The sequence below is a fragment of the Vigna unguiculata genome, chromosome 3 (assembly GCF_004118075.2).
Source record: "Vigna unguiculata cultivar IT97K-499-35 chromosome 3, ASM411807v1, whole genome shotgun sequence".
In the NCBI taxonomy this organism is placed as follows: Eukaryota; Viridiplantae; Streptophyta; class Magnoliopsida; order Fabales; family Fabaceae; genus Vigna; species Vigna unguiculata.
In genome coordinates this window covers 38,299,368-38,371,456 of record NC_040281.1, presented here as the reverse complement: position 1 = coordinate 38,371,456, position 72,089 = coordinate 38,299,368, and the positions used below count along the sequence as shown (strand labels likewise).

General features: G+C 31.3%; 5 protein-coding genes, 1 long non-coding RNA gene and 1 other non-coding gene across 8 annotated transcripts; 2 read left to right on the top strand and 5 right to left on the bottom strand.

Moving 5' to 3' along the window:
• Window positions 1-4,200: 4,200 nt before the first annotated feature.
• Window positions 4,201-5,231, top strand: LOC114175373. Its single transcript, XR_003602825.1, has 3 exons — window positions 4,201-4,645; window positions 4,759-4,956; window positions 5,085-5,231. It is a non-coding gene; the product is annotated as an uncharacterized LOC114175373 (long non-coding RNA).
• Window positions 5,232-12,375: 7,144 nt separating this feature from the next.
• On the bottom strand, window positions 12,376-12,457 carry TRNAS-GCU. The gene has a single exon. It is a non-coding gene; the product is annotated as a tRNA-Ser (tRNA).
• Window positions 12,458-20,789: 8,332 nt separating this feature from the next.
• LOC114176509 (IMPACT family member in pol 5'region) lies at window positions 20,790-25,180 on the top strand. The gene is made up of 6 exons (XM_028061572.1): window positions 20,790-21,147; window positions 21,239-21,280; window positions 21,764-21,879; window positions 23,833-23,938; window positions 24,080-24,133; window positions 24,819-25,180. Exons 1-6 carry the CDS (start codon window positions 20,920-20,922, stop codon window positions 24,975-24,977), a joined length of 705 nt encoding a protein of 234 aa, XP_027917373.1. The 5' UTR covers window positions 20,790-20,919; the 3' UTR covers window positions 24,978-25,180.
• Window positions 25,181-26,026: 846 nt separating this feature from the next.
• Window positions 26,027-27,391, bottom strand: LOC114176430. The gene has a single exon (XM_028061473.1). The coding sequence runs from the start codon at window positions 27,288-27,290 to the stop codon at window positions 26,475-26,477; it is 816 nt and encodes a 271-aa protein (XP_027917274.1). The 5' UTR covers window positions 27,291-27,391; the 3' UTR covers window positions 26,027-26,474.
• A 1,393-nt stretch (window positions 27,392-28,784) lies between these two features.
• On the bottom strand, window positions 28,785-46,069 carry LOC114177655 (kinesin-like protein KIN-14B). Of its 2 annotated transcripts, none has more exons than XM_028063092.1 (23): window positions 45,578-46,069; window positions 44,385-44,508; window positions 43,877-43,963; window positions 43,523-43,693; window positions 43,315-43,421; window positions 42,963-43,094; window positions 42,666-42,844; window positions 41,228-41,389; window positions 40,574-40,665; window positions 39,183-39,334; window positions 38,805-38,978; window positions 38,083-38,229; window positions 36,696-36,881; window positions 35,943-36,014; window positions 35,405-35,460; window positions 35,096-35,321; window positions 33,662-33,853; window positions 33,325-33,516; window positions 32,635-32,985; window positions 31,974-32,072; window positions 30,084-30,224; window positions 29,840-29,998; window positions 28,785-29,620 (listed from the first exon to the last, which is right to left on the bottom strand). In XM_028063092.1, exons 1-23 carry the CDS (start codon window positions 45,794-45,796, stop codon window positions 29,165-29,167), a joined length of 3,876 nt encoding a protein of 1,291 aa, XP_027918893.1. In that variant the 5' UTR covers window positions 45,797-46,069; the 3' UTR covers window positions 28,785-29,164. The 2 variants fall into 2 exon arrangements, with proteins under 2 accessions (XP_027918893.1, XP_027918894.1); XM_028063093.1 differs by lacking the exon at window positions 45,578-46,069 and adding an exon at window positions 44,199-44,268 and having other exon boundaries at window positions 44,385-44,503.
• A 13,101-nt stretch (window positions 46,070-59,170) lies between these two features.
• LOC114176749 (very-long-chain (3R)-3-hydroxyacyl-CoA dehydratase PASTICCINO 2A) lies at window positions 59,171-61,587 on the bottom strand. Its single transcript, XM_028061888.1, has 9 exons — window positions 61,290-61,587; window positions 61,093-61,204; window positions 60,921-60,939; window positions 60,728-60,816; window positions 60,565-60,618; window positions 60,103-60,173; window positions 59,929-60,010; window positions 59,623-59,719; window positions 59,171-59,520 (listed from the first exon to the last, which is right to left on the bottom strand). The coding sequence occupies exons 1-9, from the start codon at window positions 61,358-61,360 to the stop codon at window positions 59,450-59,452; spliced, it is 666 nt and encodes a 221-aa protein (XP_027917689.1). The 5' UTR covers window positions 61,361-61,587; the 3' UTR covers window positions 59,171-59,449.
• Window positions 61,588-62,402: 815 nt separating this feature from the next.
• On the bottom strand, window positions 62,403-66,078 carry LOC114176766 (uncharacterized protein At4g38062). The gene is made up of 2 exons (XM_028061917.1): window positions 65,911-66,078; window positions 62,403-65,227 (listed from the first exon to the last, which is right to left on the bottom strand). The coding sequence occupies exon 2, from the start codon at window positions 65,188-65,190 to the stop codon at window positions 62,575-62,577; it is 2,616 nt and encodes an 871-aa protein (XP_027917718.1). The 5' UTR covers window positions 65,191-65,227; window positions 65,911-66,078; the 3' UTR covers window positions 62,403-62,574.
• Window positions 66,079-72,089: the final 6,011 nt, after the last annotated feature.

Below are 72,089 nucleotides of genomic sequence, written 5' to 3'. Positions count from 1 at the left end.
AGATCTTAAATATCAATCCAAACAAAGTTCACGAAATTATATATTCTAATATCCTATATACAATCAGACACTGAGTTAGCACATAAAAACACATTAATTGAGCTCATAGAATCATGCATATACCACATAAAACTTCACTTACATCTTATTTATTAATCTCTCAAACTTTATAGATACAACAATCAACCCATAACCCAAATACCATCCATATTAAACTTTAACACATTGATCAATGAAAATCATAACAATAGTTTCTTCTCTTTTTCATAGTTTAAACATTATTATAGTAGCTTTTCCGAAAACAATATTTCTTCTCCTTTTCATAGTTCAAACATTAATATATATATATATATATATATATATATATATATATATATATATATATATATATATATATATATATATATATAACTAGTAAATCTCAAATCAATTCAGATATTACTTACCAATTCAAATACTAGAAACTAAAAACCCAACCTTTATGAAAAAATAGATTCAACCATAACCCAACCTTCTTAATGCCAAGTCTATTTCTACAATATATTCAATTCAGATATCACATTACAATTTAAATACATCCATAACTCAAAACACAATCAATTTCCCTTTTTCATCCAACAATTTCATTAATGACCAAAATAATTTCTCTCTATTAAATCATACTTCTAAAATAGTATCTTTGTTTCATCACTCATAACACAATTCGATCTCATCTCAAGATTCAATTAGCATTCATGATCATTTCAATTCATGAAACTATAATTTAATAAAATTAGAAATAATTTATTAGCTTCCCTTACCTTAAGGAAAACTCCCATAACAACTCTCCCCTTACACTATTTCACCACTTACAACGTCCTATTTACACAACCCAAAAGCTAAGTCAACGATCAAAACATAGTTCTAGGATGAAGGCTAGAGGAAGACATATCTAGATGACAAAAAAGCTATATGCAACTAAGGAAAATTGCATGCAATAAGAACCATATTTGCTCTCTAAGAAGAATTTGAACTTACTGTAAGATGAAATTGATTGAATTGTATGGTAGGATTCTTTGCACTGATTGCTTCTATTGCTTCTATTGCTTTAAGAGAATAATGAAGAAGATCAATTTACTAAGAGAGGAAGGGAGGAGATTGAAGAAAAACCTAGTGTTGGTGTATAGTCGGGTACGTCCCGACCCAATAAGGAACAAATGGTCGGGATCACCCCGACCCGAGTATGGGGTGCTCTCGCGCTCTGGCCCAGTTGTTGGGGTACTTCTCCAACACAACACATAGGGCACAATAAGTGTGACGACCGAGTATATTCCGACCCTTTTGTCCGTGTATATCCTGGCCCAATGATGTGACATATGGGAAATAAGATTATGGCATAGAGGTACAGAGGAGAAGCGCGCAATCTCAACCAAAAAAGGAAGGAGTTGATGTTTGGAGGAGTACAAACGAACAAACCTCAGCCAAGAAGGAAAAAGTTTATATTTGGAGGCGTACAGACGAACAAATCTCAGCCAAGAAGGAAAGAGTTGATATTCAGAGAAGTACATGCGAACAAATCCCAAACAAAAAAGGAAAGAGCTGATCTTTTACGAAGTGGCAACATGCAATCTCAATCAATAAGGAAAGAACCGACGCATATAAACTTAGTCAGAAAGGAAAGAATGGATCCTTGAATACAAACCAGACCGCAAATAACAATAGTAGGTTCGTTAAAAGACTAGTATAAATTAAGACCTAGTGAACACATAAATGTATGCTTTTCTCACTTAACCACATACACCTAATATCGAATCACTGTTTGACTTGAGCGTCGAAGTGCCTGCAGGTACCCCCCACCCTCAGAGTGCATTCGGCAGGGAGATCCAAGAGGAGTCCAGAGAGGAACAGAAGGAGGTTCAACATAGAGGGTTCTTGAGATCGTCTGGTTCCGTACTAAAATAGTACCGATCAGGTACACTTAGCATCCCAGAATTGAGAACCAAGGGCTTTCTGAAATTAACCTCTGCTTTTGAAAAACTCTCTTAAAACCACATATATTTTTATAATATATTTTAATAGAAAGAAAATGATTATTATAATAAAATATATACCTATATTTATATTCTTTTTATAATTTGTTTCCAGGTTCTCACAAAATCCATCTATAAATTTTATCTAGATAAAATTTTATTATCAATTGTTACCCTATCTAATAATTCTATTAAGTTATTAATATCTAAATATTATCATTATAATGGTTCTATTTAATAATTATATTATATATATGAATATACTCACACCTTTTTATTATCTTATTAAGCACTTTGACATACAATATTATCTATTATTTAAAAAGATAAAATCGAAAAGAAATAAAGACTAACACAAAAATCTTCTATTGTGCTTTCAGCTTCAAATTCTCACCCTCATCAACTTTCATAAAATAATATATTATAAAAGAGTATATTTGATGACCTAAAAAACATGTGAAATTTATAAAACTAACTCTAACCATCATAGAGTAATTACTATCACTATCATAAATTGTTGCAAATGTTATGAGAGCAGGATATCAAAATGCATGAAATAACCAATTCAATGTGAATAACTCATATCATCTCACCATATATTTGGAAAATTGCCAACTTTCTCATGTATCATACAAGATCACGTACACAAAATAGGGTAAGCTATTAATATATGAAACATTGTACACTCATTTATCATCACTAAGTGTTCATTTGGAAGTATCATTCACAAACATCAAAATCAAATGTTTGTAATAACAATCCATCTAGCGTAACATATTAACACATTTGACTTAATGTATAAGGTTTTCCCTTTCGCTCAACGAGCAGAAAAAGCTCACCCAATGATACAAAGAAGAGAGTTTTCAAAACCTTTGGCTTGCTTAACAAGACACTACTAGAGGTATACTCGCTCATCGAGTCCGGACTTTCCTAACAACTAGTTCCTTCTAAGCTCATTGGATTTTCATCAATTTACTTTTTCCCAACAACTAGGTACTAGGAGTAAAAGCACATAAACATACCTAGGGAGACCAAAATCATCTAGTGACTCAACCACCCTGAGCTCTTTGGAAGTGTATTAAAATATTTTCACTTATTGAGTATTTTACTTACCCAATGACCAAACCCTTAGGAACCCTTTTTCACAAGGCTCGTCTAGCGAGTATTGGCTCACCCAACGAGTAAAATTACTTGAGCTCTTTAGATTTTTAAAACTTTATTTTTGTTCAGTTGTTGGCTAGCTCGATCAACGAGTTTACATAATTTTAGAAACTTCACAGATATAACATATCATCAATTTGGACTATTTAGAAAATTTCACTCATTTTTTAGTTAAAGAAGCCACCATTTAGTTCAAAAGTGCCTTCAGTTAGAACAAATTAACTAAAAGGATATATCTAAATTGATTAGTAATCACACAAATTGACTAACAACCAAAATATCATAGTTCTCAACAAATTTCAATCACATTCAAAATCTACCAACCAAGAGCAAAGTATATCAACTCAAAGGAAAAGACCATCATTCTTTCCAATATCAATTCATTTAAATCAAAGATACCAATAGAAAATAGACTAACTTCCCTTGTTAGAAATCTCATGATCCTATCATAATTTTAAAAGGCTTGAATCACACATCAAAAAATATCTGTACACAAAAAACTCATATCAATAATATAAATACATTATAATGATCACAAATATATAAAGATTCATTTTGAATCCTTTAGAACCATATGCAAACACGGAAGAACGTTAACATGACTCATCAAATCATAACTTAATTATAATCTAATTGAACTTCAAGTTTATACACAGACTTCATTTTTCTTTTATGTTTTATCTATGTTATCTTTAACCTACCCACGGTCACAAATTTAGTATTGAAAGTTAAATATATATTGAAACATTTGATTAGATGATGATGAATTCGTTTATAGATACAAAGACTCTGTTGAAGTTAGTATCTAATACTATATACAATTTTGAACTAACAAATGGCAACTTCTTCAATATTATAATATATCTGAACCACTTCTATTCAAAATTTACTTTCTACAACAGGAAATATGGTTACGTGTCAATCTCTCTGAATTTTGAACATTAAAAATTAAATCAAAAACCAATCAGTCTCTCACTATTTTTTTCTAACCCTCCGTCTCCCACACACAAATCCTCTTTCTTATCCTCTTTCAAACCTTTTTCAGCTTCTTCTCTCCTTCTTCTCTCTCTCTCTCTTTCCCACTCATACATTCAAACCTCTTCAACTTTTTCTCTCTCTCTTTCTCAGTCGCACAGAACACCATGGCTTGCAGATAATCTTCAGTATTCATCTTTTACTCTTAAATTTTTACTCTCAGATTCATGACCACCGTTACCAACAACAAAAAGGTAACAACTTTTCTGGGTTCTTTCTTTGTTCTTGATGATTTTCGAGTATTGTTTTTCTTTTAGATCTACTTATTTTGGTTGGATGAATGTTCTCAGATCTACTTTTCTTTGTTGACCAAATGTGTTGGGTCAAAGTTTTTGTCTCAGATCGACTGTTGTATGGATTTGTTCTTCTCGGATCTACTTTTGTTTTGGTTGATTTTTTCCTCTGATATTCTTAAGCACCTTCACGAGACTTCAAAAAAGGTAACCACTCTTCATTTTTGTTGTTGTTCTACCATCTTCTCAGATATTTTTTCTTTCTATTAGTTTTTTGTTTGATGCATATTTTTCTCTGATATCTACATATTTTTTTTCAGATCTACTTTTCTTTTGGTACGAGATTTGTTGGATTTAGGTTTTTCTCTCAGATCTACTCCTCTTTTGAATGGTTTCTTTGCTCTCAGATTTTTTTTTCGATGTATAATGTTCGATTTATTTTTTCTTCTCAGATCTACCTTTCTTTTAGTTGATGTTTTGCTCTGAGAGCCTTGAGCAACTTGACGAATACAAAAAAGGTAACAAGAATTCTATTTTTTTTGTTCTTCTACCATCTTCTCAGATCTACTTTGTTTTTTATTATTTTTGTTTTTCATGGTAATTTTTCTCTAACATCTACTTATTTTTGTTCAGTGTATTTTTTCAGATCTACTGTTGGATGAGTTTGTTCTTCTCATATATATTTTTCTTTGGGTTGATGTTTTTCTCTGAGATTCTTGAGGACCTTCACCTTACTAAAAAAATGTAACAACTTCTGATTTTTTTTCGTTCTTCTACCATCTACTCAGATCTAATATTTTTTCTATTATTTTTCTTTTTTATGGATATTTTTTTCTGAGATCTACTTTTTTTTGTTCTATTTTTTGTTGGATAAATGTTTTGTTTTCAGATCTACTTTACTTTGTTGCATTTATTTATTTGATTAGTGTTTTTTTCTCAGATTTACTGTGTTGTTCGTATTTTCCTTCTTCTACATATGTAACTACTTATTTTGGTTCTATTTCTCTTTTGGATGGTTAATCTTGCTCTCAGATTAGCTTTTTGTTGTATATTGTTCTATTGATTTCTCTTGGTTGATTGATTGTATAATGTTCGATCGATTGATTGCATATTGTTCTATTTTTTTTCGTTCTTCTACCATGTTCTCAGATATTTTTTGTATTATTTTTGTGTTTGATGGTTTTCTTTCTCTCAGATTTTCTTTGTTGAAATTCTCTGTTGTGTCGATGTCAGAAAGGTAACAACTTATTTTGTTCTTTTTCAATTTTGTTCTTATTTTACTCTATTTTGTTTACTTATCAAAAAGGTAAACTCTTCTTTTGTTATATTTATATCTATCTGTTGGATGATATTTTGCTCTCATATAAGTATTCATTACAATATTAAATGAAATTATTGATTTTCCAATGACATGCATTAACTTTGAACTATCATGAGAAACAGTTCTGACGGTTGGAACCTCCTTTTAAAAAATATATAAACTCACTCGAAGAAGAATGTTTCTCACCCGAAGAAGAATGTTTACCAACTATTGAATAGTTTGCTCACTCAAGGATTTTCAGGTATATTTTTTTGATTTTTTTTTTCAAGTCTCAAGTTCTTTTGTGATTATTCTTTGATTTTGTGAAACAAAGTTCACTTTCTTTTTCTTATCCTGATTAGACCATGACTGCAAAATGAATTTCTGATGCATAACTCTTTATTGAGGAGGTTATTTTATAATTTTCTTGCCATGCCACTTAGTAATTTGAGGATACATTATGTTGGAAAGGGTATTTTTATGTTCTTGATTTTAGAATTGTAAATTCTTTCTTTAAATTTAGGGGTTTAAGACATTTTTCACTATATTGTCTCTATCTCTTTTTATGGTTTGTTTATTTTATCTTTGTTTGGAGGAAGGTTATTTGATGAAGTGGTCATATGAAAAAGCAAAGCTAGAACAATCAAATGATGTAAATGACCAAACAAGGGGAGAAATATTTAAACAAGCTGCAGAAGAAAACATCTATCCTCCTAATACCATATCAGCAGAGGCGGAGCATTACAGGTGCAGGGAGGGGCCTAGGCCCCCCCAAATATTTTTGATTTTTTTTCAAAATTATATATCTATTTTTGAAAATTTGAAAATTTGAAAATTTGAAAATTATAAATAGTATATTTTAGAAATTGATGATAATTAAATTGTATCTTTTTATTTTTTTTTTGTAAAATACAATATTTAATGTTAATAAATAATAAAACATAAAATCTAATATAATAAAAAATAAAATATTTAGTTTAATTAGTTTTCTAGTATTTGTTTTCGTCTAAAAATACCAAATTGTGACTAAAAAATTGTAACTAAATTGAAACTAAAAAAACTGAAAGACCAACTTACATTTTTGGAAACAATAACAAAAAAAGTAATTAAACCTAACATTTACTAAAATATTTTTTATTTTCTTCTGTCATTGTCTTTTTAATTTTTGACAAAATTGTACTCATCTCTCACTATCATATGTTTCTTTTATAAGAAAAATGAAGTTAGACACATACTCATTATGTTTGATCTCATTTCTCATCTGTTTCCTTCATTTCTCAAAGAAAAAAATGTAACTTTCTCTTGTCTTACTTGATGATGAAATATTAGTTTAATAGTTATTAAAATTATTTTTTATCTCATGAGCCTTTTGTATACTTATTTTTTATGATTATAGAAGAAAAAAATAATGTATTTTGTATTTTTATAACCGATTTTTAATTGTGACTTGATTATAATATATTTTTCTTTTAATACTTATGTCTCTCAATATTTTATTATATTATGATAAATTATTTTTTAATATATTTTAAAAAAACATATCGATGAATAATAGAATAATGGATTCATTTTGTAGAAGTGATAAAAGGGAAGCTACATGAAGATGAAAAGTTAAATTATACTTCTTCACATCTTTTTTTTAAAGTATTTAAAATATTATAGTAATAATACAATCTAACAATCCAATTGTTTTATAAAAGAGTCATTTTTTAAAGTGTTATACTAATGGTCCAATCAAATAATCAAAGAAATATATTATTTTGACCCCTCCAAAACTATTGGTCAAGATCCACCACTGCATATCAGCATGTCATAGAATCAGAGATGAAAAAAAACTCCATAAAGAAGATAACTTTATTGATCAGAAAAGTACAATATTTCGAGTTACTTACAATTTTAAATTTGAGTTTAAATATTTGTAAGTTAAACTTTAAGAATTTGTGAGTTACCAAAGGTCACATTTGTTGACCTCAATTTTCAATATTCCTTTAATTTATAAATGTAGAGACCTTTTATGTGTAAAGTATCTTGGTTTCTTAATAGTTAATTTGTAAAATATTTTATTTTCTTAATATATCAAGAATTGAAGTTTTGGAAATTTTTTCAATCTTTAATTTCTAACAATAGTTAATTCATACATAATTTTCTTTTTCTTAGATTTAGACGTAGCTTCTTAAAATAAACTTTCAAAAATCAACACTTACATCTTACAATATAAATGTCCATAATATACAAAAATAAATGAAAAAAATTTGGTCACACTACCAATGAAAAACTTCTCATTCTTTTTGTCTTCCAACATTTATGTTGTTAATATCAATAAATTTTCATCTTTCAAGAATTTTGCATCATTGGACTTCACATAACATTAATTATGAACAAAAACAATTCAATATTTTTCTATTTCAATACATTGCCAACATACAATAAAGCAAATCTACAAAGATGAAGAAAATGTAGATAATATATAATACACCGTGAAGAAAATCCATAAGATATGAATCTAATATACAATACATTTCAAATTTTAATTTTGTTTTCCTTTAACCGTTTTAAAGTTTACATTTTATTATTTTTATATAATATTTATGAATACAAATAAAACTGAAATGATAATTTAGGAATATTGTATTTAAAACATTTTTTTTTCGATTAATATTCTTGAAAATAGAAGGTTTCAACATTAATTTCCTTTCAATGTGTATTCTTTTAAATGTCAAAGAAGATATATTTTATTATTTTCATATATATCCTTATATTATTCATATTAATATATAATCTATATTTATATTTATATTAAGTTATATATATATATATATATATATATATATATATATATATATATATATATATTATAGGAGATGACGTTTAAGATATCTGTATAAGTATTCTTAAAAAATAAATTAATATATAATTAAGATTTAAGACATTCAAAAAGTATCATTTACCAACTTCAAACATATATAAAATATACAAATTATATGTCATGAGGTTATTATATATTATTAATAAGATTCAATGAAACTAAAAGAACAGTTTAAAAATATTACATTATTGAAAATCAAAATCTTCTTTCATTAATGTCTTTGAAAATTGACTAATGTAATATTAATTATTATAATTATATTCTTAAATTTATATCAATTACAATTAAATTTAAATATCAATTTAAATTTATGTAGAATTAATGTAATATTATAATATTATATTTTTTATATAATATTACATTATTTTGAATTTACATTGAAAATTTTCTTTTTTCATTTAATGTATTTGGAAGACAATTTTTTCATGTCACAACATTTTTTCAAACATCAGACAATAGATAATATTAGATAATATATTCATTCTATACAATAGATTTCAAAATTAATTGAATGGAAATTAAAATGGTATATGTGGTTTTAAATTGTGAAAAAAATCTCATAATATATATATATATATATATATATATATATATATAATAATAATAATAAAAAATTGGATTTAAATTTGAAATCTTAGAAGACAGTAAAAAATGTAAGAAAAAAATTACATATAACATTTAAAATAAAATAAATATACAAAAATTTATTTTTTCAAATAAATATTTTTAGTGTTTCTGATAAAAAATATATAAATTCAAAAGTTTTGGTGATTCTTAATAATATAATAATATGCTATAACACATAATAATAACAATAATATTTAATAATTATTTTAATTTATCCAATTAAAGATATTAATTGATAAATTAGAAACTTAAAAAATAATTAGACAATTAAATAAGCTCTAAATATTTATTTATTAGTATATATATATATATATATATATATTATAAACATAATATATATAAAAATTTGAAAGTAATCTAAAAAAAATAAAAAATTTACAAAAATGGCGGGTCACTCCACTAGCCCGTCATATGGCGCGGTAAGCTGCAGATTCTACACTGGCAAACTAGCTTGGTCCAATAAATTTTTGGCAAGTGAAGAATGAAACGAATTAAATTGGTTTGGACAGTCAAAACAGGCTAGACAAACCCGTGTTGTCACCCATAATTTTTTCCTCTTTGTATTATTCATAGTTCCACTAGTTCTTCCTAAGTCTCTAAAAGTCATGACTTATATGATTTTGGTAACAATGAGACAAAAACAATTTATTTTCATATCCATTATTCAAAATAAATATGTGTATAAAATAAAGTTTTATTGTCTTTCAATTTTGTTTTACACCTTTTAAGAAAATGAAAAATAAATTTTTGACAATTTTGTTTTTTACAAACTTGACAAAGTTTTTATATGTAAAATTAAATTAATTATTTTTTTTATTTTTTAATCAAAATAATATAATAAAATAGTACTTTTTTTTATCTTTTTAAAAATAAAGTAGTTTGTCAAAATTGTTAAAATTTTATTTGTGAAAATATCATACCCTAAGAAAATTTCAATCTTTCATGTATTATTTTACCAAAAATAGATTAATTTTTTTTAATATCATTTCATAAGTTTCAAATACAACACCATATTTCTCTATACATGATTGTTTTTATAGTAAAAAATAATATCATTTTTATTAGATTAATTCTTTTTTTATTTAGGTCGTAACCAAAGTTATTTTGTTATTTTTTTTCAAAGTATTTCATCGAAATACCTATTTTAAATTATTTTAATTGGTTGTAAATAGTGTCATGAATCCAAATTCATGTTTAAATGACATAATTATAAACTATAATTGATGAAATGTCTTATTCTAGACTACAAATTTTTATGCACCTTACATTTTGAAAAAAATTGTTCATTTAGGGAGATTCAAATATTTTTTTTTTTTCATGGTGTACATGGACCAATCAAATCTAAAATCTTAATTGAAAATTCTCCAACAAAAAGTACCAAGATTGGAGATGAGTGAAGAACTTATGTATTTCTAATTATTGGAAGAAAGTTGTTAAATAGTATTTGAATGTAATGATATTAGATATAATCAAAACATTAAAGTTTTATGTGTTTAAGTACTATCTTATTGCAAAAAAATTTTCTAATTTTTAGTATTACTATTGTTTATAATAACAAAAAAAAATCTTTTAAAAACTTCTGGGTACAAAACTATCATGATTTAAGTAATTTGCATTCAAATTTTCACTTTTACTTTTTGTAAACACGAGAACTTTATATTGAAAACATGTTTTATGTATTGAGTTTTTCTAAGAAGACCGAATTAATTGTTTCATTTGACATACCCTATGTATAATGACTTTTTAATACTCAAATCAAATACATACTTGAACATGTAAAACAATCCATCTAAACATTATTAAATTTAAAAAAATTAGATTTACAAACATTCTTACTATTCTGTCAACAATCGTTCTATTTATAATAAGACTAATCCTTCTACCACTATCAACATTCATGAAATAAACCAAGAGATCCAAAATCGATTAAAAAAATAATTATAAAATAAAAAAATACTACAAATGGGTTACTGGAAACTCAATTTATCAAACCATGGAACCTAGATAAAAATCGACTTATCTTATCCGTATTAGTAAGAAGACAAAATTTTGAATTTTTTTATAACACGTGGATGAAAACTTCTTCCTCAAAGAAATCAAAACATCAAACTAATAAATTTTATAAAAAAAAAAACTTCTAGAAGAAAAAAAAGGTACGAAACAAATTTTTTTCCAAATATAGTAATAATTATATTAAATGTAACTTTAAACGATTTCAATATAATGTATGTTTAATTATTTACTTTTTTTCATATTATTAAACTTTTTATTAAATATTATATTTATAACTATACATAATTACATATTTAAATAAAATTATATAAAGAAATTAATTATATTGAAATAATAATAATTATTTGTATTATTATTAGTATTTTATTAAAATTAGTAGTTATTAATTAACTTATATATTTTTTACGGTATCTTTTTTAAATCGATAAATGAATTTATGAAAGTAAAAAGCAAAATTTAGATTTAGTTTAACAAACGAAATACATCACTTAAACACAAATATCATAATTATTTTCATAACAACATTTAATTGTTAAATATTTTTGTGAGTTAAAGTTACACGAATGTTTATACAATTAATATATTTTAATTATAAAAAGGATAAATATTAACATTAATTATAGAATATTAGTTAAAAATGTAATATAATTAAGTGTTTATTAAATTTAATTTTTGGATACAAACATTTACATTGCTATCTCATTTATAACTTTTATTTTAAAAACTTTAGATATTTGAAAAAGAAATCATCATTTTTATATAATTAAATTATTTTTTTTTTACTAAAAATATAAATTGAAAGGTATAAATTTTTAAAAAATCAAATTATATAGTATTATTTAATTCTTTTAATATACATACGGGTTACACATGTAATAATATTAAACATAATTAAAATCTTAAAATTCTAATTTTTAGTATTTTTATTTTATCATTTATTTAAATTTTATATTTATAATAAAAAAATACATTTTGAAATGCCCGTGCGTTGCAGGGAAATAAAAACTAGTACTCAACAATTCCGAAATACTTGCGCAATTCTTTAACTGCATCTATCTTCATCCTCTGGGCCCCACCAAGGCAATTTTTTCCACACTGATGTAAAGTTTAGAGAAAAAAGTAAAAGAACAACGTCGCCTGAGAGATTCGAACTCTCGCGGGGAAACCCCATGTACTTAGCAGGCACACGCCTTAACCACTCGGCCAAAGCGACATTGGATATTAAAAAGAATCCCAGTTAACAAGTTAAAAAGATCTATATGCTTTAAACTTTCCTGATAATCATGAACAAACTTACGGTCCTCATTCAACATTTTTTATAGCTAACTAAATAAATTAAAGATATAACCCTTTTTACTGCTATGATCAAAGGCTTAAATAATGTGTAGAAGTGCAAATAAAATTATTGTGTAAGAAGAATAACTTATGATTTTTCATTTCATAAGTTTTTAAATGAAGATATACTTAGTAACTTATGGATTTCTTTATTTTTAAAATGGATATGATAACTTATAAGTCATGGTTATTTATTTATTTATTTATATGTGTATAATTTTTATTATTATTTTAAGTTATATATCCTCTTTTAAATATATATATATATATATATATATATATATATATATATATATATATATATATATATATATATATATATATATATATATATATATATATATATATATATATATATATATATGTAAAGAAACATGTTGGTTTCCCTAAGTACATCCAACTTAGCCCATCGGTATGTGTTATAGTAATCCATGCAAATGAGAGGAAAGAAAGGAAGAGTGAGTCACATACCTGCAGAGGTGAAGTTATGAATTGAAGAGGTGACATTTGGATAAACTAAGTGGCAATGAATGAAGCATGTAATTTTTAATATATATGGGGTGTTGGTTCCGCTCATGATAAGATATTACTTTGAAGATTTTAAATTTAGAATAACATATAGTATGAGTTATCAACAACATAAAATAATATTTATGTAAACTAAGTATAAAATTATGAATTATTGGTTTAAAATCCACATAGCATGTAATAACCAAGGCAGGCTCTTCCATTCACATTCCAATAAATATTGGTCACATGGAGTTGGTCAAACATTACATACATGTAGGTTTATGTTCTAATGCTATCTTTCATATAAGAACAAGCAACTTCTACTTGCTCTTCTATCCATTCCTTTTCTTTCTTGTTATAAATATTAATTAAATAATTATTTTATTAAAAAATATTGTATGATCAAGTACTAGATATCAAAAGAATACATACTTTTTTCTTCAATTTCAAGTATCAAGAAAAAAATTATAATTGTATAAATATTAAATAAGAATTATAATTGTATAAATATTAAATAAGAAAATAAATATTAAATAAGAGTGTCAAATAATAATTGAATAAAGGTTAATTAATTATAGAAAAAAGTAAAAACGATTAATGTGTATCTTAAAAATAAGTCACAAAACTAAGGATAGAAAAAAAGTTCATATATCTTTTTTAGATTATATAATAAACTAAAGGTACTTTAGTAATTTAAAATGGAATGAGTGAATATGTAGATACTGATCTTAATTGTCATACCCAATTTAAAAATTTAACTTTTACCCGTATTTATCGAGACAGGTTCAGATAATATCTATAAATGAGTTCATTTGTCATCTTTACCTATAATTGATTATAGAGTTCCATCATTTACTCTTCCAATATTTATGCTCCTCATTTATTATTTTCTAACTTTCATTTTGTGATGTTAGTTAGTATTATTGATTCTTTGCTTACATGCTTTGTAGATTTAGTTAATCATGACTTTGGTTACAAAACAAAAATATTTCTTTTGTTGAACTAAGAGGCGATAAAACTAATAATATTACAAAAACTATGTAAAAGAAATGTGTTATTATATTTGTTTTTGTAGGCATATAAAAACCAAAACTTAATTATAGAATATTTGATCAAATAAAAGATTTAATTATATTTTTGTTATTTTGTTAATACTTAATTTATTAAAGGAAAATGTAATTGTGAATAATATTTGTAGGTTTTTAAGTGACGTCTCCATCTTTTTCAAAATCAAAGTAACAAGAAGTGCATAAAAAAACCACTACATGATTATAATCCAAGCCTTACTTGAAAGGTCTCCTTTCTCACATTTATTGATTACACATTATATTTCACAACTAAAAAACAACTAAAAATATTATAGTGATCATGATAGAAAACTCATTGTTCAATTTAAGGTAATGAATTATATTCTTTATTATGGTTGGATAATATGGTTGGATTTCTGACATAGAGGTCTTGAAGAAGAACATCAAAATTAAACCTGAGATTAAGTTAAGGAAACTTAAAATATGAGGAGTAAAGTTTGATCAAACATACATCATTGAATAACTCAATTATGTCGGGGATGTTTTTAGGTTTAAATATCTACTTATGTCCTTTCAAGAATGTTATGTCAGGGATGTTTCTTTGGTTGAAATGATAAGAGGAGAACTTCACCACATTCTTGCAAGAATAGTCACAAACGTTCTTGCAAGAATACTAGAAGTTTGATCGCTGATAATTGAATATCTCGAACATGGAACCAAGGGAAGACTAATAGTAATTGACATGATACCAAACAAACTTGATTAGGATAAATGTTATAATTAATTCTATTATGTGACTCACTTGAAATATTATGATGAACCCAATTGTGATTTAATAAAAAATTTAAATTTAAAGACCTATTGGTTATTATTATGGGAAGTGATAATAAAATAAAATAAAGATAAAATAAAAACCAACTTGATGGACGTTGGTTTATAAAAGGGGTTGAGGTTCTGTCTCTTACCATAACGTTCTATTCACAATAACTCATCAAAAACGTGTGAGAAGAGAAAAGAAAGGCAAATACATAGATTGAGGAATGGTGGTTGAAGAGCACACAAAAATTACAAATTGAAGAACGCATACTCATAGGATCTCTTATGGAAAGGTTAGTGCTCTATTATGTTTTATTGTGTGAGAATCCTAAATCTTAAAGATCCTTAATTGTTTTACAACAAATTCTTATACCATTATAAGTACACTTTAAGTCTAATCTAGTCCTACAAAACCAACATAAAATATGAGGTTTATACTAATTTACATATTATAACTTAGTCATAAATATAATCTATGTGATCTCTAACAATAAATTGTCATTTTCATTCAACGTATGCGAAAATGCAAGAACAATAACATAACAATAACATACCCGTGCTATAAAGTTCTTTTATACCTCATATTCTTTTGCATATGAAATTTTATTTGACTTTAGAAGAGACCCTAAACTAGGCTAATCAAATTTTCTAGATAGTAAATCTTCCAAAATAATAATGCCATCATGGTCATGGCAACATAATAGAAGTTACCATATAACCAATAACATGTCTTTGATGAAAAAATCCCTGAAAGCCTAGATGAATATGTTAGAGTTCAAGAACATCAACTTCATTTTCTCATGATGGTAACATGTTAAGGCAAGTACATGGTATTCAATTATTACAATAAAAAATGAGGGACTCCAATATTTAATTTGAATACCCTGTCCCAAATCTTCATCAGGATCTTAAACATGTCCATCAATGCATTAATAGAATTGGAAACAAAATTCAATAGAACTTGAAGGCAATGTGAAATAATCATAAGTTATTGATTTTTAAATTTTATTAGTTTCATTGCATATTGATTCCATTCTTTTATTACGATTTTTTTAAACATGTGTTCAAATTTTATTTGGAGATCCAATAATAAATATTACAAATTTCTTAATACACTTTTATCTTTCTAAATTTCAAAGTGAAAAAACATTTCAACCTCATTTTCGAAATATTATATTTATATATTTAACTTAAAATAAATATTACTTTTTACAATTTGTTTCATCTCATACATTAATTATTTTATAATTAATCATTTCTAAATTCAATTTGTACTCCTCAATTTACAACCAAAGATAAATTGATAAATGATTATATAACATAACTATTTTTTTTTCTTTTTACATTGATCACATCTATCACAAACTTTTCATATAAAGAATCTTCCTTTGCCTCATTTTTCTTCTCTTTCATTTTCCTTTCCATTGTATTCCCAAACCAAACCAAATATTCCTCTAGCTAAAATATGGTTTTCCTCTTTTTTTTTTCCATACATTTTTTTATATCAATCATCTTAAAACTTCTTTTAAATAGTTACCTTAATATTTTATTTTGACGATAAGTGTTAATATTAATTAATATTATTGATTATTCATACGATATTTAATTTACATGTTGGCTCATATGTTAGAATTTAGTCAAATTTTTTTTAAGATCTTAAAGCATACAATTTTATTATTTAAGTAAAAATTTTATGAATAGAAAAAAAAAGTTAACTATTCAAATTTTGTTCTAGAAAAAATTTCTCTAAACTATTTTCCCTCTACCTTCCATACCTTCTCACTAAATTCTTGAAAGATATGTTAATCTTTTCATAGATCAAAGCGTACCAGGGATCTTGGTGGAAAACATAGCAAATTAGCTAGACCAATTTTTTTTTAGTGTAAGTTCTCTTTGTCCATTTTCATTAGTTGATTTTGGAAATTTTGCATGCATTGGACTATGGGTCTTCCATGTGATTCTTTAAGGGAAATAGTGAATCTATGTTAATCATAAAGGTATATTGAGATCATTGTCCGAAATCTTTATGTACATATTTAATTTTCTTACGTAATAGGATAACTTGGAAGTTTGACTTTAAATAAACAAGCTTTAACAAGTAAGAGAAGTTAGTTAAGTTTTGATAGTATCTTAGGATAGATAACTTAGATGTAAAATTAATATATGGTCCCAATAGTTAATTTTTATGTAAGGATTGTGTGTGGTTTGAATATATTCAAATGGTTTAAATCTTGAGATGAATGTTTGGTGATATGTTGAAGATGTTTATAGTGCAATATGAATAAATGCTTGAATTAAAATTGTATTTTTTGAGTAAATAGATTTTAAATGAGTTATATTGCAAATTCTAGTAGTGAAAAGCTATAAAATATTTCAATTGAGTCAAAATGGTTAAAGTTGACATGATTTTGTAATAAAATATTCCATGATAGACATAAGAAATGTAACACCCCAAAAATATAGAAAATTATACATACATTGTATTTGGGCAAACCTTAACATGTGAATACAAAAGACTTACATAACAAATTCATAATGCGTAGTTATAGGCCACATCCAAGTTTTTCCAAAAAGAAGCAGCTCATTATGTAATTCAATGCTATTATAAATGGACAAGACTACACAATAGAAAATGTTCTTATACATCATATGAAACTCCAACTTTTTCTCTTGATCTTCCCTTACAATTTATCATCATTATCACTTGTAGACTCGTTTGCTCATACCATTGTAGTAACTATTGCAAAAGAAAAACAAAAGAAAAAACACAATAAGAAGGAAAAGGGTAAAATAATTTTAATTTCAATAATACATATATTCTAAATATCTAAAATATTATAGTTTGTCCTACTTGTAACCAAAACCAACATTTTCCTAGAACACAAAAGCCACATACATAATATGTTATTCTAAACTCAATAATTTGGATTTAGGCATTCACTTGGATAGAAGAAGTCATGTGTCTCTCATATAATAATGAAATAAAGTACAAGACCAACCATATCAAACTGCACGGTCTCAAACCCCCATGATCCATATGAGTTAACCTATGACTTTGCCAAAAAAGAGGTCCCACCCCAAATCACGCCATAAGAACTACATTCAACTCACCACCCAAACTACGACATTCTATGTCTATGTGAGATTGTAAGTCTAGCAAAGTATACGATAACTTGTTACCAACATATATCTTTAGTCAATGCATAACACTAAACTAACAAGGATTTGCACTTCTTCCTTAGAAGTACAACCCTCAAACAACAAACAATTCAATAATTTTCATCTTTCCATTCCATTCCTCTCATATCATTTCTTATCATTGATACTCATCATCATTTCCTCCTCATTCATATCAAATATCCACAAATCCTCATTGTTATATGTATTCTTTGTATTTCAAACCCAACTCCCTCAAGGAAAGGTTGTCTCCCCAAACGAGCAAGCCTCCCTTGCCTCTCTGTCAGACTCAATTTTGGCACTCGCTAAACTACATTAAAGAGGGTTCCCTTGGCTCTAATGAGTGTTTTTATCCTTTATCCAAATCAAAAGCAATACCAATTTAGTTAAAATGACTCATTAGAAGCCAAGAATGCCACTCCACATATCCAACCCAAAATTCACAACTCAAAGACCAAATCAACAATTTAAAACATAGGTTTACTCATTTATCAAATTTTCCCTAAATCAATCAATTCAAAAAATGCCACACATCAAATCAACATTCAATTCACAAAGTAACAAATAATCAATTCATACCATACAAATAAAAAAATGTGCATAGATTAAAATTAGCTTCCTTTACCTTAGTTAAATAGATCTTACTCTATAAGATGCTCCCTAGAGCTCTATCTAACATAGGAAAACTTAACTTGACAACAAAGACCTCAATTAGAGATCTAAGCATGCAATCAAGATTATATAAATGAGAATCAGTTATTAGAAGTTTGTTTTATAGTTTGAACCTTTTATTATTAAAATATTATAGTGTCATCTTTTTAAAGCCAACACTACTCTTAGGCTCTTTTCTAGGTTCTCACAACAAATGAATAAAAATATCAATTTGCACCGATTGGATCACTTATTATATTTCTAGAGTTGATGAACAAATAAAACTCTTGCTAGACAAAACTCAATTAATTGAAAACCTGAAAGTTTTGGTTGTTGGACAAGTTATTTAAATAAAAACTCCCAATGATTTAGTCGTTGGATGAGCCAAATATCGCTGGACGAAATTCATTTAATATAAAACCAAAGAGTTTTGGTCACTAGACAAGTAAATTCTCATTCAACGAGTTGGTTTTATGAAAACTTCAAGTAATTTAGTTATCTGACGAATACTTTGGTTATTAGGCAAGCAAGATTTCTCTTAGACAACTAAAATTCATTAGGAACCTTAAGTTGGATGAGCATAATGGTGATTGGATGAATCACAACATATGTTTAATTCGTTGGATGAGCTAAATTTTGGTTGAATGAGAGAGTGTTTTTTAAACTTTGAAAAAAAATATTAAATATTTCTAAATGCTATTGTTATATTTGATAAATATGTTGTATTTGAATATTAACATAATATAATGGATAATTAATTGTAATTTGTTTAAATTGAGTTGGATGCATATTAGGTGGTGAGAGTCAAATGTGCTTTCTATGGCTTAATTAGTGGTATAAATTTTTTTTATTAAGTTGGTCACAAGAATTTAACTTGTTATATAAGTTTAGTGAGTTCTTATTATATAACTTTGTAGTGATGGCTTAGTGAAAATAATTATCTGAGTTTAATTTAATGGATTAATCTCTTTGACATAAAGTCAAGTGTTTGTGGTAGTTGATGTCAATAATATTTTGACATGAGATTTTGTTAATGGACTGATAATTAGATATTTAATTTTGAGAAAATTAATAACTAAGGTTATATCCATTAATAAATCCCAATGGGATGTGAATGTAATATGTGTATAATTTATAATTTAATATATGCACATGTAAAAGTTTGGATTAAATATATTTTTGTCCTTCAACTTTTAGTCAAAATTAGAATTAGTTCATAACCAATTTAGTCCCTTATTTTTAAAAATGTGTAGATTTAATTCCTTAAACCATTTTTTTTAAGTTTATTTAACTTTTCAAACACATTTCTCGGCTAACATTGAAGCGAACATGTGTCAAACAGTGTAAATAAACTAAAATACTATAATGAAATGTGTTTGAAACGTCAAATAAACTTAATAAAATTTGATTAAAAGGACTAAACTCACATATTTACATAGTTGAAGAACTAAATTAATTCATTTTTTGAGAAGAACTAAAATATATTTAACCCTCCAAGTTTTAACTTTTTCGCAACTTTAGGTTACTTATTTGTACCATTGTACCATTATGTTATTTATCAACTTTGATATTAAAAAATCCATTAATGTCGAAGGAAGACAATATTAACTAAAATTAATAGAAGATAAAGGAGGATTACATTTTATAATTATTATTTATTTTTCAAACACGTATTCATTAAGACATTTATTTTTATTTCTTAATAAAAGTTTTGTTTTTAAATTTTTTAAATATATATATATATATATATATATATATATATTGTAATGATGTTGAAATGTTTGGTAACAATGTAATGTTTAAAAATGAAAAAGAAATGTGTGGTACATTAAAAATTAACAAAAATAAAAAATATGTAAACAATATTTAACAGATATATTTTTCTAAGAACTAAAATTAAAAACATATCAAGAAAAGTAAAAATACAATATAATCTTGTTATTTTACATACTTTTATTAAATATATAACTATTTATATTTTTATACATCCATCCTAAATTATTTATTATAATTACGTGCTGTCTCAAAAATATCACAAAACAAAAGAAAGAGGTTGAAGGAAGGAGTAGGAGAAAGAAAAGGCCATGGCTTCCGACGATTGATTCATTGCTTATAGCTTTGAGAGACGCCAAAGGAGGAATCTTTTGCAGTCAGATAGATGCCTGTGTCGGTAACGCTACCCACTACTCAGCACCGCTTCTGCGCTTCACTCTTTGCCATCGCCAAGGCCAACAAAACCACCATGGCCAGCACCAGCAATTCCGGTGGGGCCTTCACCACAATTCAAGAGAGGGTCACTTTCGAGAAAGAGATCAAGAAAAGCAAGTTCATTGCCATTGCTGGCCCCATCGCCAATGAAAAATCCGCCATGTCTTTCCTTTCTCAGGTTCATTTACCTTCATTTTTTTTCCGCTTATTTTACTCTCTTTTTTCTTTCACATTGCTTTTAAGTTTTTTTTGGCTTCGTTTATTATTAGGTCCGGGATCCACGTGCCACTCACAATTGCTGGGCTTACAAGGTACAGTAAAGGATTGCTGTTCTACTTTGATAAAACAATCAATAATGTTTGCTTGTATTTTTGCCACTGCATTATGTTTTGGGGGTCTCTGAATATTTAGCTTTTTTTAGTGCCTTCCATTTATGTGAATATTTCACTCAAAAGGTATGGTATGGGTGGGAAATGATTTCTCTGTTGCCCGACTCGTAGTTGGAGATTTCTACTTTCTGGTCCTTACAGCATGCATTGAGTTTTCAGTTCTCGTTGTGCCAGTTATAGTTCAGTCATCAGTTTCAACCTAAAGGTGTCATCATACTTTGCTCATTTTCTAATTGATTTACATACAAATTAAGGGTGTTGATTGGACTTTGAAAACATAAAAAGGAAGATCATAAGTGAAGATAGAAACCAAAATCACACATATTGATAAAGTAGGTAATGTGTTGCTACTCGTCTACACTTTACTATCTTTTGCTCATGTGTATTTTTTTTTTTGTATGACAGGTGGGAGATCAATACCGGTCCAATGATGACGGTGAGCCATCAGGAACAGCTGGGAAACCAATACAAACTGCTATTGATTCTTCAGGAATAGACAGAGTAATGGTGGTGGTGATCAGGTTAATCTTTACCTTATAATTCGCATTTGCATATTAATGTCCACAACTTTGAATCAGTGAAATGTTTGGGTTTACATGTTTGATGTCTACCATCTCCCCCACCCCCTTACGTGAAGAAAAAGCAAAAGAAAATTATCTTTTTGACACCTTGATGAAATGTATACAACCTTCAGGTGATTAAAATAAGGATTTTTTTTTTCCCTTTACGAAGTTCTTATATACTTGTGAGGTAATCTGTGTATAAAGGTAAGTTCAAAATATAGAATTCATCTTGTGCTTTAGCCGTCCCAGTCTTCCTCATAGTTGTGTTAATGATGACATAATCATTAGGAGAAAAAAACAAAGTGCAAGGTAGAGAGGAAGTGAGTTTGTTAACAGATTAAAATGGAATAAGTTAAAAATACAAAGAACATCATGAAGAGAGAAATGAGGGGATAAAATCTCATTACCAGAAAAATTAGCCATAGAATGTTGACCATTTGGAAGAGAAACATGTATAGGTTGAATTTATTTTTAAAGGAAAAGAAACATAAAGAGGATGATATATGATTAGTGTATCCCGAGTCGAAAGTTCGCTGGGCTAGGAGTGGTACCTGAAGGTTGAGGTGAAGTGTTAACACCATGGCAGCTGAACAAGTTGGTAGTATATGTTGTAGCTGTAGGGGCAGCGGAAGGTCAACCGATGCTTGAATTTGTTCATCACTAAGACTTGGTGCGGTCATCAGGAGAAGATGTAATCATGTTAGAGGCAGATTTTGTGGTTCATTAACCTTGGGGAAAACCATGCTTAAAGAAGCATGTTTTCACAATATGATTGGTCTTTTTGCAGTGAATGGGTTGCGTATTTGATTTTTTCTTGGCATTGGATCAATCCCTTCCTAGAAAGTTTGATGAAGGCTGAGTTAGGGTTGCCAAAGCTAAAGTTTCATGTAAAATCTCAATATACAGTTGACATTCTTGTTGGACCACCATAGAAAAAACATTAGTAGCAGAAGGGATCAAGAGGCAAGATTTGAGATTGGACTGTAGAGTAGTTGTTATCAAACTCTTGAAGAAAGTACAAAACACAATCATTGTCCCTGTATTCTTTGACTCCATATATTTGTTGGGCAAGACTTAGTCACATAGGGAGTGAATGCGAAAGTTGCGATATTCTTCGAGAAGGATCTTGCATTTGTTTAAGAGAAATTATATCAAATGAAATGGGAGACTCAAGCATTGCCATCATGAGAGAAACATTGTACGGGTTCTTGCTTTGTATTAGAGGCGATATCAATGTAGATACACTGTGCGCAATTTTTGGGGAAACTGAACGGAGGAGCCAAGAAAGGGTTGCAAGGTTTCCACAATGCAAACTGGGAATCATTTGAAGTGGGTTTCTTGAAAGTTCCACCTACAAAAGAGAATTTGTTCTTCATCTCCAGTGCTGTCGCCATTAATAGGACCAGCTATGATAATTGGTTCCGTCAGGGAAAAGGGAAACAAGAATGTGGGATGAGTTTTCATCAGGATGTATGTAGTTGTGGATGGCAGCATTAAGAGAGGCAGCGGTGGCTGTCATGTTGCAGAACAGCCAATAAGGAGAAGGAGATGACGGGAAAATGAAGAAGGGTAAAAAAGAAGCTTATACGAGACTCTATTAGTATTAGAGGATCTCTCCAAAAGAAAAACTGAATTGCATTCAAAAGTAAAGGGACAAGTATAAAGTTTTGGTTACAAGATAAAAGCAAATACACACACACACACACACATATAACAACTATAAAAACTATTAAAAAACTTAAAACAGAAAGCTAACTGTAAGTCTTCTACATTAACCAAAAACTTTAAGACTATCATTGGCATGTCCTTTTTGATGGATTTGTACATAAGCATGTGTAGTAAGCACTAAGCTGTTTTGTTTTGATGATGAATTTGGAATATAATTTGTGTTGTGATCTATGTAAACTTCAGGCATTTTGGGGGTATCAAATTAGGAACTGGGGGATTGGTCAGGGCTTATGGAGGAGTTGCATCAGAATGCTTGAGGAATGCCCCAACTTGCCTTGTTAAAACAAAGGTGGTTTTTTTCTTTGTCCGCAATGCATCTTTAGTTTTAGCTGTACCCAGGTCTCAGCATTTCACTTTCTTTAAGGTTTTCAGAACACATTAAGCTTGCTTATTGTGTATTTATTCATGAATAATCTTGTGAAAAATGTAGGTGCCAATGGGTGTAGAGGTTCCCTTTGACCTACTTGGAGTTCTCTACCATCAGGTTAGTTCTGGCAGATTTATATTGATGATTTCCTGATATTGAAGAGTTCTTAAGTTAGACTTGGATTTGACTAAAAAACTGATAAGTAAGGAACAAGAGTTAGATATTCATGTTTTTTGTTGCAACAAGTCCTGTGAATGAATGAATTTACATAAATTTGAGCAACACGTTTCAATTTCTACTTATTCACCCCCTTGATGTCCTCCTATTATGACATGTTTGGTAACATGGTGAGTTGAAGTCACTGTGATTTTCTAAAACAACTAGTTACTTTCGTGGTGACTTCACCGTGAATTTATCCCCATCCCCATCGTGGATTTCTACAGCCTGCCAATACAATCACATTATATGTATCCACTGCATTTTTAACCTCTCCATTTTAACGTTTTTGCTGGAAAAGAAAATTACTGGTTCAGAAATCATAGGTTCTCTTTGATTTAATGTTGTTAATGCAATGATATCAATCTCACTGCTGGTACTTGTGCTTGAGATGGTAAGAAGTGTATATTAAAAAAAAAAAACTGGACCCTTGCAATTACCACTGGTAGATTTTTCTTATTGCAAGAACTATATATAGGACTGTGTTCTGAGTCTAAATGTTTCCGCATCTGTTGCTCATTTTCTTTTTATTGTTTTTCCAGGTGCAATCTTTTCATGTGTTCATTTTTTTTTATTCTTTTTTCAGGTGCAATCTTTTCATGTGGAAGACATCAAGCAGGATTATGATACCGGTAAAGATGGCATATCTATGGTTACTTTTAAAGTTGATTTTGACCAAGCTGAGAAATTGGAGGATGCACTGAAAGCCAATTGTAGCAGAGAATTGAAGTTTTATAAGCGGTGAAACATGATTACATGGGATCAGTCTTAGGATTTTGATTATATTTTTCTTATATATGGAAGATACTTCTTCACCTGAAGATTGGATGTATGGGACATCTCCAGGGCCTTGACTAATTTGAAAATGGAGAAACTTGTTTATATAATAGTTTAAAAACTAAAAGACATTTGTTTGTGATGTACTCATAATGTTACATAATTTGTAAATTCAGTAGAAATTTTAACAAGTTATCTAGGATATAATTTATACTTGCAAAATAATTTTATGTAGAGAGACTGCACAAAATTTTACTCTTTCTGGACTTATAATTTAAAAGTAACAAAAAATAATTGTGGACTCAAATATGAATAAATTTTAATTACATTCATTCTACTTAAGAATCCTATTTTAAAAGTACTCTCGAATTAATCTTAATTGGGAGTTTTATACTTAGAGATTCAAATGTATTATTGTTATCACGTTTCAGTGAAATACATTCCAGGGGAAAAATAAAATTTTTAAATAAAATTACATTGACTAGTTTTATAGCTAGTAGGTTAATTAATTTTACTTTATTTAAATAGGTAGATTACCTCTGAAATTATTTGGCGACTTCACATTAGATACCCCATTATTTACTGTGCTTCAGTTTTAGTCACCTTTGATTGATCTCAATCACATTTTTCATTCTACAAACCAAAGCAACATGACAATGGCCAAATTATTTGAAGTGGTTATCAATAAAACAAAAGACCCATCTTCCTCCATTCTCATGGTCTCAGATAATAGTCTATTGATTAACCAAGAAAAACATAAATGAATAAAACTCAAAATGTTCATATGGCTATTCTGATTCAAGTCACTATGGTCCCAAGAACTTTGGGTCTCCTCCATGAGTCAAAGACACATTCCACCACAGTGAACAGAATCACATTCCTTCCAAAAAAGCAAAATAGTCTCCCATCCATAAAGACAGGATACATGTTCCACCATTTCAAGTTTCAGAATTACTTTTAAGAAATCTAATACAAACTCTAAACATGAAATGAGTTAAAAGGAAATATAATGTTTACTTTATGAAACAAAAGTACCTTCGAATTCTCTCTTAAACTATGCTTTTTGGATAGTATACAACCTATGCTAAAACTATCAAAATTATCTTTTCTTCAGCAAGAGAATCATACTCCTTTCTAGCCAGCTATTAGTAACACCAAGATATCTCTTTCTAAATACTAAGAAGATTTTCTTTCACAGACAAACTGTTACACCCAAAATGAAGAATTCATCATGTATCTGGCAGAAGCAGCATTTCAAGACAGCAAGATAGAAGCAATGCATGATGATGCCCCTTTTCCTACAAAACCAAGACTACATGATGGACGTCCTACAAAAAGATTCCCCTTTCAGGTTTTTCCAAAATCTGTGACAACAACCATACATACACTAAACACCAACCACTACCAACCCAACCAAGATTTCCCTTTTGAGGATTTCCCAAAATTTGTGGCTAAAAACCACACACTATCTTCCCTCATTCTCCTCCCCGTCTGAATCTGAATCGGAGTCAGCAAGGGCATGAACAAACCCTTTAGTTCTAGTCCTATTAGCCACTGTTTTAACCCTTAACCTCTTCCGCATCCCATTTTCCTCATCACCAAAACCACGCCGATCACCAACGGGATACCTGAGCGGCAAACTCACGTGGTAACAGTAGTACTCCTCCTTTCCTGCTACCACCGACTCCGGCGGAGGGGGCTTCACCGCGGCGCCGTGAAACGTCTTCTGGCAATTGGCACACCTCAGCGTGCAATCCTCGTAGCACCTCTGGTACTCGTGGAGGTACCAGCAGTAGGGGCACATTGTCCAAAACGAAGAAGTCTCGTCTTGAACCTTTCTGTCAAAACTTGCCTTGAGTGTGGGGTCAGAGAGAACACACCAGGCTTCGCGCACGCGCATGAGGGCCTCGTCGGCGAAGGGAAACTTGTTCTTGTTAGGGTCCAGGAGACGAACTAGGATTTTGAACTGTTGTCGTACGAAATCGCGGTCCGCGGCTGCGTCGCCAGGACTGAGGCGCAGGATGGAGTACCAGTCGAGCGGGTCGTGGCGGCGCTCAGCGGCGGCGAGAACGTCGGCAACCGCAAGGATTTGGTCGATTTGCAGAGAGACGTTGGGGTCGGATCTGGCGATCTTTCGAGTGAAATCGCGACAGGCGTTGAAGCTGCGACGCTTGAGTAGGGAAAGCGCAGGGCGAAGCATGGAGAGGGTGTCGGAGTCGGCGGTTCCCTCCGATGTTCCGTCGTTGTCTGTGTTTTGTTTTTCCTCCATTCTGTCTTTCATAATTTGACACGCCCCACACCGGCAGGGTAGAAGAACGGAGCCAAAATTTTGTGACAAAACTCCGCCTTTTATATTCTCATTTTGCCGAAGTTTACATCCGCTAAATTCTCTCGTCTCAAATATTACACCACCACTTTCACAATTTCAGCAAATTTAATCATTTACTTTCATTTTTTAATTTTTTCTAAATTTTTTCCGTATATATATATTATATATACATATGCTAGGTAAGAAAAAAAAAGTGAAAACTTTTAAATTCCTATTTTTCAAATACTACTAACTCAAATAATAAATTTACTATCACAACTTTTTTGGGTTTTATTTTTTGTGCGTCCGATGACCTTGTACTCAATTTTTTTTGTAAGATAGCACGCGTTTGAGTTGAATTGTTATATGTACGTCTTTTCACATATTGAGTTTTTTTTTTTTTTATGTAAAAGGCACCAGAAACAAAAGAAGTTGTTGAAGTGTGTTTATAAATGTCAGAATCGTAGAAACATGAAAGATGTCTCATGCTCAAGAATCTCATAATTTTTATAATATAAAAAGAATATAAGCTTTGATAAAGTAGTGAAGTTCACGTACAAGATGCACGTGGGTTTATGTTACCATAGATATTATCTTTCTTACCTTAGATGTTCAACACCCAAAATTGGACTTACACGCGTCCAAAGCTCACTAGGGAATTCCTTTTCTGCACCCCATATTTTCTCCTTACACCCCCAGTATTTTTTAAAATTTCAATTATATTCTTGTCTTGTTGCACAATATGTAATGCAAAATTACATTATGGATCATATAATATATAATGTAAATTTACGGATATAATCTAGAATATAATTGTATTACGATTTGAAATTTAAATTTGTGTTATTATTGATTATACAATTTTTAATGTTATACAATTTTGCACACAGATTGTGAGATTTGAAATCTACATTTTACTTCTTTCATTGTGAATTCTCTTCTTTCTTACATTTCATATTATTATGATCTATCCATTTGTCTTAATGGACACTTATAAATGTGAATGTTTTTTAGGATGGAGGTGAAAGCAAATGATGGGATGGAGGTGGAGGTGGAAGAAGATGGGAATCGGGGTGGAGGTGAAGATAGAGAGGAAGATGGGGGTGGGAAAAATGGGGTGGAGTTGGATGTGGAAGAAGATAGGGTGGAGGTGGAAGAAGAAAATGAGGTGGATGTAGAGAAAAGTAGAAGGTGATGTTGGGTAGGAGGAGGGAAGAAGAGAAGGATAAATTTGACAGCAAGAAAGCATGGGGGTGCAGAAAGAGTTTCCCAGCTCATTATTTAGATAGTATGTCTAAATCCGTCTCAATTTTCTTTCATCCAAGAGACGAATGATGTTTTAGCACTCCTATGTTCTCTCTCTTTCTGAAAAAAATAATATTTGAATTTAGCACGTTGTAATAAAATAGGATAAGCATGGATTTTTTTTAATGTGCTCCAACACAAACAACTTTACATAGACATAGATGCAGAGAGAACCATAACGACTTCTAATATTTACTGCCAGAAGTTCATTACAAGTACAATGGTTGGAAAACGAGTAAAAGATGGCAGGGGCTAGACAATGACTATTATATTTTAAAACCGGATAATGTCAATCGAATCTGATGCTGCAGCGTGTACAACAGTTTCAACTGAACCAGAAACTGCATTTTAAGCTACTTGCATTAACTGCCCGAATCAAAACTGCAGGCTAAGAATACTAAAATAATTACTGCTACATACAAACATAACGTGCAAGCAAACTGAGAAATGCAATACCAGTGTAAACCCTTCCTAAGAGCATTAGCGAACTTAGCACAGGCGCCTCAGGACATGAAGTAAAGAATAATGTTGGCATCGAAAGGTCACGTTCTAACATCTTTTAGTGCACCCCCTTTTTCGAGCTCGCTGACCAAATCCTTAAGCGATGGAACCTTTGTAGCCAAGGTCCTATATAATCTAGAATAACGTGCCCGTGTGCCATCTGCAGTCCTAGCTAGAGCGAGCAAGCTTAGAGCCTCCGGTAGTTCATTAAAAACTTGTTTCATTTCCTCCAAGTTCATATTTTCCAAAACGGAGGGTCTAGGGGCCACCCTCACAATTTCACCACCTTTAGGTTCCTGAACTCGTGCATCAGCTTTAATGACCAGTTCCGAATTAGAGTTTGCACCACATTTTATTATAAAGGGTAGTGTCGAGCCAGTATTAAATTGGAGTACATTCCATTGTGCCACGTCGGTTTCAGATCCAGAGCTCAGATCTGTTGATGGCTTGCGACCATGAGATGTATCTGGAATGGGGTCATCTTCTTCAGGAATTGACTGTATCATAAGAAAAATAAAGGATTCAAACATTAAAATAAATAAATAAATCAATCCAACTTAACTTTCATTAGTTCAGCCCTTTAGCATATAACTATGCTATGGACCCAAACACAGTAAACAACTTTGTTCTTTTTCAGTATTGATTATAATTTGAAAACAGTAACTAAGACAGAAGAGAGGAGTAGGTAGGTATACAATACACAACATTTTGCATACCTCAACCATGTAGCGGGCATCTGCAATATGCCTCTGAGCACATGGATGATCAATTTGGAGAAGTGAAGGCATCTGTTCTGCTAATTCATCTAGAGAAGCAAGCGTACTCCTTTTCTTACTTTTGCTCAAGATGTTCACAGAAGAAAGTCTTGTTATATCCTGTTTAATAATGCCTTGAATTATTAATAACTATCCAATCAGTACACTAACTTTTGAAATTAGATTTGACTAATAATGTAAGAACCTTGATTTGCTTTAATATGCTATCAAGCGAAATAAGAGATGCTAATCGTGCATCTTCAGCTGCAGTAGAAGGATTTTGAATAGGGGAGCCACCATTTTCTAATGTTAACAAAGCTATATCACTTTTCATTTGTTGCAGAATCTGATAAAAGGAAATTGATGAACAAATTCATTTCAGACAACAGAAAAGTAAGATCCTTCACCAAAGCCAATACAATTACCTAACCTATACGACTGAATTGACAATATATGAACAAGAATACGAATGAAATAAACAAAAAAAAAAATCATCTATTCATGATAACAGGATACTAAATATAGAAAGACCTCATTTAAACTAAATTGAAACTACAGACGATAAGATGGCTAAAGTCTCTTTAGACCTAGAAGCATAACAAAAATGCATTTTATATTGAGTTGGACAGCAATAATGTATTATTCCACCAACACGATTCATTTCATTGAATAGAATTTCTCTGATGGACAATAAATGAGAATTTTTATGAAGAATACCATCAAGGCTATGTTTCAAATTGTGTATTACACTTTCAAAAATACTAGGACGGGGAGAACGTTATTTCAAGGTAAGTGAAAACATATGTTTGGTTAGAATTCAACATATATAGTTTTGTAATGGAAATGGAATGGATATTAACATTTTGGTAATAAAACAACATAAAAATGCCATTGGAAATAAAAATACTTGTCGCTTGACATGGGAACGGAAATCAGTGAAATATGGGAACGCCATATTCCCCGACTTATCTTTACCAGAAATAACATTATAAATCATGAAAAAAAATACTAAAATATTGATTTCTTTTTCTTCTAAAATACTAAAATTTATTTTCCAAAACATACAAAAAAATGTCTTCTAAGTTGAAATTAGAAGAGTTTCCTCCAAGGAAAATAAATGGAAAATAAATTAAAAAAATATTTGAGGCTCTGAAATTTCCATATAAGCAAATGAACAAAATAGATGTAAGTGCTTTATGTTTTACCATCACATTCTATCTTTTACAAGTGAATATTATTTAGACCCGGTTTTGTCTCTACTCTCTCCCTATGTTATCTAAAACCCCAAAATTGCAATCCAGGATGATCACTTTGGAGTAGTTTAAATTTCATTGTTTTATTTGTTTCCTTTTGAATTTGATTATCACGAGGAGTCAAAGAATGCTACGAACAAGGGTTAGTACTTTGCCTCGTGCAATACATCATTATACATAATATACCAATACCATATTTTATTAATACAATCCAAGTGTTTTTTCTTACCTAAATTCCCATAACTTCAACATTTATAATATCCAAGCTTCACCATCCTTGGAAAACCAATCGAATCACTACAATACAGCCAATTTTCTAAACGTTTGATTTTTTTTTTTAATTTTATAATAATTTTCAATGATTGTCATTGTCTTTGCTCTCTTCCCAGTGTTGATGGCCAGAGCAAGAATGATGAATTTAAAATGTTAACTAAGCATTAGTCCAACAGTTCAACTGATAGTGGCTAATATTAGTACAGTCGTGAGCCCTGTTTTTTTCCTCCACAATATCAACCGCACCTGATTTAATTTCTTTGTTCTATACCCATTTGGCCCGTATAGGTTGAAAGGAGCTATTTATACAACTAGAATTTGTTACAGATACTTTGTTAAAAGGCACCAACCTCATCATTACATCAACACTCAGCCTCTAGTGTAAAATTAAAAATGGTGTTGCCTTATAATTAGGGGCTATATATAGCATTTACCGTGCAATTTTTATCTAGCAACACTAACACAATGACAAACATGAACTCATGCAGCAACTAAAGACATATATATTGATAACACACTTTTGGCATGCATAAGATTTAACTATTTGAAAAAAAAAAATACACACACACCTTTCTTCTTTTATGATCAACTGATTCTAGAGCTGAACGTAGTTTAGCTACTTGTGCTGCATCTTCAGCCTCCTCTGTCGCCAAGGTACCAGCAATATCCTGTCAATCAAATGTCAGAAAACAGAATCCAACATAATGAAAAAATAATTCATTCATTTCTTTTGATCTAAAGTATACATCCACAGCACAAAATGTAATCAAACAAATCACATAAATGGAACATCCCATGGAAGGAAATGGACGTCTGCATCTAAATATATGGTCATTATGCAAGTTGCATGTATGGATTCAAAATGCATGTAAAAAACTTGGGAAAATGATATGGTGAAATTCTAAGCAGAAATCCTTTCTCTTTTGTCAAACTAACACTGGACTTAGATCTTGAATTTAGTATGACAGTTAAAAAGAAAAGAAGACTAAAGTTTAAACTGGATTGATAGAAGCTATAAAAATACTCCATTCAGTAAAACATGCCAAAACAAGTAGAGCTGGGACTTGGTCTACTATGTTTAGAACAATTGTTATATTTGAATGTGACAGCTGGATGAGTGTCATCTCTCCCAACAATGTCCTAAAACAAACAAGCTTCTTCCAATAATGAAGAACTTATGACGGGTGCATTTAGAATTCATTCTACACACAGAACTAACATGTGCCATACCTTCAAGTGTTGTAGTTGAGAAGTATAGACCCGTTTTGAATATTCAAACAATAGCTGGCCAAGGGCATCTGTATGGGGAGGAAGAGCCGCACCAAGGCCAGCCATCCAACCATCCATAATTGCAGTTGAAAGAAGTTCCAACTGACCAGTTGAGCCCCCCGATGCATCATCCCCAGTGACTGATAGAAATTCAAAACTCTCGGCAAGCCAGGATCTAATTTGGCGCTGCAACTCACCAGCAGGTGTATGTACAAAGAGTGCAGCAAGAGCTTTGTTCCCCATTGCAAAACTTTTGGCCTCCTCGGTAATTTCCCTAAGCTTTCCACCAGTTACCTGCTGTCTCCAGATATCCTGTGCAGTTTATTTCAAAATGAAAACAGAATCATGTAACATAGGTTCAAACAAAATAAGCTTTTTTTTCAGGTATGGACCAGAGTAGAGAACAAAAAAAAAAACCAACACAAACTAAAAGAACAAGTGGCAGCCGTCACTCCTCAACCAGTTATCAACAATTTAGCAGATAACATAAGATAGGACACCGATAAAGACATTTATAATGATAAAAAATGTAAAAGAAATTTCAGGAGAAACTACAATTTCCTTCCTCAACAGTTTCCACACCTTAACTGAGCTTTTATGCTAATTAGTGTGAGCAGCAGTAATACAAAATTAATAGGTATTGGCAGCTACCTCATCGATCCCACGTATTTTCAACACAACAGATGAAAATTTTGATTTCCTTTCTGGCTTTAGATTCACTTTAAATCCCTGGATCTGCTCGTCAACATATAGCACAGCAGACCTACCAGGACTACTTCCTCTGCTGGAACTTCTACTGCGCCCAGTATTAGTCTTCTCAAGAAAGCAATCCACTGGCAAAACCTTCCAATTCAATGTGCAAGACAAACAAAATTAACAAATCGCATGCCACTAGACTCAGTAAAATATCACAAAATGCAAAGCACAGCCTCATTGGAAACATTTTTTTCTTTTGAAAGAGAAATTCCGTAGCCTCTACTGCTATTACCTTAATTGATTGCAACTCTGGCGATCTTGCAAGCAAAGATCTTATATACAGAATTCTAACACGGGAAACAAGCATGGTGTCCATCACACGTTTAGGTTCCATCTTTCTGATAAAAGAGAAAACAGAATCCTTAATCTCAGCAAGAATTTCATGTTCCCTAGAGGCACCAGCTTTGATGACAGCAGCCAGAACCTGCAATCATTTTGAGATATCCTCACAAAAATTAGCCTGGAATTGGTGCAATCAACCTCATTTGTTATTGATAAAATTGTATCCACAACCTCTTTTTGATGTTCAATACATTTTCATTTCAAGTTGCTACAGTATGGAGCAATTCCAGCTGTACATATTCTCGTAGTAAATGTACAAATTAAAATAGCAAAATATAAGAATTGGCAGTAAGTATTAAAACACACAAGTTATATATTATGTACAGAGCTTATGAATAGAACAAATTCGTTTTCCAGTACACTATGTTCTCTGCCATTGCTAACAACATATGTTAACATGGCATCAAGTGTTTGTCAAAATTTTCCTTGATTTTTTTAGAGAACTAAGGTCTCACTACCCCAGTATATGAGATTCAGAGTCCTCCAATTGGCCTATCCTAAAACTCTGGCAGTGATGCATTCTGCTATAACAGGCTTGTCTCCAGGTTTCAGTCCTCTCTTACTCGTCAGCATGTGACAGCGCAAGGAGTCAGTTGTCCTTTGGTTTCTTTCACTGGCAAAGACTTGCTATGTCCAGTGTATTTTTCTGGTTGCTTGCCTCCCTAGTGGCAGAATGAAAAGAAACACTAATGATGTTGATTTAGGTGGGTGCAGCAAAGACATATATTAAAACACAATGTTTAGGGCTCCTATAAATTGTTATCAATTGGCAAATCATTTGGTATCCATCACTTCTATTTTTTGTCATAATAAATAATGGAAAAATTATTTGTGTAGGGTGCTTAAAGGTTTAAGAATGTTACCAATTTTTTAATGATTTGGATGAACAAATACACTAGACCATGGGTTAGCGAGGATTATGTATTTGGTTCTGGTATCATGCCATGTCTAAATGTGAGGGTGAAGACGGAAATTTGTGATTTCAATCACAAGGAAGGCAAGCCTGAACAGGAAGTTTAGACATTTTACCGTTAAATTATACTTCAGCTGACACCTTACAATCAACAAAGACTGGCATTGTAGCCTAGAAAAGAGAAGTGACATAGTGTAATGAGATCCCTTGGGATGTAATCAAAGTTAGTGTTGTCCAGTGAGTGAACAGAGTCTTATATGCATACCAAAATGTTCAAAATAACATGTAAAATAGGGATTTGGACATTCCTCCCAGACTCAGTTTAACATAACTGAAAATAACAAAATCTGCACATATTACAATAAATCTGTTCTCAGCAAACTGAATCATAAATAGATCATTTATGCATACCAGCATCAAAAGCTTGTTTGCACCGTCAGAAATGGCAGCATGCCCTTCATATTGGTCTGGATCAAAGTCATTCAAAGCAGCAGTAAGATATTCACCTGCAGGGGTACTCTTAACTATTTCAGAGCCAGTTTTAACTATAGCAACCGTGCCATCACTTTTATCAGTGGCCGAAGGTGAAGGAAGAACATCCACAGAACGAGAACTTGTATTGATGCCAGAGCTATTTCTGTATCAAGCCAACCAGAATATGGTCGATAATCATATGCTAGGAAACAAAACAAAACTTACAAGGAATAGAATAAATTGTACCTTCCCATATCTCGAGGCTGAACATTAGCTGGCCCAAGAGCTGATGGACTTGACAACTGAAGATAAGGCATGAATTTTAGGGAGCCCGAAGTACCCCACACAAAGGGAAAAAAAAGGCATGACATTGATATAAAATAATTGTTACATTACTCTTTGGATGCTATTTGGGACACGTATGTATACATTACCATGTGTTGCTGAAATCCTGATTTATCAAAATAAAACAATGGTAGGAAAAATGACATCTATGGTTGCCCCCATAGAATACAAGCCAGTTTTTGAATTAAAAGTTCTTCACACTCAAACATTACTTATGTGCAAGATAGAAAGCACTTAGTTCTTTGAGACACAACCATTAATCAGAAGAAAGAGGGCCATATTATACAGTGTAATTTATTCAAAAAATGACCATAATTTGATATACACCATTAAAATAGTTAGTCTCAAATTTTAAAGTGTTGATAAGAATACCTCCTTTTTACACAACACAGATAGTGATTGTATACAGTTATTCTAGAGAGTTGTGAAACTTTCCTACCTTGGGTGATCCAGCCGTAGATGCTTTCTGAGTTAGTCTATCAAACAATTTCTCATTTTCTTCATGCAACCTCTGCAGACCATCAAATATCAAATTTAGCCTTTCACCAGACTGATATACAACTATAGGCATATCAAAATTCAATACAGCTGAAGAGTTAAACAAAAGAAATATTCAGAACTTTTTAGACGGAGTATATATCCTAAAAACTAGAAGGTCAGAAAGTACAAAACAAAATTTTAAGCTGTGTTTTCTAGGTTGCAGGTTTAGCTTTTATATTTTTTGCCCTTTCATCATATATATTAACAATGCCAAACTAACTATATCCCCATTTAAGTTCTAGAATAAATTATCACTTAAACAAGGTCATCCACCCACACAATGCTCTCGTATGTATACCATTTAGCATCTAGAAGGTCATCAGAAAATACAAACCAAAATTTTAGGCTGTTTTCTAGGCTGCAGGTTTAGTTTTTGCCTTTTTTTCCTTTTATCATATATATTAAAAGTGCCGCCATATTAACCATATCACCGTTTCAGTTTTAGACTAAATTGTTGCTTTCAAACATGATGGTTCAACCATACCATGTACTTGTATGTATACCGTTTAGCATCTATAAGATGTACGGAGTGCTGTGGCCAGCAATATTTCTTATGAAAAGTTTGGTTTAAGTTGAAAGCAAAAACCATTTAATAATAGGAAAAAATAAATAAAAGACTGACAATCAGACACAATTGCCAACCATAACAGACCTCAATCAGCGCATCACGTTTCTTGAGTTCCTCTTCTAGTTTTCTGGTTACTGCAGAAGAGTCTATGCCATCTCCGGTTAATTTTGAATTGGATAGATCAGCAGGCTCTGGCTCTGATACAGATATTGAACTAGATTGACCTTTAATAGTTTCATTGAGTTGAGTTTCGAAGGTCCTAATTTTAGCCTGCATCAGATAGAAAGAAAAATGAAACACGTGAATTATCTTGCAAGCATGAAGACAACACACATCATTACACCGAAATAAGTATTAACTTCAGTTATCTGTATTTTAATAAAAGAATTCAGGAAAGGGTATATTGATACTGTTAAACCAGCGCTTCTAAAATCAGACTGGCTAGTTCGACCAATCCAGTTACTGGTTCAGCTACACAAAAACTCAACTCTATCCAAAACTGGTCAAACCAGTTTGAAGCCAGTATTATTATTATTATTATTATTATTATTAAAAAAAATAATATAAAAGATCTTTAAGGTAAATTAAAACACATATAATAAGTATAGAACATACAAACAGATTAATTTAGAAATTATTATTAGTTTTTTATCTTACAAAAAACATAATTTGGACACTTATAGTAGTTTAAAATTTGTTTATCTTGATTTATTATATTTTATATTATATCAATTTGTCATTTTTTCTCTTCTACACATGAACTTGTATTGTTGATGGACATTATTTTGTTTTGTAAAAACCATAAAGTATTAAGTTATATTTGTTTAGGGTTCTTTTCATGTTTTCTTTAAGTGTTAAGAACCTAAAATATGGTGCTTTGTTTTTATTTTCATTGTTATATAATTATTAGAAATTAATATCATCTAGTTATAACTATTTTATTAATTCTGTTTCAAACTTATTTGAACCTCGAAACCTTGAATCAGTGTTTTCACCGATTAAATGACTTATTTGGTTTCAAAAACATTGGTTCAAATTACTCAATCATGACAAATTATCGTTGCTACAGCTTTGTGATAGAAATGTCACCTGTACACACATAAATTTGATAATATAAATAGCAGTTGTTAGCATGTAAAAGAAAGGACAGCACAAACAGAGCATTGAACAAGATGCATAAAGTCCAAAACTCAAAAGGGGGAGTGAAAGAGAAAAAAAAAAAGGAAATAAGAATTTAGGCAAAGAAGCAATTACAAAGAATTTAAAGTTCAATTATAAGTTATGTATACAAGTAACATAAAGCTTCCTGGCGAACAAAACTGATAAACATCCATTCATTAGAAAAGTTATGTTAGACCATTGTAACCTTTTATCGAGAAACTGTTGTTAAAGCACTTAGAAATTGGACTTGTATATCATTCAAGAAGTTCCCATAAATAAGTAATGCAAGCTAGTATAACATAGGACCAACCTGCAAACTTTGGATGGTTGAATCTTGCTCTTGAATCTGCAATTTTTGATCTTGCTCTAAACGTAGAAGTTGAGCAACTTGATTTCTAAGCTGAGTATTTTGTTCTTTTTCTATATTATGTTTGTCTGACAGCAAAACATGCTCCGACTACAATAAATAAAAACAATAATGCATGTCACAGGCAAGGCAGATGACTTTATGTTAAAAACATATCAACTTAGAGTTGATAATAAAGGATAGATGTTCTCGCGGAATTAGGGCATATTTTTGCAGCCCAAAATATTTAATCGTGTTAACTAAATAAAGTAATATGTTGTTAAAGAACAATTCATGAAATTAGAAAAAGCATAAAAACATTGTAAAATATAAGTTGGGATAAGATACAAATTGTCAAATAGTTGTTGTAATTTCATGGATCAGAACTCAACACAAAATGTTTAAAACATTTAACAGAACACCCACCTCAGCAAACCAAAATCAATATGACATCAGTAGATGCACAATGTTGGATTTGATAGAATACTGACTGTGAGTATGCAGTTGAAAGTCTGATTTAAAACTTTAAATACATACATGTTCTTTAACATGTTGCAGCACAAATAATAAAGAATTGCTTAATGAATTGACATAACCCAAGCATGTCACATTTTCACAAGTTGCCAAATAACCACTCACTGCATAAAGAAATGGAAAACTATTAAAAGCTAATTCAAATACCAAACCTTTAAATCAGTCTGCAATGCAGAAGAAACTTTCCATGCCTTCTGCACTTCATTGAAGAGTAAAACGCATTGATCATTTGCATCTTTAAGCGCCTGCTTGAGCTCCAAACCCTCTTGCTTTAGATCATTGATTTCTTTTTCTTTCTCATAGAGCTCCTTTCGTGCATCATTTGCCTAATAAAAAAATATGGAAAATACAATACATGGTATAAATAGAAAATTTGTAACCATTAACTCCCTAGTTTGCACTCAACATCATTCAATCCACATACAATCTTATCAGATGTAATATGTACTAATGACTTTAAAAATATTCTAAAAGAAAATCATACTAATGAGTAAAATGATCAAAAAGGTGGAATGAGAATGGGAACTTACAACATCTCTCCACTTTTTAATTGTGTCTCGATTTCCCAGGCTTAACATAGAATTTCGAGCTCTAGCAGAGAAATTGAGAGACGACAATGTCTCAGATAAATTTGAAACACTTGGACACACATTCACAATCATCAGAGTTTTTGAACTCCCACCTGCACAATATTAAATAGCACTAACTGCAAAAATTAGATCATGTACCTGAAATCGGTCAGAAAGAACTGATCCAAATATGGATGAATCATGAAAAAAGTCTTGCATGGGAAATCAATTTACAGAACAAAGAGTGAAAAGCAAGAATGACTATACTTATAAATGAAGGTATATCCTTTCTTATACAGAAAATGCAGGTAATTTGTAAATGTTGCTTCATTTACCAGTGTCTTTGTCTATCCATCATGGGATAAGGTAACCTTTGGTGGAATACAAGACATCAATGTAGCAAAGCCACCCAAACCCTCAACAAAAGAAAAATAGGCAATGAATACAGGGACAATTATATTATCTTGAAAAATTCACAGAGAAGCCACTGTTCTTCCTAATGGCAAGGACCTAAACTTTTTATAATAAGTTGAAAGAAGCTTCATGGCCATTATCACCTTAAAATTAGCTTTTGAATGTGCTCTCTTTCTGAAATTGAGTAGAGCATCGTTTATTGTCTTATGTACTATTTCCTTCTATCTTTCATAAAATGCTTTATTTGTGAGGAAGAGAAATAATGTTTGCTACTCTTTCAAAGACGGGCAATTAAAGAAAGGGGATGTCCAAAATTTCTGTAAAAGAACCAAATTATTCCAAAGACAAAGACAAGGGTCCTTTGAAGCACTGATAGAGGAACTAATTGGAATAAACATGTACTAACAGAAATAATAGAAAACAGTCATAGCAACAGAAACATACATATGCAGCAATATATTTCTGAATAAGCAACAAGACCATAAGAATATCAAATGAAGACAAAATCAGACAACAGCTTCATGATACCCAGACAGCAGCATATGTGATGTGACTATTGTGCAGGGCAGGTAACAGCAGCTGATATCAGTTTGTTTCCACGTCAAAGTTAGAGGGGGAGATTGAGAGAGAAACAGAGCAGAGTCTATTTGGAGATAATTAGAGAATGAAGAGCTTTTTATTCTTTTAAAATGTAGTACAAAGGTTGAGCATGTCATCCAGATATAAAGATTCTAGATACACTTAGTGGAGAATGTTCCCTAGAATAATAACAATTGATGTTTCCCAAACAATAATACACATAAACAAAATTCGGTAGCATGCAATATATGACCACAGACTTCTAACGATGAAAAAACCACAACCAAGTTGCAAAAGCTCATTGGCATTTTAATAAGCAGACACATCAAAGATAATAAGAGGGAAGAAAAAATCAATACCAAGTGAATCTGCAAGCAGTTTTGTTAGCACTGAATTTTCATAAGGTATTATATCCTTCTTTGATGTTAAAGAAGACAAAACATCTCCCAACCTGCATATTCATTTTAAAAATGTAACAAATCAGAAATTTAATTTTCTTCACCGCACCACATTCTTTCAACTAAACTTGCCCAAATTTCTATATAAATAGAAAATAAATTCTATATACAAAACAAGAAAATAGCTGGCACATATTAGGAGTTACAAAGAATCAAATTATATTTCATTTTTGTAGATACAAAGAATTGTTATCCAAGCATGGTTCAATACAGTACACAAATAAGGACCAGGTTTGATAGGAGACTTAAGGAATTAAGTAAATGTAACATATAGCCAAATTGTAAGTATAGTGCCAAACACTATAAGTAAAATGCAAACCCGAATCAATTATTAGGAGATTAAATATTGAAACTTTTGTTCCCTAAGCAGAAGCAGAACTAAAAATCTGGTTAGCCTACGGGGTAACATTTGCAACAGGTAATGAAAGCTGATAAATTAACACACATATAGGACAACAGAAAATACTCTAAGTGCATTGCCACCTAAAGACCAACTAATAAGCAAATACTGGTAAATTTACTAATGGAGAAAAATAATGCATTTAAGTTACATACACTGAAAGAGACTTCATAACATGCAGCAAATCTGTGACACGGTCCCCACTATCATCTTCTGTTATTAAACCTTCACTTCCAGCTAAATCAACCATATAGAGCTTACTATATGAGTTTTCACCGGTGATCAAATTCTTATAAAATATGTGTATGGTGACAATCCTGACAAAAAAAAACATGAAATCCGGAGGTGAATTAGTCTACAGCAGTCAGAAAATATGGCAACAAATCCACAGAAATATAAAAATAGTAACAACTACAAAAGAAGAACCTTTGAAAATCTTCTATCTGATAATACAATATCACAAAATGATACATTTAATAAAAAATGTTACTTATTTAATAAAAAATGTTATTTATGCGTGTGTGTGTGTATGTGTATTTTATGGGACATTTCTAGTGAGAGGGTGAGAGGTGTAAATCCTGATCACACAACCATATACTAATGGTCAAGGCTTGATGGAAACCTAAGCTAGGCTTGTTGGATGCGTAAATCTTTCCACTCAAGCTTCAAGGAAGAAATCCTGGTTGGGTCTTGGATAAAATCTTGGAAGGAATCTTAGATGAGTTGTGATCTTGATTTTGTTGAAGCCATGAAAAAGGAAGAGAATTCAAGATTATAATTCAAAAAAATACAAGGAATTATGAAGAACCTTACACCACTCAAACTTAATGAGATAAGCAAGAATGGTGATTCACCATTTGAGAGAACCCTAAGAGAGAAACTCTACTTCCTTCAATAATGAACTTTGAGTCACACCATTTTGGCATTGAAGAGATAAGCTATGGATCAAACACCACTAGAAAAAAGCAAGGAATTTCACTAGAACACCCAAAAGTATTATGATTCAAGTTATATTACACGAAGGCGATTCGCTCCCTATATAGAAACTAAGGCCGTGTATTATCTTTGACCAAACGAGGATGGTCACGAGAGACATGTTATTCCAAAGGTAGGTAGCTTATTCCTATCTCCAAACAAAGATACTCAAATTGAAGCTATGCTAAAAATATGAGTACATGTTATTAATATTCCTCTTTTAGGATCACATCAAGATTAGTTTAATTATTTTTAATCTAAACATTCATTGTTGAGATTTGCTTCTTTTACACTCTCACCTATCTTGATATGTTTCCTACACACACTCACATCCCAAGGAGCAATATCCAATTTATGCATTTGATCTCAACAGATAAATTAGTAAATGTATGCTAGCTAAAGAAGTCTATCATGCCACTTAAAATGGCATACCCAACATGCACACACATGTATATCATGGTAGATTATATCCAGAAAACAATTTTCCATTTACATTGATTTCAACAGTTAGTTACATTGATAAAAGTATGCTATCAAAAAGGTATCGTGCAACTCAAAATGACATAAATGACCACAGTTTCAACACAATATAATGTAGGCAGAGAATTTAGACCGTACAAATGAGAAACATTATTCTTTGCTAAATCATTTTCCCGAGTCTGCAATGCAGCTTTTACTACTGCAGAGAACTCAACAGGATTGTCAACTTTTTCCTGCGCCAGTTCCACAAAACATTCAGGTGATCCCAAGCTGAGTTTAGGAGTGCTCTTCCCTGCCTCCAAAAGTAGATCCCTAGTCTGAAAACACATAAAAGAATATAAAAAAAATTAATCACCTTAAATGAACATAAAATCAGGAAGTACACCAGAAACACAATAGGAAGGGTGCATGCAATAAGTGAAAATAGAAAGAGACCTGTTCATTATATAGCTCACAGACTGTAACACAGAATTTATATTGAGAAGTAGAAGTTGAATCTAAATTGGATAAATCAAACAACTCCTCAAAACAACGAGCACATAAACCTCGATCATAGCTTGATCCTTCCTGGGAGTAACAAATGAACATCAAAGAAGCAATTGATTAGGCCAATCGTCATTGTCTCGATACAAAAGAACACGTTAAAGTAATTCACCCATAGGACAGCCATTTCATTTTCAATATTAGACAACATTGAATTTAAAACTCCTTTTATTTTATTGTAATTTATTTGAGAGGAATTGTTTTGTGAATGCACACACATAAACAGCAAGCGAAAGAAAGCAACCATAGTGTGTGTCTTTCCAGAATGGGTTTGTCCATATGCAAATATGGAAACATTATATCCATCTAAAGCTGATTGTACCAGTGGTTGAACATCACTAAATAACTCGGCTGCAAACAGAAAATCAAAGGTGAGAAGTGATCTAAAATGTACATATCAAAGACGGTGCCTAAACTAAAAAAGATGGTAAGAAAGCATAAAATCCTTTTACCTTGACCCACATGAGGTCCATAAACTCGGTCAAATTCAAAGTCTTTCTTGGCATTAGACAAGGATTCATCACCAGTATTTACACTAATGGTATAGTCATTTGGAAATTCAACGACTGAAGCACCTTCATCTTCAAATAATGGCCTTGCTCGGCAGAATACTCGTATGTTTCCTGAAAATAATATTAATTGCAGCATTTTTTAGCTCAAAAAAGCTTGTATGCTTAAATAAGAGGAACATTGAGTATTTAACGCACTTCACTTCCGGATACTATAAAACGAGAAAACAAAAGACCAAAAAAGAGTAAATGTAAAGAAACTGCCCTACACTTAATGAAAATTTAGGCATAAGCTACCTTTAGATGTTAATAAATCATTGAATAGTCTTCTTTTCTCATTGATCAGCGGAGCTATTTTTGCTTCAGTTTCATGGGCTACTTGATCTGAAATTCAAAGTAGAAATTTTCAAAATTTAGTGACAGAAAACCAACAGTACAATCTCACACACAAAAGAAGAAAAAGAAATGTACCAAAGTTTTAAACAGAAAAACTTCCCTTCCCCCAATGTTTCTTGGGTACTAGAAACAAAAGATAAAAACTTGCTTAACTTCATTTATTTCAAGAAACTAAATGCTAAAAATGTTAAATCTATTATTACTATGGTAGCATAGATCAGACCTTGTAACTGTGTGAAAAACCAAGACTCTCATTTCCCTACACGAGTTTAAAGAATGAATCTCACGTTGTCCTGAAATTAAGTATTTCATTCAAAAAGCAAAAGAATTTACAGGAGAAATGTGGATATTTCAAAACCTTTGGTCCATTTAAGCATGAGCCAAGAGTCAAGATAAATTAATTGCTTACCTAGCTTGCGGGTTTTCTCTGCAAGAACACCTAGATACCGTGTAACTCGATCAAGTTTTGCATTTGAATATTCTTGAAGTTCATTTGCCTCTTGTCTTAATTGCACATAGTCTTCTCTAGCAAGCTGTGTAAAATATCTGATGTGATTGTTAACACATGACTAAACCCAAAATCACATTATCCAAAACAATTGGCAAGGATGCCACATGAAAAACAATAACCCAAACCAGATAGAAGACGGACCAGTAAAATTATTAGTACTTTAAAAAAGTTTAAATAGTATTAAAAGCATTACATCTTCCAGCCCTCTTATTTTTTCTTGATAAATGGTTGCATGGAGGTTTCAACTAAACCCAAACTACCCAAAAATCCCTTATCAGCACATTCCATTACAGAAAGTAATTTTCAATACGGAACGTTATATACTAGAACAGTATAATCACTTGATAACATATGAAACTAATCATTTAGCTTATACTTGTCACATAGCATACATAAACAAAAAAAAGTAGTCCACTCTACGATTTTTAAAAACGGGTACAATCGGTACTCTGTTCTTTTTTACAACTAGAATTCAAATTATAAGCATACACCATCACATTTCTAGCATCCATGCTTTGATCCAAAACTCTTCCTACGCCGAATTCTTCTTGCTCATATCATAATATTCTGAACAGCCTCTTCTAAAACACCCTAAGCTTGAATTCAAAATATTGACACCGCAGGAGAAGCCCCTTTGTCGTCGTCATCACAGAATCAATAAGTACTATAAAAGGACAATGTTGAACACAAAAGCTTCAGTCATCCATTCAAAAAAATCAACACGCTCATGTTAGGTGAAAAAAATCCTTCAACACACAACCCCGAAACAAACCCTATACAGTCTCCGATGTCACTCCAGCTTACTACGTCGAAATTTTACAGAGCCTTCAAACTCCGCATGCATTGCACCTCCCCTTTCTTCGCAAGCTGAAACTACTCGTAGAAACCACAACGCAGCTCGTAAAAGTGGAAACACAAGCTAAAACGTCGTCGTTGAAAGCACTAGCTACAAGGCAGAAGGTAAAACCAGTGGAATAGTTTCCGAATCGAGAAGAAAAAGGAAGGGGCCAAAACGTCGCCGTTGCGAAGAAGAAGAAGGAGAAGAAGAGAAAGTAGCAGCACAGTCAGAAGTGGAGACGAAAACGCATTACCTTGACTTTGTCCTTCAACCGTTGAAGCTTCAAGGCCACAGACTGCCTGGGTTGCGGAAGGACCGACGTAGCAGAAATGGAATAGCGACGCACCAATGGCGCAGTAGGTTTCCGATCAGCGTGCTCCAGGGGAGTCGGCGGAGATTGCGACGACGGAGATGACTTCCACGGGTCGAAGCCGGCGACGTCCCAGCTCCAACGGTTCCCCTGCTCCGCCATTTTGAATCAAACTTGCGATTTCGTGGGTTCGAATTTGAAATGAAAAGAGGATGAGGAAGGGAATACAAATATAATTAAATATAAATAAATAATAAATAGGAGGAGCTTTATGGTTTTTATGATACAATTTGGTTTGGTTTTTGGGTGTGATAATGAATGGAGGGAGAAGGTGATTTTGGTTGGGAGAGTGTGGACGGCGTCGTTTTGAGTGCGCAAGAGTGAGACACTGTGTTGTTGGGCTTTTCTCGCTCACATAATATTTTGTGCCTCTTGTTTGTTTAACCTTCGCTCTCACCTTACTTAATGCTCTCTCTGTCTTCAAAGTTTGGTTTTTTATAGGATAAGCCAAAGCACGTGAAGGGTAGTTCCTCTTGGCTTCGCCTTCACGTACAATTCTTCTTCCCAAAGTTTCTGTCTATTTTTTTCTACTTTTCTAAATTACTGTATTTCTCCTTTAAAATATATAAAACCAGTCTTAAATCTTCACCAAAGGACATCTTTTATTTAAGCTCCCATAAATATTTACATAAAAAATATATAATTATATATATTCTTGAAAACTACTTATTGTTAATTTAAGTTAAAAGGTTATGACATTTTATTCTTATTTATATCCAATTTGTTGACTTGTTAGCAAAAAACTATGCTATTTTTTTCAGTTAATAATTATATTATTGTGAGATTAAAAATCATTCATTGTTGGCGAACAAAAGAAATTAATGTTTCAATAACAGCATTATAAATGTGAATAAACTAAAGTAATAATACTTCGTTAGAAGAATTAATGAACCTTATTTTATCAACGAAAAAATATACTATTGAATGTCTAATTAAATTTATAATATTATATATATATATATATATATATATAGAGAGAGAGAGAGAAATTCTGTGTGGACATTTATTTTTTTATTTTATTTTTAAATAAAAGTTTTTTTAGATTAAAATAATTATTTTATTAATTTTGCTTTTTAAATGACTGTTTCTTTAAATTTATTATTTTTTTATTTCCTCAATTTTTTAAATGTAATTATTTTTTAATTATTAAACTAGCTATAAAGTAAATAAATAAAATACAACAAAATTATAAAATTATTTTATTTTATTTTATAATAATAATAATAAATTTATTTTTTATTATCATAAAGTATATATATATATATATATATATATATATATATATATATATATAAATTATATACGTTTATATTATCTCATAATATATATTTATTAAAAACCATAAAAAAATATTAAAGTCATATAGATATATTTTCATACTATATTTTATCACACCTTAGGAAATTAAAACACTTCCTATCATGTCTAGATTTTCCATCTTTATTTCTAAATATATTTCCTAGCACTAAAGAAAATGTCTCATTAATAACCTATTTTAGTGACCAAAAGTTGTTATAAATTATAGTGACTAATTTAGATAACAATTTACAAAAATAAAAATTATTGGCTATTAAAAGTCATTATTATTAATAAAAAAATATAATTGGTCTTTAAATTGATTTTTAAAATGTAGTTACCAAAGTTTTAGCTACCAAAGAAAATTGGTCACTAAACATTAGCTACTAAAGGAATTGATTTGTAAATTAATTTCTAATTAATTAGTAATCGATTATAATTTTTTATTCATCTAGTAACTATTTTAGTAATTAATAATTTTTAATTTTATAAATTGGTATCTAAAGTTATTACTATAGGTTTTGGTCACTAAAATTGGTTGATAAAGAGACATTTTCTTGTAGTGTCATGTAATGTATCATTACACTTTCAAATGATAGAGATAAGTTAATTATTTTATAATTACATAACATGCATATAAAATCACATAATTGTTAGAATTAATTCTATCAGTGACTCATTTGAAATATTATGATGGGCCCAATTGTGATTTAATAAAATATAAAGACTTATTGGTTATTATTATGGGAAATGATAATAAAATAAAATAAAGATAAAGATAAAATAAAAACCAACTTGATGGACGTTGGTTTATAAAAGGAATAGGGGTTTTGTCTCTGGCCATAAGGTTCTTCTCACAGTAACTCATCAAGAATGTATGAGAAGAGAAAGAAAGGCAAAGAGATAGATTGGGAAAAGGTGGTTGAAGGACACACAAGATTACAAATTTGAAGAACGCATATTCACAGGATCTCTCATAGATCAAGGTTAGTGCTCTATTATGTTTTATCGAGTGAGAATCATAACTCTTAAAGATCCTTAATTAATTTTACATGTGTTATCAGAGCCAAGTTGTAGGATTTATGATTCTCCTTTTATGATGTTTGTTTCCAAATTTGTATGAATCCTAATTAAAGTTTGAAGGATTATTGAATATGAATGAACAATACATGCATCAATTCAATCTACGTGTGTGTGAAATCTGAATTTGAATCAATGAATGAACAGTACAATGCATGCGTGATTGCATTTGGCATTGAATGAAAATTAAAAGAAAAAAAAAACGATGTGCATATGGATTTGGAATAATTGCAAAGTGAATGGCATGGAATGAAAGTTGAATGAACGTGTGCTGTGAGTGAACGTGTGAAAAATTGGAAGTTTTCCAATTTCATATTGTGTGAACGTGCACCATGTGAAGTTACATTCCGCTACTGTTAATTTATTTATTAAAATTAAAGTGTAATGCTTTTATTAGTTGATGTCACTAATAAAATTAATATTAATTATTTTATTATATAAATAATTAATAATTTTATTTTAATTTGCAATAATATTTATGTTTGTTATTGTTACATTAAAATTAATGAGGATGCTATATAAAGTCTATAGCAATTAAATGTGTATTTATTTATTTGAAATTAACTATGATAAATTTTGTTAGTCACCAAAGTGGCCAAAATTTTAAAGTTTATATGATTTCAAATTATTAATGTTTTTTATTTTAATTACCCATAGTATGGATGCTAAATTATGAATAATTAAATTTATGGGTTAATTAAAATTCATTAATTATAAGACATTTAAGGATCGCCCAAAGGTTGATTAATTGTTCTCATAATTAATGAACATGATTGTAGATAATTTTGTATGCGTCACTAGTTTTATTTATATACCCAAAGGTAGTAGGTGATTCTAGTTGATGCATATTTTAATTATCAATAATGTTATAATGTGATTAGCATCATTATGTTTATGTTTGTGTATTAGTGGATCTCCCAAAGGAGAACATTAGTATGCATAGAATGATTGTTTATATCTGAATCTGTTTTTACGTTTAGTTTTATGACTCAAAGCATTAATGTTAGGCATGTGTTAATTGCAGTCTCTGTTCCGGTATCTTTACACGCGCATGCTTCGTCTGTTCCAGTCTTTAATGGGTTGAATTTCCCTGACTGGAGTGAGCAAGTCCAATTTCACTTAGGTGTGTTGGATCTTGATCTAGCTCTTCTAGTTGAAAAGCCAGCTGCTATCACGGATGCTAGTAGCAATAAAGAGAAAGCCCATTACAAAGCTTGGGCAAGATCAAACAGACTTAACTTAATGTTTATGAGAATGAGCATAGCAAACAATATAAAGTCAGCTCTTCCCAAAACTGATGACGCAAAAGAATTTATGAAATTTGTGGAAGAGCGCTCCCAAACTGCTGATAAGTCTCTCGCTGGGACACTGATGAGTACGTTGACCACTATGAAGTTTGACGGTTCGCGTACCATGCATGAGCATGTGATCGAGATGACAAATATCGCAGCAAGACTTAAGACTTTAGGAATGGCAGAGTGGATGAAGGTTTTCTCGTGCAGTTCATTCTGAACTCATTACCGTCTGAGCATGGTCCGCTCCAAATGAACTACAACACCATAAAAGACAAGTGGAATGTGCATGAATTGCATAGTATGCTAGTTCAGGAGGAGACCCGACTGAAGAACTTAGGAAGCCACTCTATTCAATATGTGAAGAATCAAGGAGCTGTTGGAAAGAAAGTTGCTAAGAAACATGGAAAGGGTAAAGGACCACTAAAGATTGACGAGTCCTCAACCAAAATCTAGAAGAAAAATGACAAATGTCATTTCTGCGGGAAGTCTGGACATTTCCAGAAGAATTGCATAAAGCGTAAGGCTTGGTTCGAAAAGAAAGGTGAGCATAATGCTTACGTATGTTTTGAATCAAACTTAACTGAAGTTCCCCATAATACGTGGTGGATTGATTTTGGATGTACGACTCATGTTTCTAATGTGATGCAGGGATTTCTTACAACCCGAACCATAAACCCAAATGAGAAGTTTGTCTTCATGGGCAATAAAGAGAAAGTTCTAGTGGAAGCGGTCGGGACTTATCGTCTAATCATCGACACTAGATATCACTAGGAATTTAATTTCTTTGTCTAAACTTGATATTGCTGGATACTCTTTTAAGTTTGGGAATGGTTGTTTCAGTTTGTTTAAGCGTACTTTATTGATTGGATCTGGTACACTTTATGATGGTTTATATAAATTGAATTTAGATAATTTATATGCTGAAACTCTTATGACTTTGCATCACAATGTTGGCACTAAACGTAGTTTAGTGGATGAACGATCTGCTTACTTGTGGCATAAATGTTTGGAACATATTTCCAAAGAAAGAATGCAAAGATTAGTAAAGAATGAAATCCTTCTGGATTTAGATTTTACTGATCTGAATGTGTGTGTGGATTGTATTAAAGGCAAACAAACTAAAGAGAAGTACTTCATCACCTTTATTGATGATTTTTTGCGTTATGGACATGTCTATCTACTGCATGAGAAATCTCAGTCAGTAAATGCCTTGGAAGTTTATATAAATGAAGTGGAAAGGCAATTAGACAGAAAGGTGAAAATCGTAAGGTCTGATAGAGGTGGTGAGTATTATGGAAGATATGATAAAAGTGGACAACACCCTGGTTCGTTCGCTAAGTTCCTTGAGAAACGTGGTATTTGTGCTCAATACACAATGCCAGGAACACCACAACAAAATGGTGTATCAGAAAGGCGTAATTGAACCTTAATGGATATGGTTAGGAGTATGTTAAGTAATTCATGTTTACCTGTATCATTGTGGATGTATGCTTTAAAGACTGCCATGTATTTGTTGAACATGGTTCCTAGTAAAGCTGTTCAAAAGACTCCTTTTGAGTTATGGACGAATAGGAAACCCAGTTTGAGACACCTGTATGTTTGGAGTTTTCAGGCAGAAGTAAGAATATACAATCCACAAGAAAAGAAACTGGATGAAAGAACAATCAATGGATTTTTCATTGGTTATCCAGAAAAATCAAAGGGATATATGTTTTACTGTCCTACCCATAGTACAAGAATCGTTGAAACTGGAAATGCTCGGTTCATTAAAAATGGTGAAACCAGTGGGAGTGAAACTTCACGAAATGTGGAGATTAAGGAAGTTAGAGTACAAGTTCCTATAACTAGTACTTATTTATCAAGAGTTGTTGTTCCACATGTTGTAGAAACTCACAACAATCAAGAAGAACAACAAATTAATGATCCCGAGGTTAATAATGAACCGATAGTAGAACAACCACAAAAAATAGTATTAAGAAGATCTCACAAAGATAAAAAGTATGTTATTTCAAATGATTATGTGGTTTATCTACAAGAGTCAGAAAATGACTTAAGCATTGATAATGATCCAATTTCTTTTTCAGAAGCCATTAATGGTGATAATTCTGATAATTGGTTAGATGCCATGAAAGATGAGCTTAAATCAATGGCACATAATGACGTATGAGACCTTGTGGAATTGCCAGAAGGATGCAAGAGAGTTGGGTGTAAATGAGTCTTTAAGACTAAGCGTGACTCTCAAGGCAATATTGAACGTTACAAGGTCCGTCTTGTTGCCAAAGGTTTTACTCAGAAGGATGACATTGACTATAAGAAAACATTTTCGCCTGTTTCTAAGAAAGATTCTTTTAGAATTATCATGGCATTAATAGCTCATTATGATCTTGAGTTGCATCAAATGGATGTTAAAACTGCTTTTCTGAATGGGGATTTAGAAGAAGATGTATATATGGACCAACCGGTGGGGTTCGCTGAAGAAGGAAAGAAGCACATGGTGTGTAAACTTAAGAGATCGATATATGGACTTAAACAAGCTTCTCAGCAATGGTATCTTAAGTTCAATGATACTATTGTGTCCTTTGGATTTAAGGAAAACACTGTTGATCGGTGTATATATATATCTGAAGGTCAGTGGGAGTAAGTTTATATTTCTGATTCTGTATGTTGATGATATCTTGCTTGCGACTAATGATCTTGGTCTATTAAGTGAGACTAAGAGGTTTCTCTCTAATAACTTTGAAATGAAAAATATGGGTGAGGCATACTATGTGATAGGAATAGAAATATTTCGTGACAGATCACAAGGATTGTTAGGTTTGTCTCAGAATGCATATATTAATAAAGTTTTATAGAGATTTAGAATGGATAAATGTTCAGCATCTCTTGTTCCAATACAGAAAGGAGACAAGTTTAGTCTCATGCAATGTCCAAAGAATGATTTGGAACGGAAATAGATGGAAAATATCCCTTATGCATCTGTTGTTGGGAGTTTGATGTATGCTCAAACCTGTACGAGGCCAGATATTAGCTTTGCAGTTGGTATGCTTGGTAGATACCAAAGTAATCCAGGTCTGGAGCATTGGAAAGCTGCAAAGAAAGTTTTACGATACCTACAAGGAACAAAGAATCACATGCTTACTTATAGAAAATCTGATCACCTTGAGGTGATAGGTTATACAGATTCAGACTTTGCCAACTGTGTGGATACAAGAAAGTCTACATTTGGTTATATGTATCTTTTAGCCGGAGGAGCGATTTCATGGAAAAGTGCGAAGCAGTCTGTCATTGTTGCATCCACCATGGAAGCTGAATTTGTGGCATGCTTTGAGGCCACAGTTCAGGCTAATTGGTTGTGGAACTTTATTTCAGGACTTGGAGTAGTCGACAGTATTTCCAAGCCACTGAAAATTTATTGTGATAATTTCACAGTAGTCTTCTTTTCTAAAAACGACAAGTATTCTAAAGGTGCTAAACATATGGAGTTGAAATACTTTGTCGTTAAATAAGAAGTTCAGAAACGTAAAGTGTCAATAGAACATATTAGCACAGATCTTATGATTGCTGACCCTTTAACAAAAGGATTATCGCCCAAATTGTATGCTGGTCATGTAAAGAATATGGGCATTATGTCTACTAGTGAATGTTGAATGTTAATGTTTTGAATGTTTATGTGACACTTTGAGCTCCCTAATGTATAAATTTCTGAAATCTGTGTTTTCTTCTTTATGTTTATGCATGCAAATTATGATGAAGAAAACAAATTATATTATGTTATTGCTTTGTAAAATGACATTATGTTTGAACCCATTATGGACTTCTCGTTTTAAGGTCATATTAAGGAGAAATAGATGATATAGTAGTACATGGAAGGGATCATGTCGATCAAATGATGTGTGACCGCCATGACTCTTATTATTTATGTATCTTTAATTATGAATAATGATGGAACCAATTTATGCAAGGTCTTTTAATGCACATTACGTTTATGTATTAAATCACATAATGTTATGACATCATATGAGTCAAGTGGGAGAATGTTAGAATTAATTGACGAATTAATTCTATTAGTGACTCATTTGAAATATTATGATGGGCCCAATTGTGATTTAATAAAATATAAAGACTTATTGATTATTATTATGAGAAGTGATAATAAAATAAAATAAAGATAAAATAAAAACCAACTTGATGGACGTTGGTTTATAAAAGGAATAGGGGTTCTGTCTCTGGCCATAAGGTTATTCTCACAGTAACCCATCAAGAACGTGTGAGAAGAGAAAGAAAGGCAAAGAGATAGATTGGGAAACAGTGGTTGAAGAGCACACAAGATTACAAATTTGAAGAACGCATATTCACAGGATCTCTCATGGATCAAGGTTAGTGCTCTATTATGTTTTATCGGGTGAGAATCATAACTCTTAAAGATCCTTAATTAATTTTACAATAATAACACACACTTTTGTTAAAGAGAACTCACAAAATATCATAATTGAACTACTTGTATACAAAATTAGAGGAATCATTAAATGTATATCAATCAATGGTGTAATTTGATGCCCTAGCGTTCTCTAGAAGACTTGTACTAACATGTTCTAACATAAACTAGCACTCAATTCGTCATAAATCTTAGATAAAAATTAAACCTCAGTTTCTTACATTGAATTATTACTAACCTGTGCTTAAAAAGCCTTTATACAATAATCTCTTTTAGTCGTCATCTAAAATATTATATGCATGATTAGATCCACACTGAAATATAAGATATTTCTTTTTTTCTAAATGAATTTTTTGTTTAATACTTTGACCATTGGTGTCATAATAGTATCCCATGTATTCTCACATATAAAGGGCAACACACTCGTAAAGGGACACATGAAGAGCAACATATCTTATAAATATTCCTTGTAATTTACAACACAAGCTATACCATATTAATGCATTCACTTTATCATCATCAATAAACATATCAGGCATTCATCTCAACACAACAATCACATATATAAATATATAACATCATATGTTCATCATCAACATCATCATCACCATTGTATAGATATCATTTGAGTGACCTTACTTCTTGAAACTAAGTAAGATTTTTTTGCTTTAGCAATATTATGTTGCTTAAGCAATAGTTCCAAAAAGAATAGTTGGTTTTATCTCTCATTTGCTCAAAAGTTCATTCAATGCTTGAGTGTCATCCCAATTTTTAAGTGACAATATTTATTGTATCACCAAAAAAGCTTTAAAATCACCAATCTCATTTTTTTGTCAATTCCTAAGTGACCATATTGTCATTTGAGAATTGATACATAGTTGCGTTGTCACGCAAGTTCTAGAATTTCATGCTGCATCATCACTTCAATGCTTCATACCCTCTTTATATGATTTTTCATTAGTTTGTGTTTGTAACCAAATGCATTTTGGCAAGACATCACAATATAGTTTAGGTAAATTGTTCATCATTCCCTTTAGTGACATTTACTTCTTTTTCCTTCTTATAAATTTCTAATCAACAATTCTAAAGCCATCCAACATTGAAGTATGAGTTTGAGGACTTCTTATTATCATGCATTGAACTAAAAGTTGTACAATTTGTGTTAAGTGTGGCCACAACTTTGTTAGGATTAAGAGGTTTATTAACCATGCCATTTTTTTTGTTACATTTGTTATTAGTGTTATCTTGAAAGGTTCCTTTACTCGTGTTTGGATGAATGAGTTTGAAAAAAAAGAGAATGGAACATTAACTTTTAGTATAATTAAATTTTTCCTATATAAAATATAGAAAAACTAAAGGATATAATAGAAAATGTTGTATAAATTTTTTGTCATTTTAGTAAAGTCAAAAGCAATTTACTAGAATAATACACAATAATTAGTTGTTAGATTAATAGAGGCTAATTATATTAAATATTGTTGTTAAACAACCCAAACACATTCATAAATGATAATTTGATAAAAATGACACCACAAATGTTAAGGATAAAAGATAAATAAAAAATAACAAAAAGTCATACATGGAAAAAGGTACATGCTTTGACTAAAGTGTTAATAAACTTCAATTTATGTTCGTGACAAAATTAGCTATACTTAAACATTAGAACACAAAGTTTCTCTCTTAGTAAACTCTAACTTAACTCTCATAGTTTTCTATTTCTACAATTGAACTTATAGCTTTTAGTTAACGTTAATTGTCATTGTATGTTCATTTATATAACAACATATATATAGTAACTAACTTGTGTGAAACATGGAAAAACTTACAGAGAATAGAAGTGAATAGTATTTATTGTTACTGAGTTGAATCATCATTTGAGAAACTTTTCTAAATAGTTTCAATAAAAAGATAAGAGATTGGACATTCTACTAAGACTACCTACTATATGTGTTGGAATATGCATATCGTATATTGGATAGTTTGATGAAGTTAAATAGTTTAAGAACTAATATTTTATTGAACCAATCTTGGCTTAACACAAATATTTTAAGTGAGGCTCCCCACCTACTACTGAGTCCATCACAAACTTAATTATCAATCAATTAATCAAATCCATTCAATGAAATAATTTGTTGCATAATAAAACGTTTTTAATCATATCAAATATCGAGACCTTCATCATCTTGACAAACCCTTAAACAATCTTCTTTCTTAAAATATGTAGCTTGATGTTAATGTATTTCATTATTTCATTATAGACTGATTATTGGATAACAATGTAGCCCTCTTGTTGTCATTGTAAACATTAACAACCTAGTCTTGCATCTTCAATTATCTAGCTACAATTGTAAGCATAAGGCTTCCTTGAATGCATTTATCACGGAAGTATACTTTAATTTAGTGGTCGAAAAAGTTAACACCTTTTGTAGATTGACCTTTTATTCGATCCCAATGTCATACATAGTAAATTATTATTTTTTAGTGAAAATTAAAATTAGTTTATTTTTCAAACTTTTGCTCAATTTAGTTCTCAACTTTAGAAATGCGTTAATTTAATTTTTATAAAATAATTTTGTTAAATTTATTTGACGTTTCAAACAAGTTTTTCAAGTAACATTGAAACAAAAATGTATCAAGCGGTGTAAACAACTAAAATGTTATCATGAAACATATTTAAAACGTCAAATAAACTTAACAAAATTTGGTTAAAATGACTAAACCTAAATATTTCTAAAGTTAGAGAATTAAATTAAACAAAATTTTTAAAAATTGACTTATTTAAATTTTCACTTCAAATTATGAAAAAAAAAATTTAACCCCGATATAGTCATACTTCACAGTCGTGTAGTTATCAAATATTAATGCAGGCCAAATAAATAAATGCATGGCAACCAACAGCTACATCCCACTAACTTCCGCACAATACCTCATAAAATCCATTAAGGATGTATATAGACTACCTACCCATTTCACAATTTATGAATTATTTAAATTCATTGATTAATTTTTTTATTTTTATTTTTATTTTTAAATACTTTATTTAAATAACTCAATTTAAATTCAATATATTTTTTAACAAAGTATTTCAATTGGTACTAAGTTTTAAAAAATATTTTAATAGTAAAAACCTTTGATAATTCAAAAATTATTATTTTTGTGATATTTTTTTAGTTAATGATGGTCAAAATAATGTTTTGATCATAGTCCATAAGATTTGTTTACTTTACGACAAAGTTCTTCTTAATTAAATCATAGTTATTTTAGTTGATATTGGTCAAAGTTATTTGTTTACTAATATCAGCTAAAGAAAACCCATGAATTAGCATTGACTAAAAGAATTTGAGTCAACAATAAATAAAAAATTTCCCATTTGACATTTGAAAAAATAAATTCTAATGTTGAGACCTCAACCAGCATCAGTAAAAAAAATATGTTTAGTCAATAATACTCCAATCTTGATGAAGTCGATCACATCTGTACCCCAACTTCTTAGTATTATTTGTCACGAGACAAGTTAATGTATCATTCACATATAAGTTACTTTTATCGTATTCTAAAATTAGTTTATCTATAAATTAGATTATTTAAAAAAAACAGTGAATACATAACTAATACATTCATTTCATTTCGCGCAAAATCTTTGATTAGTATTAGTTCAATTCGTAATTTGTACTTATATTTATGTTTTTGATATTCTTTTAATTTAATTGAGTTTCTTATATTTTAAAACTTACTTAATTTAATATCCTTTTAAGAAAAAAACTCGATGTAATCTCTTTAGTTGAATTGACAGTTGTTTGGAATCGTCACTTATGTCTTCCACGGATCAAAATATGAATCTTTTGTATATAAAAATTTGGACAATTTAATATTTGAAAATGTGTCACATGTTAAAATTAGAAGAGTTCTAAAATAAAAAATATCAAAATTTTGACATGTGACAAATCTAGATTTTAATATGGAACACTTTTTAAATGGTGTTAACATCAATATAACATAAGTGATCATATTAAATGATTTTACAAATATAAAAATCAAAAGGAATCATAGATTATATGAAATAAATTACTAATTAACTTTTTTTCTTATATTTTGTTTTCTATCGGTAAAATTTATTTGAAACCATCAATTTTGATGAGTCCCACTCTCCTGATTTAAAAGTGAGATCCACCTATATTAATAATATTCTAATAAAGCTCACCCCATCACAAAGAGTGTAATAAAGAAAGTGTAAAAGAAAAGTGTTCATAGCATTCTTCTTCCTACTTCCTTTAGTTAAGTCCAGGCTCGATATAATTTTAAGATATCGTACTTGTTCTTTAAATGAGTTACGAGTTTGAGTTTAGGCCTGTAGCTATGTGACATTGCTTCGCATCATATCAGCAGGAACATGGAATTTAGTCCAACAACCGTGTAAAAGTATCATGCATCTAAAAGTCTAACCCTAACTTTCATGATCCATCATTATATAGTGGTGGAGAGCATATCACCCAAAATTTAAAGACTCCTCTTAGAGTAAGAAAGCCTCAAAAGTGCACAAGTGTGTTCCCTCTTGAATTAAAGAGGATTATATTCAGAACTTTAATTTAAATCAACTCTAAATGTGCTAGAACAGTTACCATCCCATATTCCAAATCACTCATTCTATATCATCATCTCATGAAATTCTCACATCTTTAGTGTTTATAAATCTCTATGCTCTCAAAGTTGTATGAAGGTTACAAGGTAAAGTATGATTGTTATAAATTCAAGGTGAGTTGGAAAATGAGTAAGATAAACGATATATAAGAGGAAAAGAGATTTGTAAATTTATTGTTTTAAGAATTTGTGTTAGTAGTAATGCCTTGATTTTTAATTTGAGTTTGTAACTTATAGATGTCTCTTCTAAAAAAACTTCGTAATAATATGAGAGTCGATGATTCATCTTGGTGACGATTCAGATAAATAGAGTATAACGTAAGTGAAGAATCACAATGGTATCAGAGTCGATAGTTCATCTTAGTAGTAACTTGGATGAGTATGATATAAAGTAGATGAAGAATCTTAAAATTTAAGAGTTCTTTATATAGAAAGTCTTCTATTTCAGGAGAGTGTGTCTTGCTATAAAATGACGGTACAAAGGAATGATCATCACTAAGATACAATGTTTGAGAGGAAGGTGCTCCAATGTGGAGATACTCACACTCACACTCGAGAGAGATTGTTAGAAATTTAAGATGTATTGAAAATTTCACATCGGATCAAAATTTGTAAGATAAACAATATGTAAAATAACCTATAAACTAATTACCTTAAAATTTAAGGTTAAAAGTGACGTCGTGATCTCTCATATGGACTTATTCACAATTCATTGAGGTCAAATCTCCATGATGTCTCCCCTAAAGAAAAACCTCACTGATTTATTATTTGATGTTAAACATCTATAGCATATGATTGAGAAACAGACAACTATAGGAAGCTACACTGCACCATGTTACCGAAAAGCAAATACATTAGTTTATCTATCTCTGGCATGCTGCCTTTCAATGATACACATTAACAAGAAAATCAATTGTTTCCGAGGTGCCTCTGTATGTGGATTCAAACCAAGACATGACCTATGTATGTCCTAAGTTTGACCCCAAATCAATGTAAACTACATATATTGCATTACTCTCTCTTGGATTTGGAGAGAGCTCTCTTTCTCTGTGCAAGCATGTATGTATACAAGTGAGGAGTACCTGCATATAATGATACCAAATCGATCACTTAAAATACAGTCAGCGAAATAAATATTACCCTAAGGTTATATCAATAACAGTGCAAAGATGTTCTGTTCATGCCTGGAACGTAGATTCCCAGTGCAGCAATGGCAGCATAAAAGTAATCAAATGACGAGTTCCATTTGTTTGGCATCCTTATGCAATACTTCTCAGAAGCCTGAAAATACTTGTCAGATTAACTCAACTCCAACTTACTGAGAAACTATCAAATATTTTCACCATATTGTATCATAAGTAATAGACTATTCTCCTCCATTTCCATTTTATCATTCTAGTAATGCTACGAAATTACACAAGACAACACACATGTTGCAGCTTTAGATCTAATGATTCTAAAGTGTACATTTGGCAACCAAATTAATTTACCTTGATGAACGGTAGTGCGATGTATATTAGGCCAATTTCACTGCTTATGCCTGTTGGATACAAAACTATGAAGCTGCTGTATCTGCAAAGAAACAATTTGTAATTGATGTAAGAAAAAATTGATTTGCCAATTGCTATACTCCATGAACAAGGCTTAGCAATCAAACTTCGTACCTAAGCCACAAAAGCCATGATGGAGTAAATCCAAAAGTCTCTTTGAATCCAAAGAAAGAATACCGAATGATCTACAATTGCAACAACAAAGAAGATAAATATTTATCTTCATTAATACTTCTCTTACCTTTGTAATCAATGAATTCACTACAGAAACAAACAGAGGAATCCAATTACAGAAGAAAATAGGTCACCGAGCCAAAAAAATTGCTGTCACCCCAATCAACGCTTCAAATTTCATACTATTAGGTTCTTCTAAGTTTTAGACATCAAATTTGAACATTAGCATAACAGAGGTGGCATTTATTTGAAGTAAGTAATGTCATCTTCATGCAGGAAGTGCTCTATAACTTATAACCATTCTGCAGAAGTTTGTTATGGCTAGCTAACATCAAACAAAAAGAACAAAAAGCCAAACAAATAATTTGAACATCACATGAAAGAGCAATCACAAACACTTACCTCTGCGATGGACCAGCTGATTAGTAGGGAGGTAACAAGCACATGAGACTGAGTCTGGTGATAAAAGATGGGGCAACTTTTCAGTAGAAGAATATGATTGAATACTGAACAAACAAATTAAATGCGTTCAACAAAAAATAAAATAATCCAATTTTTTCTTCACCTCAGGAAAACTCCATAAAATGCCCCAAGTCAAGAACAGCCTTGAACTTATCTGTGGCAACGTCGCTGTTATTGGAGATCTCACCAGTCCTTCACAAAAGAAAATAACACAGAATTTCATAAACAAACCAACTCTAACTTCAATTTTCATTTTCGTTAAGCATAACCCCACACATTGAGAACAGATTACTCACCTACTAAACCATGAAGAATCTAGCTCACCATTCAGTAGAAAGCCCACCAAACAAAAAGTTAGAAAAAACTCGAGATAGATAATTCCAACAAGAAACTTGAACAAATTGCTTGAAAAAATCAAAAGGGGGTGTCCGTAGTTCCGAAAAATCAAAAACCTTTAGGAACAATTACCTCTAGCACAGCAGCTGTTTGAGAAAAAAGCAGAGGCTTTTCTGCTGCATCGTAAACATGCTCATGACCCGATTCGTTCAACGTTTTGAGAACAAAATACAGAACTTGACACCTGAACAAATTATTAGAGATATTTGAGAAAGGGCAAGAGATGAATGAATCATGACGTTATAAAGAGAAAGGGTGAGTAAGTGTACCATCCAAACAAAACGGTCCAATTGTAAAGGGAGAGATAGAGGCGCCTTAGAAGTGAGAAAAACCCAGCCATGAAGAGAGATCTAGGACTAGACGAAGAAACAAGAGTGCAAAATTCAGAGATCGAAAAGGAATATTTTAAGGATGTGTTAGTTAATTACTGAGTAGGAGATTTAACGTGGGATGAGGTGTCTGGTAACAGATTTTAAGATGGTTTGGTTGAGAAGCTCAACTCCTCAACTACTTTTGTATCGTAATAACATGCCAGTGGGACTGAGAACAGTTATCTGTTGGAAGATCCAAGTACAAAATATGAATGTATCTGTAATTCGAATCATATACTGTGATTTATCGTAATTAGAATATACAAAAATTGAACACATAAATATTGTTTTGGGTATATTTTAAATATCTTAACCAAACTTGATTAACAGTGTTATTCTTTTATTTACATTAATAGTATTTATAATTTATAATTTATAAGTAATTTATTACTGTAAGACTAAAGTTTATTGCTATCATAATAACAAGTTTCGACATAAAGAAATACAAGAATTTCAAGAAATATTAAAGATTAGTTCAAGTGTTTTAACTGAAACACAGTACTTATAAAATAATGCTAATAAATTTATAATAATGTAAATGAGATAATATAAAAGTCGTTGGTGAGACCATTCAACATATTTTGAACCAAAATAATAAAATGTAATTACAATATCATCTTGAGTACTCAACATATCAAAACAATTTAAGAAAAACTTAATTAAAAATATTTAAATCGATCAAAAACTTAAAATTTAATTAAATTTAAATTTTTATGAACCGTGATATATGACATCGTTTTCATATACGGAAAAACTTTCTCCAATGCCTTTAAAATAAATAAAATGAGAAGAACGAAGTAATTCATGTATAAGAATCATCATCCTAGTTAACTTTTTGAATATACAAGTAGTCAATCATAATTCTAGATTTCCAACTCCATTATACAACAAACCCTTTTCTAATATAAATTGTAACTAATATCTTTAGTATTATTGTATGGAGTTTCTCCCCCTTAGTATCCATTTCTCTTCTTCATTATATAGTTTATTTTAATTTCGAGATGCTTATGTAACGAACATCTGTATTGAGAAAAAAAAAGGGTAAACAAAGAAGGAAATACAAATAAATAAATGCCATATACAATCCAAAGAATGGTCAAGTAACTGCATGATCTTTTTGTCGGAAATACAAGACAAAGAATGATCATGATGACCTTTTTTTGCTGAAAATACAAACACATTCCTATTCTTCTAACAAATTTAGCTCCTTGAATGGTGATCTAGTATCAGAATTGGCTTCAAGTTTCTTCATTCTCGTGGGAGACTGAATAAATATATTCTCCTTTACGTGAAAAGCACCATCTGTTTTCAAATTCATTACTGGACAACCATTCTCAAAAGACTGCACCATGCTTCTCAACATGTCCATTAATAGAGTGTCTTCAGCAGATAACTCATTGATTTTGTCACTGAATCCCTGAATAAAAGCTAACAAGCTTTCCCTTTCTGATGACAGTCCCGTAGCATTTTCAAGCAATTTTCCATTCTCCATCTTGAGTTTCTGAAGCAAAGAATCTGAATTTCTTAGCTTAGTCACCATTTCATCATTCAACTCCATTACTTTGGCTTGTTTAGCACTCAATTGCTCCACTTGCTGCATAAGTTCATCCATTCTCTTGTCTTTTCCTTTCATAAGCAGGACAAGATTATTTTTCTCATCCTCAAAGGTTCTTTCTATTGTGCCTTTCTCAATCACAGTTTTTTCAAATTCTTTCTGGAGCTCTTCTAGAATCTTGTCCTTTTCCGCTATCATCTGGAGATATCTGACATTATCAGATTCAAAGGACCCTGCTGATTCCTCCCTCGCTCTTAGTTCATGTTCCAATAGCTCAACTTGTTGTTGCAGATAATTTAGGCTCCTCTCTTTCTCTTCTAACATATAAACCAAGTTGTCTTTCTCTTGCTTGAGGCTTTCGCCAAAGTCTACTTGTACAAGAAGTGAAGTTTCCAGTTCTCTACGCACCACATGATTTTCTTCTAGTTCATTCTTCAAGCGCTCAACAATTGGCTTCCATATTTGCAATTCAAATTCCACTTCATTTCTTTCACATATTGTCTCATCCAATTCAATGATTACACTGTCTAAAGCATCATGAACCTCTTTAAGCTGTTCTTTAAAGTTACATTCCATATGCAAAACCTTCTCTTTGAGAATCAGCTGACTCGTGGTTGATTCCTCCAGCTCATTTTGCAGTTCATTTTGCAAGACCTTGTGCCTATCCAGTTCAGTTTGCAGTTCATTTTGCAAAACCTTGTGCCTATCCAGTTCAGTTTGCAGTAGTTCATTGTTGAATCCATTACACTCACCCTCTCTAAAACATGCTGCTATCTCACGTTCTTCATTTAGGCTTTTCTGGGCACTCATCAAAGCAGCATCTTTCATCTCCAACTGTTTCATCAGTTGAAAAATCTCCTCTTCTCTCGCTTCGTTGATGAGGTCCATCTCATCCTTACCACTAACATGCTTCAAATGAGCCTCAGAAATTCCCTGTTTCAACACTAACAGCATCACAGACATCTCCTCATTCAACAACTTCATCTCAATGGATAAAGAATGAGACCTTTCTAGTTCCATCTGGAGGCCTTCAACTGCTTCAATTTTCGTTTCCAACTCAGATTGACACCTATTCAGGTCTTCTGTCAACTGTTTTAGCATCAAGTTCCACTCAGCTTCTTTAGCCTTTAAATTAGAGGAACACTCTCTATGAGTGTGTTCCAAACTTCTGAGCCTGGACCGTAACTTTGACTGCGAATATGAAGCTCCTGCCTCTTGAATTTGAGCTTCCTGGAGTTCTTTGAGGGACATCCGCAGCTCTTGATTTTCTTGCTCTAGCTTATCAATTCTGTATTTTGACTCTTTATTATATGCCTCTTTTGTTTTTAGCAAATATCTCAAATCCGCAATATCTTTGTCACGGTCAGTGTTTAAGCAATCTAGTTGTAACCTAGAATCCTGGTACTCATTACTAGCATCGTCAAGCTGCACCTTAAGATTAGAAACTTCAACTTCCAGCCGCTTTTTCTGGCTTTCTACATGAGCAAGAGCTTGGTGGCAAGTGTGTATCTGGTGTTGTAAATCCTCTGATATTCTGGTCTGAGAGTCTAACCTTGTCTGAAGTGAAGAAATCTCATCTATCAATGTACATTGTTCCATCTCCCACTCCTTCTTGCAAGACTTAAACTGCAGTCGAAGTCTATCATGTGCTTCTTCTAGATGCTTAAACTGTTCCTTCTTCCATTTTAATTGATCTTCCACCTTCCTGCTTTCCTCCTCTAATTTCTGGAGCATGTCATCTCTTTCTCTTAGTTCTTTGGATACTCTGTTTTTTTTCTCTGATTCCAAACACTTCTCCTTTGAAACCAAAAGGCAACCTTTCAGTCTTTCAATATCTTGTTTGCACATATAAATCTGTTGTTCCTGGTTCTGTGTCTTCTCATTTGCCTCCTCTAAGGCCAACACCAGCCCTCTTTTTTCTTCTTCCAACTTTTTCAACTTGTCATCACAATCCGCTCGAAGTTTATCATTTGCAGCACTGAGATGTTTGATTATTGTCTCCTTTCTATTCAAATTCCCTTTGAGATCTTCACATTCTAGCTTTGTCTCAGAGATCTCATCTTCCTGTTGAAGCAGCTTTTGGTCCAGCTTCTCAGCTTTGCACTTTGCTTCCTGTATCTGTTTGATCTGTGCATTATGGGATTTCTTCAAGTTCTCAAGCAAATCTGTCTTGGTTCTAAGTTCTGCCTTCAGTTCTTCTATTTCTGCTTTTGCTTCATCGAGCTCTTCGTAAACCTTGTCCATTTCTTTTCACATTTAAGACATTCAAGACAAACCTGGTCTGCAAGCATTGTTCAGATTAAATCAAGTGTTCTTATCCCCACCAAAAACACGAAAAGTAAAGAGGTATTGATTAAAGTAAAAACTCAAACTTGGCATTTCATTTAACTTGTACTTGTTCAAAATTAACTTAAAAAAAAACGTTTTAACAAAAGAATTTGCTGAATGAACTCCAAAATGAACCATTACTAGATAAAGTTTCCTAAAATATTCAGGAGTATTCCTAGGGTAACTATGGATCATGATAAGAATCATATTCGGAACAATATCTAACTTTACGTCTCTAAGAGACACTCCTCTTCGTAAAAGCATATCCCAAACAATCAGAAATTAAAAAAAAAAAAAAGTAACATTATTCAAGCACTTATCTTCGAAGCATTAACTAAGAGACATTACACTACAAATCTTACACAAAGGCTAAATGGTTCACTTTGCCATATGAAAGCAGTAAAATTCCTGAAAATCATTTAACATACAGACTTCAGTACATTACATAAAATCAAACCTCGTATCCCGCTAACGTTAACAAATAATCTGATTTAGTACATTTTTTTAAATGATCAAGTTACTTGCAATCACTGGTTTCGGACAAAGGAGTTCAAAATCATAAAAAAAAATTCTCAGAATTTCCAAGTCTTTTTTGGGACGGTTTCAAGATAAAAGGTAAGAAACCCAGAAACTGACCTGGCTTGATGGAAGAGCAGAAGAAAGTATTGCTTTGGAGTGAAGATGGAGAATGCAAAATGGAGAGAAAGAGAGACGCTGATCAGAAGTGACCGTTATTGTGCACTAACTGCTTTTCATGTGAGATAAAAACGAAACCAGAAAAGGAGATAATGCAATGGGTAGATATTATCGTTGCTTTCGAAATGAGGAAACTAGCCGTTGAAACTGAAAGTTAGTAGATTAAAGTACTGAAAATTTGTTTGGTCATGTTAACTTTGTTTGGGCTAAAACTTGGTTTCTGTAGATGGGCTTTCGACACATTTATTGCGTCAAATGAAGGGGACTGCTATTCACACCCTTTCTACTATTCACAGTTCCTTTTAATTTAATTTTCTTTTATTTGAAATACTCAAGAAATTAGTCTCATTTTGTCCATTTTTATGGTTTTTATGGTAAATGACTTACATACACTAATCTAAATTCTTATATTTAAAATTACGATTTTAGTTTTGTAATGTAATTTTTATTTTACATAAATTAGTTTGCGTATATCTGTAAAAAAAAATGTAGTTTTTAAAAGGAATTAAGATAAGAGACATAAATAAGAATAGGTCAGAGAAAGAAACGGAGGGAGAGTGTCCAATTATAAAAAAATATATATAACTCTAATTAAGTTTAATTGATTATAATTAACCAGTTAATTATGAATTATTATTAAAATAATTAAATGTAAAAAAGTGATTATAATTATTGTAAATAATCAAACTGTTTCTGTTTTCTTAACTTTCATTGAGGACAGTTTATAAACCTTTATGTACATTTTAGTTATAATTGCTAATGAGAAAATTTCCTCTTGTTTTCTCTCAGTAATCTTTTCTTGTGTACATATGTTGTGTTGACATTATGTGTGTGCCTACTATGATGTGCGGTGTCTTGGCCTAACAATAATAAGCCAACCATTAGTTGCTATGAAAATTTGATTATGCATCTAAATAGGTTGTATAATATTATAATCAAAATCAATTACATAAGTAATCATGTAATTTAAATTAATAATTGAATAGTTTTTTTTAAGTAACCTTTGAACTTAATTTTTGTTAATACCAAATAATTATTAATACATAATATCCATGGTAAGGAGTGTACAAAATATTGGTAAAATTATATATATTAGAATTCAGTTCAATAACTAGGTATGGTAGGATTATAACAGTCCAAATAAAAGTTAGACATCACTTTTACCTGAAAATTTTATTAGAAAAAAAAAAATAAAAAGAAAAATAAAAGATTACAGTAGTCACTGGAAATGTTGATTATTAATATTATTTTATAAATAAAATCATATTTTACATATTAATATTTTATAATTTTATAATATTACATCTTTCTATTGATTTAATGAACGCAAGTTGTTTTTTAGATTAAATATATTTTTGGTCTCTTAACTTTTGGCAAAAATTGAAATTAGTTTCTCTTCGAAACTTTAGCCTAATTTATTTCTCAATTTTAGAAATATATGGATTTAGTCATTTTAACCAAATTTTAAGATAATGTTTGAGTTAACGTTGAAGCAAAAATGTGTCAAACACCATAAGCAATTCAAGTACTATCATGAAATACACTTAAAACATAAGATAAATTTAACAAAATTTGATTAAAAAGATTGAATTCACACATTTCTAAAGATATCTACGTATTTTTTAAAATGAAGGACTAAATTAGTTACAAATTTTAAAAATAGACTAATTCTAAAATTCACTTAAACTTGAGAAATCTAAAACATATTTAATCCTTTTTATTTAAGTTCGGAAGTTGAAAAACATCAATTACTTACAAAATAGGTCATCTCTTTTTCATATTTTATAGAGTGAAGCGTGAGGTACGTGCTACATTATGGCTAACTTAAAATAAAATGAAGGCTTAATTACTGTTTTAGTCCTCTTATTTGTTAGCAAATTTCAAAATGTTCTTTCTATTATTCAGAGTCTCAATTTAGTTATCAAGTTTTCAAAAGTCACTCAATTTAGTCCTCAAAGTTAACAGCGTCAAAAATCAATAACGGAACAGTGACATGACTGTTTTATTCTGGCTGACTTAGAATTACGTGGCCCGTTAGAATTATGTGGAAGGTGAATTGGGGGAAATGAAATTAGGGTTAGTATATTGGAATTGGGATTAGAGGTTAAATAATCTGTCGCTTCTTTGCATTGGTGTGAGGAATTGGGAGCAGCAGAAATTGCGTTCTTGGGTTTATCATCTGTAATCGCCATCGTGGAGCATATTCCAGGTGAGTTGTTCTTCGAAATTTCGTTCTTGCGTTTTAGGACTTTGTGTATTTTGGGTATAGGGTTTTCAGTTGGTGGGTTTGGGTGTAGGGTTTTGATTTGCACACTTGATTGTCGGTTTTTAGTGAATCTTTGTTTAATTTTTACGATGTTTCCGTGTTGTCCCACCACTTTGACATTAATGTGTGGTTTGTGGTCCCCCTTTAACGGGGTTTGTGTATCCTGTCGGTTTGTCGGTGGTATATGTTGTAATAATTGTATATTGGTATGAGTATCTAGTAATTTCACAGGTTTATGATGGAAGATGACAAGTTTAAAGTGGTTATTCACCATGGAGGATATTTCGTGAATGAGGGTGGAATCAAGTACGTCAATGGCCATAGAAGTGAATTATGGTGTGATGAAGACAGGTGGTCTTACTTCGAGGTGCTTTCCATATTGAGAGAAATGGGTTATATTAATGTGAAGGATCTGTGTTATTCAGTAGGAGGTTGTCCAGTGTTGGAGGAAAGGTTGCGTCAATTTGTTGATGATGTTGGTGCACTGCATATGGTCCAAATCGCGAAGCAGCGTGGTGAAGTCCATATGTATGTCATTCACTCAGTATGTGTAGCAGAGGAGGTACATATGTTGGAATATTATCCAGGTGGGGATAATGGTGAAGACCATACTGGTGTGGAGAATGACACTAGGCTGAACCCGTAGAGGAAATGCAGTGTACTGATGCAGAACAAGTTGAACCCGCAATTGGTGAGGCTGAGGTGCAGTGCGAGGCACAAGTAGTAGTAAATGAGGGTGATATGCAGTGTGAGGCAGATGTTTTGAAAGAGGTGTAGTGTGAGGCAACAACACAGGTGCTGTGAGGCAACAACACAGGTGCAATGTGAGGCAACAGAACAGGTGCAGCCTGAAACTGTTGAGGTTGAGGTTGAAATTCAGAATTTTGATTATTAATATTATTTTATAAATAAAATCATATTTTACATATTAATATTTTATAATTTTATAATATTACATCTTTCTATTGATTTAATGAACACAAGTTGTTTTTTAGGATTAAATATATTTTTGGTCTTCTAACTTTTGGCAAAAATTGAAATTAGTTTCTCTTCGAAACTTTAGCCTAATTTATTTCTCAATTTTAGAAATATATAGATTTAGTCATTTTAACCAAATTTTAAGATAATGTTTGAGTTAACGTTGAAGCAAAAATGTGTCAAACACCATAAGCAATTCAAGTACTATCATGAAATACACTTAAAACATCAGATAAATTTAACAAAATTTGATTAAAAAGATATTGGTATGGGTATCTGGTAATTTCACAGGTTTATGATGGAAGATGACAAGTTTAAAGTGGTTATTCACCATGGAGGATATTTCGTGAATGAGGGTGGAATCAAGTACGTCAATGGCCATAGAAGCGAATTATGGAGGTGCTTTCCATATTGAGAGAAATGGGTTATATTAATGTGAAGGATCTGTGTTATTCAGTAGGAGGTTGTCCAGTGTTGGAGGAAAGGTTACGTCAATTTGTTGATGATGTTGGTGCACTGCATATGGTCCAAATCGCGAAGCAGCGTGGTGAAGTCCACATGTATGTCATTCACTCAGTATGTGTAGCAGAGGAGGTACATATGTTGGAATATTATCCAGGTGGGGATAATGGTGAAGACCATACTGGTGTGGAGAATGACACTAGGCTGAACCCGTAGAGGAAATGCAGTGTACTAATGCAGAACAAGTTGAACCCGCAATTGGTGAGGCTGAGGTGCAGTGCGAGGCACAAGTAGTAGTAAATGAGGGTGATATGCAGTGTGAGGCAGATGTTTTAAAAGAGGTGTAGTGTGAGGCAACAACACAGGTGCTGTGAGGCAACAACACAGGTGCAATGTGAGGCAACAGAACAGGTGCAGCCTGAAACTGTTGAGGTTGAGGTTGAAATTCAGAATTTTGATTATTAATATTATTTTATAAATAAAATCATATTTTACATATTAATATTTTATAATTTTATAATATTACATCTTTCTATTGATTTAATGAACACAAGTTGTTTTTTAGGATTAAATATATTTTTGGTCTTCTAACTTTTGGCAAAAATTAAAATTAGTTTCTCTTCGAAACTTTAGCCTAATTTATTTCTCAATTTTAGAAATATATAGATTTAGTCATTTTAACCAAATTTTAAGATAATGTTTGAGTTAACGTTGAAGCAAAAATGTGTCAAACACCATAAGCAATTCAAGTACTATCATGAAATACACTTAAAACATAAGATAAATTTAACAAAATTTGATTAAAAAGATATTGGTATGGGTATCTGGTAATTTCACAAGTTTTTGATGGAAGATGACAAGTTTAAAGTGGTTATTCACCATGGAGGATATTTCGTGAATGAGGGTGGAATCAAGTACGTCAATGGCCATAGAAGTGAATTATGGTGTGATGAAGACAGGTGGTCTTACTTCGAGGTGCTTTCCATATTGAGAGAAATGGGTTATATTAATGTGAAGGATCTGTGTTATTCAGTAGGAGGTTGTCCAGTATTGGAGGAAAGGTTGCGTCAATTTGTTGATGATGTTGGTGCACTGCATATGGTCCAAATCGCGAAGCAGCGTGGTGAAGTCCACATGTATGTCATTCACTCAGTATGTGTAGCAGAGGAGGTACATATGTTGGAATATTATCCAGGTGGGGATAATGGTGAAGACCATACTGGTGTGGAGAATGACACTAGGCTGAACCCGTAGAGGAAATGCAGTGTACTGATGCAGAACAAGTTGAACCCGCAATTGGTGAGGCTGAGGTGCAGTGCGAGGCACAAGTAGTAGTAAATGAGGGTGATATGCAGTGTGAGGCAGATGTTTTGAAAGAGGTGTAGTGTGAGGCAACAACACAGGTGCTGTGAGGCAACAACACAGGTGCAATGTGAGGCAACAGAACAGGTGCAGCCTGAAACTGTTGAGATTGAGGTTGAAATTCAGAATTTTGATTATTAATATTATTTTATAAATAAAATCATATTTTACATATTAATATTTTATAATTTTATAATATTACATCTTTCTATTGATTTAATGAACACAAGTTGTTTTTTAGGATTAAATATATTTTTGGTCTTCTAACTTTTGGCAAAAATTGAAATTAGTTTCTTTTCGAAACTTTAGCCTAATTTATTTCTCAATTTTAGAAATATATAGATTTAGTCATTTTAACCAAATTTTAAGATAATGTTTGAGTTAACGTTGAAGAAAAAATGTGTCAAACACCGTAAGCAATTCAAGTACTATCATGAAATACACTTAAAACATAAGATAAATTTAACAAAATTTGATTAAAAAGATATTGGTATGGGTATCTGGTAATTTCACAGGTTTATGATGGAAGATGACAAGTTTAAAGTGGTTATTCACCATGGAGGATATTTCGTGAATGAGGGTGGAATCAAGTACGTCAATGGCCATAGAAGTGAATTATGGTGTGATGAAGACAGGTGGTCTTACTTCGAGGTGCTTTCCATATTGAGAGAAATGGGTTATATTAATGTGAAGGATCTGTGTTATTCAGTAGGAGGTTGTCCAGTGTTGGAGGAAAGGTTGCGTCAATTTGTTGATGATGTTGGTGCACTGCATATGGTCCAAATCGCGAAGCAGCGTGGTGAAGTCCATATGTATGTCATTCACTCAGTATGTGTAGCAGAGGAGGTACATATGTTGGAATATTATCCAGGTGGGGATAATGGTGAAGACCATACTGGTGTGGAGAATGACACTAGGCTGAACCCGTAGAGGAAATGCAGTGTACTGATGCAGAACAAGTTGAACCCGCAATTGGTGAGGCTGAGGTGCAGTGCGAGGCACAAGTAGTAGTAAATGAGGGTGATATGCAGTGTGAGGCAGATGTTTTGAA

What these genes read in the sequence shown, in the direction of transcription:
- LOC114176766 (XM_028061917.1), bottom strand. Translation starts at nt 65,190, where the DNA reads ATGGACAAGGTTTACGAAGAGCTCGATGAAGCAAAAGCAGAAATAGAA.
- LOC114177655 (XM_028063092.1), bottom strand. Translation starts at nt 45,796, where the DNA reads ATGGCGGAGCAGGGGAACCGTTGGAGCTGGGACGTCGCCGGCTTCGAC. An exon ending in GTTATGAAGTCTCTTTCAGT is followed by an intron (nt 40,666 to 41,227) that starts GTATGTAACTTA and finishes ATGAATATGCAG; the next exon opens with GTTGGGAGATGTTTTGTCTT. An exon ending in ATGCCCGCTACATGGTTGAG is followed by an intron (nt 29,621 to 29,839) that starts GTATGCAAAATG and finishes CTTATGATACAG; the next exon opens with TCAATTCCTGAAGAAGATGA.
- LOC114176430 (XM_028061473.1), bottom strand. Translation starts at nt 27,290, where the DNA reads ATGAAAGACAGAATGGAGGAAAAACAAAACACAGACAACGACGGAACA.
- LOC114176509 (XM_028061572.1), top strand. Translation starts at nt 20,920, where the DNA reads ATGCCTGTGTCGGTAACGCTACCCACTACTCAGCACCGCTTCTGCGCT. An exon ending in ACAATTGCTGGGCTTACAAG is followed by an intron (nt 21,281 to 21,763) that starts GTACAGTAAAGG and finishes TTTGTATGACAG; the next exon opens with GTGGGAGATCAATACCGGTC. An exon ending in CTTGCCTTGTTAAAACAAAG is followed by an intron (nt 23,939 to 24,079) that starts GTGGTTTTTTTC and finishes TGAAAAATGTAG; the next exon opens with GTGCCAATGGGTGTAGAGGT.
- LOC114176749 (XM_028061888.1), bottom strand. Translation starts at nt 61,360, where the DNA reads ATGGCTGGGTTTTTCTCACTTCTAAGGCGCCTCTATCTCTCCCTTTAC. An exon ending in TGGACCGTTTTGTTTGGATG is followed by an intron (nt 61,205 to 61,289) that starts GTACACTTACTC and finishes TAATTTGTTCAG; the next exon opens with GTGTCAAGTTCTGTATTTTG. An exon ending in TTTTATGGAGTTTTCCTGAG is followed by an intron (nt 60,619 to 60,727) that starts GTGAAGAAAAAA and finishes TTTTATCACCAG; the next exon opens with ACTCAGTCTCATGTGCTTGT.